Source organism: Sylvia atricapilla, chromosome 3, assembly GCF_009819655.1.
Source record: "Sylvia atricapilla isolate bSylAtr1 chromosome 3, bSylAtr1.pri, whole genome shotgun sequence".
Classification (NCBI taxonomy): domain Eukaryota; kingdom Metazoa; phylum Chordata; class Aves; order Passeriformes; family Sylviidae; genus Sylvia; species Sylvia atricapilla.
Window position 1 is genome coordinate 102889311 of NC_089142.1, and position 60948 is coordinate 102950258.

Sequence of the window (60948 nt, forward strand, 5' to 3'; positions counted from 1 at the left end):
TATGCAGAAAACAATTCTGCTGAGCCAGTCAGCAACCTCCCAGCACCCCTTGAGTTGACATGACAGTGTAAAAGGAACAAGAGTCAGGGGCTGAAGGCAGCCACAAATGCCTGCTGTGATAAGCACAGAAGTGAGGAAGAAAAGCTTACACCAGTGTAGGAACAGTAAGTGACCTGGTGAGGGGTTTTGTAATCGTGGTATTGTTCTCATTTTCTCATGTGGATCAGGAAGCACGCAGGTGAAAGTCAATGAATGGTGTGCAGGGTTAGAACCAAGGCCAACCCAAACAGGGAGAAAAAAAAATGAGCTGCAGACGCCCTATCTGGCTTTGATACACCCTCTCAGCAATCACTGCTGTAATGAACACAGACAATTACTACAACAAGGAGATTTAGCAGCATGTGCAAGATCAAAATAATAAACTCCTACTCTGCCACAGGTCCTCCCTAGCTCCTGTTGCTAGGCCTCTCCATCTGTCTGTCAACAAATAACTATGTCCTTCTGCTTTTACAATCCATGTCAAAAATCCCTTTGACTTTCATGGAAATAGGTCCCTAAGGAAAGAGTTATTTCTAGCTCTCACTCTCCAGTTATTTTCAGCTGGGGCATACTCTAAAACTGAGTTTATTTTTAAGTGTGAATAGAGGACTATTTCTGACTGCATTATACATTGGATAGAGTCAACAGGAAGCACAGCCTCTCTCTGCTGCAGGAACACTGAAATGTGAAATGTCTTGTATTCATTACCCTCTGATTTTAAAAAGTGAGAGTGTGCACAAAACCACCGGGCAATAACAGTAATAAGTATCATTCACCACAGATCTATTTTTATTTGTTGTGCTGATTTCATAATGAACTTTTAATAACAATAAAACATGAAATCTTCACTAGGTTGTTCTGTCTTTAATCTGAACTATCAATGCTCATTATATACCCTCTTGACTTCTTTGACTTCTGGCTTTTTTTGTCTCCTGACTGTTTTTCAGACTGTTTTAAAGTTATTGAAAAAATTCTGCATGACCCAAGTGGGCAAAGGGTTATGCCCTACATCCTCTTGTGGCTGTAAGACACAGGGGAGGTTTTCTCATGGAAACCTCAAAATTCAAACAGTGCTAAAGCAGCAGATGAACAGGATTTGAGTACATCTAGTTCTGTGGTTTTTCTCCCAATAAAATGACTGATTCAGTTGCTGCACAGGAAGTTCATCCTAGCTCTAAGCCATAAGTATTAATCTGTGGCCATCCCTGCTCAAAGCCAGACAGTGATTGCCCCTTTGCTTACTGCACACAGCCCTAAGAAGGGAAGTGTTGACATCTGGAGATTCTGAGATAAAACATGGCATTCGGTAACCTCAAAGCAAGCTAGAAATGGCTGTGAATGGTATAAAAGCTTCATCTAGTGCTCACCAGACAGCAGAAGCCCAGCACCTGCAGAAGTGCCTGGGGGGATATACATTAAAGTTCACCACTTGCATGGGCTAACTCCTACAGGGGCCCTTGGAAGGCTCTCCTTTGACCTGTATAACTAAATATAATACTTAAATAAACTACAGGAATGTTTTTGGGGCAACAGAAGGGGTGATGTGGGAAGAGCCCTGTGTGCTTCTCTCCAGTTCAGGTAAGTACTACAGACACGTCACACCTGGGCCTTATTTTGGTGGAGTGTTTCTAAGACTCAAACAAAGCCAATTCATGTTGAGGGATTTACTCACAGGAATACCACCAATATGACTCTTTGCTAGCGCTGCACTTGATTTTATCTTTAAATTACTTTCACCGCTTTTCTAAGAAGAGAGGCTGGCTCTGAAGCATCACATGGACTCCAGAATTCTTCAGAAGTTACACATTTCTTATCCTGCTGAAGTTTTGAGGCTTCAGTTCTTCACTGGTGCCTTGCTAGACCAGGGCTGTGACCCAGGAGGGGTCATTCTATGAAAGACCCCGAGAAGGAGATGTCTTCCAGCAAGGCAGAAGGAGACCTGCTGCTCTCTCTCAGGAGTAAGGAGCCACAGCAAACCAGAGCTATGCTGACTCCTGGTTGGCAGAGCAGGGCTTTAAGGCAGGAACAAAAGCCTGGTTAATGAGAAAAACTCCACTGAAGCTGAATAGTCGATCTAAACAGCAGAGAAAAGCAGATTTCAGTACTGAGCAATCTGATACTAACAGCAGAGCCATGGGCTGGAGTTGCTTCAATGGAGCAAAGTAAAGCTCCAGCCTGTGGAGCAGCCTCCTGCCAAGCATGGATGGGAATGCTGGAGGTTTCTGACAGTGCTCAAGTGGCTCTGCCTTTGCCTGGCTCCAAAAACCCCTCTGATGGGCAAAAAGCCAGTGCTGACAGTATTGTAATGTATGACAAGCTCTAGTAGCAGCTCCAGCAGTGCATGTCCAAGAGGTAGGATTCTTTTCTGGCTGCTCTCTAAGAAATTTTCTGTTCAGTGGAAAAGATAATGGCTGTCTAAGAGAGATCCAGACCAGAACTAAGGGCAGAATATGGCTCTAGGTAGAAAAAACACTCTCAAGAATGTAACAGATTCACTAAAATCTTAAAAGGGGAAAACAAAGTATTTTAATTTAAAAGTACAAAGCCTGCAGCAAGGATAGAGGAGTTCCTTTTACATCCCATTTTTGGAGGAAACGTTCAATGAGCTACAGTGGCTATTAAACAGACTCTGAAGGGTAAAACTGGGGCAGCTTTGGATTATTGTGTGAGTGCAGAACACGGCTTTCACATGCATTCCCCTCTATTTCCATTGCCTTTTTTCAGGGGTTGCCAGTCCTCTCCCTGCTAGAGAACCATGGCTGGAAACCCCACTGCCAGAAGAACTCTTCTGTGGCTTCAGACCTTTATGTGTCTTCTAACAGACACTGACCAAGGTGTACTTTATGTTCAGCACTCACTGAACAACTTCAAAGCACTGACAAATATCTAAAATCAGTGTTAATTCATGAATGCCCCTTGCCATTTCTAACACCATTGCTCTTATTCTATGGGCAGGGAGAGGGAAGAACAGAGATGCAACAGCCATTACTCAGCAGTCAGTGCTGTAATTTGGAATAGACTGATTTCCAAACCATGTCTCATCATTGTGACTTTTGGCTACAACATTGAAGTTCAGGCTCCCAAACTCCCTCCTTTGCTCACCAGGCAGACATTATTTGGACAAAATATACAATGGTAAGGTTGAGTAAGGCTATAGACTGAGTAGGTCCTCTGGGATCAGAGGCACTGCTTGTAATGCAAAATCCTTCCAAAATACAGCTTTTTATAATAATAAAAATGAATGGCATCCTGTCAAATTTTTTTTTGCAACCTCCACTGACTCACAGTGCTTTCAACTGCATTTAAATAATGCAGAAGAGGAGATAGAACAAGATCAGGGAGTTTGCTGCTGCACCTTAAATTTAAAAGATTGTGTTAATCTTTTAAATTCGTGTACATGTGTTTCCCTAGACAAAATACAGCAATCCCAACCTGACTGATGCAAAATCTCTCTCAGTTTTGGTGGAAGTACACTGATAGCAACAGAGCACTTGCTGGAGTAGGAGCTGGTTTAAGGTTCCCATAATAAACCTTACCACTTTGAGCTACTCCAAAGATGCTCTCAAGCAAAAACACAGGATTTTATTTAGCAAAGGGAAGCCCATGATTGTTTTAATGCATATCAGGCTAGAAGATTATATTTGTAAGTGAAAGGAAAATTAGTTGTAATTATAATTGCTGTAGCCTTTATGTATTGCCAGCTATATTGATTGCCTTCTTCCTGTGTGTGACTGGCAACGAGGGAATATGATCCATTACCTCATGCTGGTGTTGGAGAGCAGCAGAGATTGGTGTATTTTTAGAAACAAGATTCCCATAGTGTAATTGTAGCAACTGGGTTGATCACACGCATGCATATTAAAATACCAACAGATGAATTCCTGGACAGTACCAGCAAACATTTCACTGTTTGGGGTAGGAGGAAAGGGTGAGAATGCACAGCTCAGAAATTCAATAACTGCAAGCACAGCTGCTTTATCTCTGAGAGTGTCCTCTGAGGAAAGCTGTGAAAAGCCTGAATCTTTTCCTTTTCCTTTCTAGGATGCAAAGATTTGAGGTCAGAGGACCCACATGTCTCCTGTCTTACCTGGTCCCATTACACGTGAAATTATCTCTGTACCAGTACAGAGAACTGATGATGCCATCCCTAAGCATCCTTCAAGGGCTCAGTCCTGGGTCTCAGGCACCAGCAGCCAGTATTTGGGGTGTCCATGTGGCACAGCCAAGCGTGGTGCAGAGGTCCCTGCCTCACCAAACCTCACCAGGAATGCAGAAGTGCAAGGGAAGAACGCTGTACAGATGTGGGCAGGCAGCTGGGAAGGCCAAGTTGACTGGAAGCAAAGTTGGTTGTGAGGCAACCAGGAGCTGCCTGTGCAGGGCCAAAGTGTAGCAGCATCTGTCAGGAACTTCCATGTCTCATAAAGCATTTATAATGTCTCATGTCAGAGAAGCATGTTCCAGACCCTCTGGGAATCATATCAGCCAGGTTAACAGTCCTGCCACTGTGCTGGTTTAGACAGGACTTGGACAGGACCAGAAGAGGTCTGAAACTTTCCACTAAGAGCCAACATAAGCATCTGTAAGTAGAGCAGAACATGAGTTCACTTGTGGAAGAAACAACTAAAGTACACTTCAAGCATTCAGCAGTCACTCAGTGTCAGAATGCCAGAATCCAAGCAGATTGTATCCAATATAAATAAACTGATGGTCACAAACCATCACAGGAGCATGGTGACTATTACACTAGATAAAACTGGCAGAGCAAATAGCTCCCAGGCTTTGGTTGTATTAACTGGGATGTGTTCTGGAGGACAGCACAAGGAATGCTGTGACTGACAGCTACAGCATAGCTGATCTCAGAAGCCCATTCAACGATCTTGAAATTTATATTTTTATCACTGCTATTCCAATTGGTGTTGGAGCTATTTAATGCCTGACCTTTTGCAGGATCCTGTTACATTTATTCATGGGGATATTGTTCAGGAATGGCAACATACTACATGCAAAGAAAATCCCTGTCTGCCCTCAATGTACCACTCTTCTGTCTCATTATATGCCCTTTCATCCTCTGATAGGTGGATGAATAAAGAGAAGACCATAACCTAACTTCTTAGTATCACTTAGCTTTCTTTACACTTTCATCATGTTTATTATCACCTTTTTCAAGGTACACAGACCTTTTCAACATAATGACCAAATAACAAACTGGAAACTTTTCTAAAAGATGTCTTCAATCCATGCTGCAAGAATTAACAGTCACCAGAGTCAAAGTAATTGCAGGGGGTGATGAATTGCCTAACATCCTGATGTAAAGGTAAGATAAAGGCCAAATCTGGGGGTGTAGTGCAATGTGAAATCCAAATGTACAGACGTTGCTTATCAAGTTTTATCTCCATGTCAGAAAAGCCTCTAATTATGCTGAAATGTGTGCTTTCAAGCTTTCCTATACCTGGCCTTAAGAAAACTCCCCCCACCCCAAACTGACTGCAGCCAATGACTCCTTTCCATGTCCTTCTCTCCCCACAAGGGATTTTAGACAGTGAATCTACGTAGCCATGCCACCAGACCAAACAGACCTCCACCTTCTCAGCCTGTTCCCACCTGCCTCTGGCCAGCCTCCAGATAATTTTTGTGTGTTACTTTATGTTAAGGCCATCCTTTCCAACCTGCAGTGCTGGAAGGGAGTAGCCAGATCTGGCCTTTCAGAGCATGCTGCTCCACAGAGAACATCTTGTTCTGGAGACGGCATGGCAGGAAGAAACATCCTTCATAACATTCGGGGTGATGTGAGCCAGGTTTCTAACAGGAGGTCACAGTTTTCACTGCCAGGGACTGCCACCCATCTCGGGCATGTAGCAGCTCCATTTGCCACCTTCTGAACTGCTTAGTGTAGACCTCAAAGAGATTCAGAGGGAGATCCTGGTTACCTTCACAGGTGAACTGCCATATAGGGCCACGAAGCCACAGGCTATGCTGCCGAGATCAGCATGCCAACACCTCCACAGCAACCATAGACACAAATACAATTACACACTCATTTAGTGGGAGAAGGTGGTAGAGTGACACCAACATGTGTCAACAGCTTCCTAGGGCGAGGATTTAAAAGTGCTATTTGGTGCAATAAAGCTTGGTGCTTAATACACAGTTTTCTGCTTTCTTTTTTTTTTTTAATTTTTTGCTTAGGTGAGCAGAGTGACTATATTAATGGGAAAACTGGAAGCCTTTCAAGCATTTCAGTGGATGAGTAGTAGCTCAAAGTCCAGGGGTGTTTATGCCACCTTCGGCAGCATCGTATTTCAGCTGTGGTAATTCAGTCTGGTCTCTGTGGGTTCCGTATACAAGCAGTGGAAAGAGAGATGCTTCTCCAGAGGATGACTTAGCAGAGATGATTTTGATGTCCAGAATGGTTTTCCAGAGACCTTAGCTCCAGTGATTATAAAGGAACCTTGAAGGCACTCACTTCCTACCAAACACCTAAATGTAGATGCCTGATATCCTTTTCACACACATACACAATCCCGTGTTTAGAGTAAAAAAAATAAATAAACCAGATATGGAAACAGTAAACCAGAGATAGGTGACTCCAGGTGTTTCCTTAAGTACCTATTAGGAAAGAAACTACCACCCAAAGAAAGCAAAAAACAGCAAAAGCTTTCAGTGCTGAAGGTAGAGGGAGGGTTATGCATCACTAACAAAATAAAGAAGACACTTGCAGTTTTGCCTCCACGGAGGTTCACCTATCTTGCCAGGCTTGGAAAGAGATCTGAATAAAAGGCCCCTGAAGAAGCCAAGGCACTTAACGAGAGCCTGCACAACATGTTAGCATTCCACAGGCAGTGCAAGCACCTTCTACACACAGGAGTAAGAAACAATACACTTTATCAAGTAGAAATGCTAATGATGTGGGAAGGGCTCTGCAAACATGTGACCTTTATTTACTTTTAATTCTTTTCCATAGTGCTGAGAGCAGAGTTTCTTATTAGCAAGATCCAAAGTAATTATTGGTTATGGGAATTTTAAGTGGCTTACAAGCAGGTCCTGCACTGCCAGGAGCAGGTGGCAATAGGAAAGCACTGTGTGTCTCCTCTTCCAGCAAAAGTGAAGCCAGATAAAGCAGAACTGTGTTTCAAGAGAATAGATGTGTCACTTTTCTTAGACTGAACAGGGTAAATTTTTTTTCGCTGTCCTTTTTGAACTGTTCAGCAGTGGCACATGTAGGAAGACACAGACCATTGTCTTCTTGGAATTCAAAATATGCAATAGCTCTTGGCTGGGGAGTTTATTTACAAACAGCACCAGAAATGACAAATGTCTCAGGACTGAGCCTTCATTCCTTGGTGGTCTCCTACACTTGACTGTAGAGGAAACAATGCTGGTACTCCACAGATACTGAGGAGGTTACAACAGCAAACAAATCTGACCTGAGCTGCTTTGGGTTGCCAGTTTTGTGTGTAGTTTACCATTTTGTCATAGAACCATAGAATCAGAGAATATGCTGAGTTTGGAAGGGACACATCAGAATCATCGAGTCCAACTCCTGGCCCTGGACAGGTCACCCCAAGAGTCACATCCTGTCGATGCCTTGAGAGGTTACCTAGAGCAGAGGCTAGACTGTTAAAGGGATAAAGTAGGGATTTATTAAAAAGGCCTCCAAGGGATGCACTTTGGGCAGTACAAGAGCCTGGCTGAGGCTACACCCAAGATGGATGATGGATCACACATTTTCACACTTTGATAAGTTTTGGTCTGTTTACATTTTGGGGTTAAATGTCCAATTACAGCTCCAGGCTACGAAGTCCCATCCTCCCAGGTTGCTCTCCTCAATTTTCTGTTGTTTATACTTTTGGGCCTGAAGCTGCAAAGGTGTCCTTGGTTCTGGGGCTGGAAAAGGATTGTTTTATCTGACTAAGCTGTGAGGAGAACTTGCTACCACTTGATATGAAGTTCAGAGTTATATTCTAATGCATAACAGAATCTGCAAAATACAAAAACTAAAACTTAAGGCATCACTGTGCTTGAGAGCATTGTACAAATATTTCTTGAACCTGTCAGGCTTGGTGCTGTGACCACTGCCCTGGGAAGCCTGTTTCAGTGCCAACCACTCTCTGAATGAAGAACCTTTTCCTTACATCCAAGCTAAACCTCTCTTAACCCAGCTTCAGGCCGTTTCATCAAGTCCTGTCACTGGTCACGAGAGTGAAGAGATCAGTGCTTTCCCCTCTGTTTCCCCTTGTGAGGATGTTGAAGACTCCACTGGGGTTTCCTCTCAGTCTCCTCTTCTCCAGGCTGAACAGACCAAATGACCTCAGCCATTCCCCATATGGCTTTCCCTTTAGGCTCTTCAGCACCTTCCTAGCCCTCCTTTGGACACACCGTCATGGATTAAAGTCTTTTCTATACTGTGGTGCTCCAAACTGCCCACAGGGCTCGAGGTGAGGCCACACCAGTGCAAGGCAGAGCTGACAATCCCCTTCCTGGATTCCAAAAAGGGCTGAATGCCAGGGATGGGTGAAGGATCACTACCTACACAAAGCCTGATTCAGCCTGGCAGGTGTCTCAGAGTGCTTTGCCAAAATATACAGAAGTCAGAGATTGAGTGAGGAGCTCTGGGGCAGTGGGACAGAAACCACTTGCTGGGCTCAGTCTCAAGTGACACCAATGCTGTGTGTGTGTGTTCACCCTCCTGCAAGGCTGGGGCCTTTACAAAGGATGGGGAATGGGCAGAGTGCCTGCCAACAGAAAGGGACAGGCCTGTGGCTCTGCACAGAGACAACACCCCTCCAGCTGTTTATTTAGCTGCAGCCAGAATGCATCCTATTCTGTGAACCTGCCAGCACACAGGAAAAAAACATGGGACTGAAACCCTGAGCTCAGCAGATGCAGGACACAGCCTTTCTACTTTCTAAGACAATATTATTTTTCGATGCAGTCTCAGCTAGACTCAGGAGTCCTGATGTGTTCTAATCCACTTTAAGTTCCTTGTCCACTTCCCCCAGCTAAAGACTGAGCAAAGTTTTGGGACTATGGACTCTGGTACCTAAAAGTTCATACAAATGCTGCATTTTTCCCACACAGTAGCTGCCACAACTGAGATTATTTCCTGTCCTTCATGAAACTCACTCACTCAGTATCATAATTTTTGCCTTCCAAGAGAAACTTGGAAACCCCTGCAAAGGCTCACCCAGGCCCAGCATTAGACTGGTGTCCAATACAGCTCTGACCTACTCCTATCTGCTCTCTCTTCCCAGTTCTAGTGCAGAAAAAGAAATGCCAAGATGCAGCTTGGGGTGTAACAATCCCCCCTATTCCACAAGGAACCTGACACTTTTCACACATGAAGCTTTTCCCATAGGCAACAATGAGCTTTGAAAAGCTACAGACACGAGTTTATAATGCAGTGATGACTCCTTCCATACAATCAAGAGAGCAAAACACACCACAGACACCTAATTGCACCAGGCCCTGGGGCACACTTGCAGCTGTGCCATGCAACCAGAACACTTCAGAAAGCAGAGCAATAACAAGGTAATAATTGTGAAAGGGGAAGAAACCTATCTGTTCCACTCTTAAAATGAAATAATAGTGTGCATATAACAGGATCTGACTCAGAAGAAACTGGTCTGGCTCTGTAAAAGCAAACCAGCTCCAGGGCGAACCTGAGCATGCAGTGACTCTGTCATGTTTTGTAGGGGTTATCACCCTGCTTTTCTTCTATATAGCACAGGGTTGTAGCTCTGTCTGCCTGCATCTCTGTCAGATGAAGAAAGGGGGACTCTCCAGAGAAGTGGCCTAGCTAGTGAGGGTGTATAAATTGTCAGTCAAAACCAGAGATGTGTAACTAACCCAGGCCTCTCTGAAGGCAGGGCCTGTAGGATAATTTAAGCATGTCTTGATAGCGTAGAGCTACAGAGTGGAAAAATCTTCTGAGTGTAACCTGCTGTCAAATTGCATCTGAAGACATTTATACAGAGAGAAGATCAAAGACTCACAGCTCAGCAGCCACACAGTGGATACACCAACCATCCCTGACTGGCTGGCCACAAGCAAGGGAAGAACAGGCTAGAACAGAACAGCTTAGTGACAGCTACCCCAGCAGGTTCAGTCTACATCTTCCTCACCCCTGAAGCAGCTCTGCAAATGGCCATCTGATAGCAGTTGGGTTCCATCAGCACAATTCAGACAAAATGATCCCAGAAGGTACAAGAGGACATACTTGTGAGGGGCAGCCATGTGCTGAAATTCCAATGTTAATGTTAAACAAAAGATGGTTCACATCCCTCTACCTCTTTGAACAAGAGGAACAAGCATTTGACTGGTGGGAGATCCCTGCAGTTCTCCTGAAACTCCTTCCTGCTCCATGTGAGGATATGCCCAGGAGCCTTTGCTCCTCACAAAAACCCCAGGCTATTGCCAACAAGTTTTGTACCAAGAATTAATTGTTGCTCAAGGATCTGTGGATGATCCCATAAACAGCAGCATTTGAGACAGGCTGCCAAGGAGCCAGAAGCCTGATCCTGGGACACAGCTGCATGCCTAGCAAGGGTCATGAGTCTTGGCCTCTGCACAGAGGAGAACTTGTTGGAAACTCCACCCAGTAACAAACAGTGGTATATACCCAGTATAAGAACAGGGAGTTGCTAAGGATATGTTCCTGCCCACAGGATGTCTCGCCAAAGAAGACAAGGCCATTTGCAGCAAAATATGGATAAATATGGATATAATATGGATTGTGGCCAAATTTGGGAATAATTATGTCTCCCCTGCTCCTACAACATTCCACAACTGGCAAATGGCCCAATGCCATTTCCATGCGAACCAGTTGGAGGTTTCCATCATCCATTCATTTAAATCCACTGAACTGCTGACCTAAATCTGACCAAACAGGCAGAAAAGACCCTCTGGCATACATGATAAACAATTTGATAAATGCAGGGAAATTGAGACGAAAGAGCCTCCTTCAGAACATCAGCCTGGTGATCAGCTTGTGGTGGGAATCAAGGCTCCTTGCAAGAAGCATCAGACCCTGTAATCTGAAAGATTTACTATGTGTGTTACACTTCTTTTCAGCTCAGTAGTTAAAAACTGAAAACTGTGAACCAAATTCACTGCTAATGAACATCCATTGAGTTCAGTAACTTTAGAGATGGGGTGACTGCAGCTCTCTGCTCCCCCAAAATGCCACAGGCTGCCCTTAGACTGCATGTTTGATGCAGAGATGCAGAGAATGGTGAGGAGACACAACAGTGACTCCATGTAAGTGTGGTGGGATCATATTTGCTGCCCAGACCCAAGAAGCTGACTCAGAGGCAGCATCCTTTTCCCACTGCTGAAACCCAGTTTAGAAAGAGGGGCCTAATGAAGTTAAACAGATTGCTCAGGTACTTGGATTTACCTAATCTCATCTTTCCTAGCTCTCTTCATGGAAACAGAGCTGGTTCAGCTGCTCTCCAGAGATCTCTGACTGATCCTGGAAATAGAAGAGGTGGAGGTTGGACTTTTCATCTCATCTGCCCCACTGTCTGTGTGGTCTTTGCCATGCTGCTGTTTCCCTCCTGTTCTCCACACTTGTCTCTGCCTGCTCCTTCCCCCACTCAGCCTGTTCCTGGTACAAATGTCAGACATTCACTCTCTCTTCTTTCTGCCTGTGAGACAACAATGGGATTGACACAGAGACCAACAGCTTCCTCCACCTGAGGGTCTCATCCTGGCTGCTGGTGCAGCCAAAGGTTGTCGCATGCAGGACTCTGGCAGCTGGGGCTGACATTCTGTCAGCATTCAAACACATTTTACCTACTCAAAGCATGGTATTTCCTCTCCTGATTCCCTTGTTGTTTATGACAACAAACTCATCAGGTAGTTTAGGGTCAGGTACGGCCAATCTCACATATTTCTTGTGTAAGAGCTTTCAAGGAAGCAATGTTTCTTTTTTTCTGAGATCTAGCCTTCCTGTGTGCCTACATCCCAGATGCTTTGCATCTCAATGAATGTAGATCTAGAAAGCAAAACTATTACAGAAAAATATGGCAGAGGATAAAATTAGAATGTATGGCTCTGAAACAAGGCATCAGATATGAGTCTGAAAAACAATTTGATAAATAAACAAGGCAACAGATATGAGTCTGAAAGGCAATGCAAAGGATTTTGACAAATACCTATGAAAGAAAGCTCTTTCCTTGCATAGCACTTGCATTTGAGACATAAGTTGTCATTAACCTAGAAAAACCTCTGCCATTTCCATTTTAAAACCTGGAACTGAATGCTACTCTCACTTGTGTTTAATGTACATTTTGTTATTCACTGTAGAAATGAAAGGACATGACCTTTGCAAAGGTCATTGATTATTTTTATTTATATTATTTTTGTTGACAAGAGTCACTGCCAGTCACACATTAGTTTATTAGGAAAACTGACTCAAAACATCTGAACCTGACACCCGGATTTCAGTGACTGTGTTGACATACAGAAGTGAAATGAACTGGTGTGATTAAACCAGGATATCGCAGGTCTTCTTAAATATGTGTTAAAACAAACCAACAAGCAAACAAAAAAAACCAGCCAGTGGTAGAGGTAAGTTTCAGTGATCCTAAACCTCATAAAAACCTAGCCAAACAAAATATCCCCAAACTCTAAAATGCCTTGGAAACGAAAATGTCCTCAAATAGATGTTAATGGTGAATACAGGAACGTACACTACTACCCTGCACAGGTCGGTATGCAGGAGACTGCTGTCATAGTGCCTGTTACACACACAGAGGGAATAGTTTGTACCTTGGAATTTCCTATCAGCTGATCTCAAGGGTGTTGGAGGCTCTTGACTCCTGCCTCACAAAAAGGAACTGACACACCAGGGCGGAGGATGACTTTGGAAATCAGCTCACCTTTGCCCAATAACTGAATGAGACCAGTAAAACAGAATAATGGTGTTAACCACTTTCAAGCTCTTTTCATCTTAAGTGTAAAAAGCTCACAAACCATCCCTCTTAAAGGCAAGGGACTGTCTTGAAATGAGTAATTTTGATTTCTTTTCTTATGGGCTTTCTTATAGAATGCTCTCAAAAGCCTGACAGAAGGCTCACATAGTATGTATCCGTGTGCAAACTTCGAGATAAGAAATGCTGACTTAGAAATTCCATGGAATAGGACAGACATTGTTGAGAGAGAAATAGAACTGGAAACAAGTTTCAAATGATGGCCTTGCAAATAAGACTGGATACTTTGGAGAAATAGAACTATGAAAAGTGCATTGTAATAGGACCCACAAGGAGTGATTTTAAATGATTGGCTTTAAGGCACTTACAGCATTGTGTGGCAAAATCTGATAGGCCAAGAAATGCTTATAATTGTAATTAGGAAATAGTTTGGCTTCTGACTGTGATGGCATGAATTATAACATCTGTACTGTCTCACCCTTCACATGGGACTGAAAATGGAATAAAAGTTTTTAAAACCCTTCTCAGTTGCCCCATCCCTGGGTCAGAAAAGGCTATTATCCAACAAGAGCCTGTACTAAAACAAAAACCCAAACAAGAACCAAAGCAAAACAATCAGTTGCACTGGAAAACTTTGCTGCTGTAGGCAGGAAAAATCTTGCTTCCCTGCTGATAGCTGAGGTACTCAACAGCATCTACTAGAGAAGGAAGTTTTGTCAGCCCTTGGTTTGGTTATGGACTCTGCTGTCACCAGCCCTGTCACCATTAATAGGCACATCCACTAAAATACACTTGGCACACCTTGCTGATGAGTTATGGATACAAATATGTTGAGGGCAGGTGCACACGTAGCATTGCCACACTGAAATCATTAACTTGTGCCACTTGGAGGATGTGGTCTAGGCCACAGCAGGTAAAATGGGGCTCTAGATATTTGAGATCTGGTTAATCCACTGAGTAGCTCTCATAGGGCAAGAATGTGAGTCTTCATCCTCATTAAATGCCCCAAATCAGCTGCACACGTGGTCAAGACTCAGAAATGACCTCTTTAAAAGAAACATACAACCAAACGAAACTAAAGAGACAAAACAAAACACACACACACACAAACTCCCCCCCAAAAAACCAACCAACCAACCAAAGAACAAAACCAAAACCAAACCCTACCACCAAAACAAAAAAACCCCAGGCTGCTCTGGCAACAGTTCATCCTTTGCTCAGCTGCATCTTTAATTCAGCTAACAGAATTTTTCTTTTATTGACTGATGCCCATTTAGAAGCCAGCAGAAAGCACATATTATTCATTCAGCCAGCTTTCATAATGCCCATCTTATAAAACCACATCCACAAAAATCTTTCATATGAAGCTTCTGAGGCTGATTGGTGAATTCAGTCAGAAAAGACCTTTCTGCTTGATAATGCAGTTGTAGGGGTTATTTCAGCTATAAGGGTCTAAGATAAATACAGTTTTACTGAATTTAAAACATTTCAGAGAAATGTGCCAATTCAGTTTCATGTCAGAAGAGAAAAAGTCAAAACACTCTGTGAAGATGAATTGCAATGATTTCACAGAATATTAGAATCACACAATATGCTGAGTTGGAAGGGACACGTCAGGATCATTGTGTTCCAGCTCCTGGCCCTGGACATGACATCCCAACAATCACACCACGTGCCTGAGAGCCTTGTTCAAAACTTCCTTGAACTCTGCCAGCCTTGGTGCTGTGACTGCTTTCCTGGGGAGCTGTTCCAGTGCCCAGCCATCCTCTGGATGAAGAACCCTTTCTTAATATCCAATCTAAACCTCCCCAGTTCAGCTTCAGGCCGTTTCCTCAACTCCTGTCACTGGTCACCAGCAGAGATTCCTGCTGTCCCTCTGCTGCCCCCAGTGAGGGTGTTGAAGATCCCACTGAGGTGTCCCCTCAGTCTCCTCCAGGCTGAACAGACCAAGTGACCTCAGTCACTCCTAATCTGCCTTCCCCTCCAGACCTTTCACCTTCCTGTGGCCTCCTTTGGACACTCTTTAATAGGTTAATGCTTTTTTTATGTTTTTGGTGCCCAAAACTGCCCCCAGCACTGGAGTGAGGCTGCCCCAGTGCAGAGCAGAGTGGGACAATCCCCTCCCTTGCCCAGTTGTGCCTGATGCCCCCCAGGACAGGGATGTCCCTCCTGGCTGCCAGGGCACTGCTGGCTCATAGCCAACCTGCCATCAACCAGGATCCCCAGGTCCCTTTCCACGGCACTGCTCTCCAGCCTCTCATTCCCCAGGCTGTGCACCCAGGGTTGCTCCATCCCAGGTGCAGAATTAAAAGACTATTTAAAATTCATTCTATGGATAAAATAAAATCTTTAAATGTTTGACTTGATTGTGAACTAAAAAAAAAGAAAAGAAAAAGAGGAAGGAAAACCAAGGATGATAATTTCTCAGGTCACTGAGTATCCAGTTTCTGATCAGCAGCATTTCCAGGCGTAGCAGAGAGGGAAGCATGCTGCCTGAATTTTGGAGACTTATCTGGCCTTTGATTATAGCAAGTTTCTTCCTCACTCAGTGGGGAAGCCAAAAAAGCTTGCACTGTCAGGAGCCATGTTGCACTGTATGTATTTTTGAAATTAAAAAGAAAAAGAACTGTACTATCCACTACCAGCAGTACGACATCTTTCAGAAGATTTTCTGCATCACACTACCCATTATATAGTACAGCTTACATAAATCTAGAATTTACATTTAGGACCCATGTTGTAGTCTTCAAAATGAGAAATAAAACCTAAATTTCTTTTCTATAAATACTCCACACTCAATTTTTTTGAGAATTATGAATTAATAAGTTTTACAAAGGACGTGGATGTAAACCATAGCAGGTTCTTTCCGCTGTCCTCAATTCCCAAACCAGGAGGAGAGTCTGAGCCTCCAGACCACTCAGGGTTTTGGGAGAACCTTTCTGAATCATCCTAACACACAAGTTTTTTCCATCTGAGACTTCTGGGAAGGCTGCGCCCTCTCCTGACAGTTCAGGACTCGGTAGCAGTGACTGATCAAACCACTTGGCTGCAGTCAACAAGTCAAGGCTCAGCATCTGAGCTACCAAGACCAGACCAGCCCGACTTAAAACCTCGACTGCACGGTGCAGAAGGGCCTCACGACCAGATGTATATATCAAAATTATACATTTTGTCACCATGCTTTAAGAAAACAAATGGCTTGAAAGTATATGCTTTAAAAATGCCTCACTGTTTGTTTGAAAATGGATAAAACACCACACTAGAATCATCTCCAAATAAGATACAGTGTTTACAATCCATGCAATTCTCTAAAGGAAACTTTCCTACGTTAAAAATATAACCTTGGAATTACTGTTGTAGCCCATGAATTCCATTTCACAGAGCTAACACATGATATGGCTAATGCTATTATGAAGAGTCAGTCTGCCTTCACAAGCAAATGTAATCTCCTTCAAGCAGCAAAGCTTATGCAGGAACGACTGGAGAAATCCCACACATCTTGTCAATCATTCACACTCTGCCTAAGTGAATATTGCCTTCAATTTTTTTATGTGGCATGCTTACCTCTCAGCTGATCTTGCATTCAAGTTAAGTGAATTTTATGGACTCACAACTGCATACTGATTAATGCTTCTGGTCCTGGAAACTTCTGAATGCCACTGAGAGAGAGAAGGAAAATTTTACCATGTCAGACTGGCAGGGACTATTTGGAGGAATTTTCTGCTTTTCTTGCTAGCTTAGGATATGAGTCACTTCTTTAAATCATCTGGAAATTTTACTTCACAAATTTCCTTTGCATCTAGAACCTGGTTACTGACACAGTTTATCTTTCTGGATCTTTTTTCTGAGGTGCATGATTGTGCTGTGACTTCGGGCTTTTGCACAAGAGGGGGTTTACTACTTTGTTTTTCTTCAGGGTGTCAGCGTTGCAAAATGTGTCACATGTAACATTTTCTGAAGAAAGCATGTTCTTTCATGTTTGGTCTTTATATACTTTCAAGCCAAATCAACAAGAAGGGAGATTTAATCCATTAAACAGAGAGCAGCTAACAAGCTCTAAGTGACATACAGGGGTTAGTAAAACAAATTACTTGTGGGTAGAATTGCCTCGTTAAGGTTTAGGGCTGGACGTGCTTCAGCGATCTCAGACCCAGGGGGAGGTTAACTAGGCTCGGGAAGAAGGATGTACCACTGATAGTGGACACAAAGAATGCAGAATTTATGGGCCCCAGGGACATGCAGCAGAAGTCCCAAGATAAGGAAGAAACCAATAATGAGAAGTCAGTGACTGTGCTGAATCAGCTCTGCCTTGGTAAAAGGTAATTCCAGCAGGGGCAGATCCCAGCCACCAGCTGAGAACCCACCTCGGACCAAGAGAAAGCCTGAGCAGACTAATTAGCATGAGAAGCGAGAGAGTCATTAAACAATAGAGAGAATACTAATTTGCGAGACAACTGTGTAACTTGTAGCCAATGAACACTAATTCCTTTATTTGCTAAAACGCACAAATAGTAAAAAGTTTTTATAGTTGGTGTGCTTGATTTGTGGAATACCACAGAGGACCCAGACTCGTGCAACTCTTGGCTTGTTGCACTGGGTAAAAAAAATCTGATTTTTTCGGACAACACTGGGGCTTATGCTGCTATCTGGGGAGTTTACAGGCAGCACGTTTATTTCACGTATCATTCAAATGACACCACTCTCTATACCCTTACGATTTGTAAATCGCATTGTTGTACACCGGGCGGAGGTTAAAGAGCATTAAAGGGCTAATTTACCCTATTTTCTGTTCCCTCAGGCTTCTCCTCTGTCCTGCCGGGTCAGCACAAGCTTCGGTCTGCACTTCTTACACCAAGCTGAAAAAAGAGAACAGCCACCAGGAGGCGAAGTCATATAGAGCCTCATTAATAGTCACACAGACTCATTAATAGTCATCCATGATTATCCCCAGCTATTGTAACAGGATTCAGAACGTCGCAGAAACATTGCATTAACAATATAAATCCTCCCTGCTTCACAAAAGCCTTCTATAGCTGATTAAATTAGCAGATTAATCATAATTACCCTGAAACGCATTCGAGGTAATTTTATTCCACGAACCTCTCTGAAACGTGAAAAATTATGTGAATGGCCTTGTTTTAAGCCTTTTTCAGTCGAACTACCGCGTGTTTAAACATAGTGTGTTTGCATCTCTGGAGGGATCTTATTGCTCTCTGTATCTCACTTGACAGGAGGCTGTAGGCAGGTTGGGGTCGGCCTCTTCTCCCAGGCAAGCCGTGACAGGACAAGAAGCCGTAATCGCAGGAGGAGGTTTAGTTTGGACACTGGGAGAAGTTTCTTCACAGAAAAGGTGGTTAAGCACTGGAATGGGCGGCCCGGGGAGGTGGTGGAGTCACCGCCCCTGGAGGTGTTTAAGGAAAGACTGGACGTGCTGCCACGGTCTGACTGACACCGGCTGTCCACAGGTTGGGCTCGCTGACCTCAGAGGTCTTTCCCAACCTAATTCGCTCCGTGGTTCCGCAACAAAGCCCTAACATTACGCTTCGCTCTCTATTTTATTAGCGCAATTTGCCACCGCGTTGTTGCCACCGCTGCACGGAGTCCAGTTACCCACGGCCACAGGGGGAGCGTGCGGCAGGCTCCGCGCGTCACTTAAAACGCCGCTCTTTTACACGCCATTTACGATTTTAACACGCGCTAGCTTGGGCTCGGAACTAGCCGACGCTTAGGGTCCTTTCCAACCCCAGGGCGCTGGAGGATTCTGTGTTTAACAACACACACGGCGGCAACCCCCGTGTGCCTCCCCTCAGCCATTCCCCGCGGGCTCCCCGCCGGCGGGGCGCGGGCCGGAAGTGACGCGTGCGGCGGCGGCGCGGTGCATGCCGGGAGCGCGGTGGGCGGTGGCGGCGGGCGGGAGGGAGGCGGCGGCCGGAGGGGGCCGGGCCGCAGCGACGCGGTTCCTGTCGCCCACAGGGGCTCCCCCCTCCATGGCGGTTGCCGCGGGAGGCCGCAGATAACCGGCCGCGGCCCCTTCTCCCCCTTCTTTCCCCTCCTTCCCTTCCCCCTCCCCGCCCTCCGCCATGCCCGCCCGGGCCCCGCCGCCCCCCGCGCAGCCCGCAGGTAAGAGACGGCGGACGGGGGGAGCGGCTCGTTCCCGCCGGGCCTGGCCGCGGAAAGGCGCCGGGAACCCCTCGGCGATGCCCCCGGCGGGTGGAGGCCGCCGGGGCCTGTGGGGGCAGCGCCGTCCTTCCCGTTGGCCCGCGGGGGAGGGCGGCGGGGCCGGGCGGGGCAGGGCAGGGGTGAAGCCCCGCGGCTCCCCGGGCCGGTCCCGCCGCAGGACAAAGCCGAACCTCCGGCTCCGGCCGCGGAGGGGCCCGCGGTTTGCCGGGCTTCAGCGGCGCCGCAGCTTGGAGAGGGCTTAAGGATGTGGTGGTGCAAGAAGTTGAGGTGTCCTGTGTGTTTGGTTTTTCCTGACGAGCTTTCTCTTTCGAGGGCCGTAAAGTGTGTCTGTTGCTAAAGGCGTCTGGACGCGACGGGCTGAACAGAGTTACGATAATTTAAGTACTATATTTTTTTTTTTTTTTTTTTTTTAAAGAGGTAGTGTAATTCTAAAAAGGGGCGAAATTGCTCAAATGCTTTATTAGGTGCTGACTCTTCAGCTTGCTGTGGAAAAGTGTCTACTCCATGAACCGAAATAGATTTTTTTTTCCTTTGGAGAAGACAGCGCCTTAAAAACAACTATTAAACAAGGGGATTTCTTCAAAGTGTCAGTAAATTCACCTCTTAATGGTGACAGCCCCTTCCTTCCTTCCAGCTTCGGCACAGAAATGGAAGCCTTCAGCAGCTTAATGCTCCTTAAGCAAACATTGCTCATAAATGACTGGAGGGAGTAGAGAAGCGTTGTTGACAGGAGCTGTGCTGGGTTGGTTTTACAAGTTTTGTTTCCATGAGTGGTTTAGAGCCCAACATGCTTCATTAGAACTCATATTTCAGCTGTTTGAGTCCGTGGTAAAGTGAGTTTGATGGATGCTGCTTTTTAACTGGATTGGTCCTTGGAGAGTGAACAAAATTAAAAGTATTTCCTCCTTGTTTTAGTCTCTGGACATACGAACTAGGCTTGCAAAGGCAATTAGCCTACTTTAAAAATAAAAATGTGCTGTTGTATTGTCAGCAGAGGCAGAGATTTGCTCATGCGATGCACAGGTAGCTGTTTCTCCTCCTGAAGTTGGAGCTGTACCTGGAGGAATGTAACATTAATTGTGAGAGCCTGGGGAAGAGTTAGAGTACCTGTGACTACTGAGAGCTTGTTTTGTTTCTTTTAAACAGTCACATCAGTGAGAATAAATAGCCTGGATGTGAGAATGAGACTTAAAAATATGTAGAAAAACCAAAGTAGCTCTGGTGGTTTTATTCTGCGTGATAGTTGCATAAAGCACACATTGTATGACCTTTTAAGGTCATGTGAAAGTATGACCTCTTGTTTTGACTTCCTTAATTTGTTTATAAGTGAGCAGTTGAAGGAGCTCAGCCTCGGTTTTTGGGTTTTTGGTTTTTTTTTAATGTGCTTTGTTTTTGCTCAGATCACGGTTTTGTTTAGCAAAGGATTTAATAGACTATAAAATTCGGAGTTCACACGGGGAATTCTATTTGTGTTACATACTGCTGGTGATGAAGGCTCTGTGTGATTTCTACATTTCTACTTAAAAAACCCACCAGTGGCTTGCTGAGCTAACATGAGCCTTTTAACACCTTCCTCACCCAAAGTAATAGTCTGAAACTTTCAGTGCTTTGAAGAGACTTGTCTTTCACAGTGGAAATAACAGAGCAGATTAGATGGACCTTGGTCAACTCTGCCTGTTCCTCTTGAAATATTCATGGAGCTGTCCTTGCAGATCTGTGGTGGTATCAGTTGGAAATCCAGCAGTAAAGAAACTGATGCTCCATCGAGTTGTTTTCACTACACTCAGCAGCATAATCTTCTTGCAGATACCATTATCTACCTCGACAGAATGTTCATTCCTCTCTGTGCTATTGTGCTGTTTGACAACTTAAACTGCTTCTTTGTGAGCATTTCAGCTCAGTGACATGCTAACCCTTTCACGGGGATTCAAAATACTTATAATTTTTCTGGATAGTCAGAGAAGTGTCTTAGATCCTGCTCATTGCTAGGTGTTAGGAATTTTGTCTGTTAGATTTTTCTCCTTTGTGCAAAAAAACCCCCACTCTGAGTAAGCTGCTGCTATTGCACACACACATACACAGAGAAAAAAAGCCTTGTTGGAAAACTGACAGTCTCCTTTTCAGCAGACTTTCTTTCATGCTACTGTCTTTAGCAATTAAAGTTTTCAATTGCAAGGAGTGTTTCTGCTCTGGTGCCACTTGCAAGGTGAGCTAAGAAATCTGCTTCTTTAAAGCAAATAATTTGCATTTTTCAAGTCAAACAGTCCTGTCTTGGGAGAACCAAAGGCAAATCCTCTCTTCACTTTGGTGTGTTTGGAAGTAGGGTAAAGGAAATGTGAAACCTCAAGTTCATATGTCTATTGATAAGCGATGGAAAATAGATTTTATTCTTTGGAGTATTAGGTGTCCCTCCTCTCTTGTGTTTTTGATATGAGGTAATGTCTGTAGGTGGGATAAATGATGAATAATGTAAGGCTGCTCACTGAAAAACAAGCAGCAGGAACGATGGAAAGGAGACCCGTGGTTGTTTTCCTTGTTCAGCTGTGTTTCCTCTGCCAGGCTGTGAGAGAACTTGTCACAGAAGAGTGCAGCCCTGGAGATTAGTTCTGATCTTCTCTTTGCTGTGGTCTGTGTGAAGTTTGAAGGGTTTCTGTCTATGTTTCAGATCATACTGCCCTGGGAGGAAGTCTCTGAGAACAGTTGACCCTAGGTAATCTAGTTCTAATACTTTCTAATCTAGCATCTTTTTATCCTGATTTAGAACACATTCCCAGCCAGCATGTTTGAGGGTAACATCCAGAAATAGATTTCTTGCTGAGCTGAGCACTGTTTTAAAGGGAATTTAGGAAATGGTAAGAAAGAAAACATCTCAGTTATTGTTACTTCTCTCTCTCTTTACACAGTGCGTGGCTGCCTGCTGCATGTTGCACACAAATACTGCATTCCACAGAGTCAGATTGTAACCTGACTGACTGTCCCAGCCTGTTGTGTCTGCCCATGTGAATTTAAGGTGTGCTTGTTCTTACAACATTTTCCCCACCGTCTGTTTGCAGATTTAGGTACAGGCAGCATCTTTGTCTGCAGCACGTCAGCAGGTTTTGAGTTCAAACGTTTTTTTGCTTATCGTAACTGAGGATAACCTGGTCTTTTAGGTTTGGAAAGTAATGCTATTCTTGGTTTAAAAAAAAGAGTTTAATGAACCAAGAAGAACATTTAGATTCATATTTTCCAACAGCTCCTCTGATTCCTCAGCCAAGCCAAAATTAAACAGGGAGAAGTGAAGCAGCACAACTACTGAAAATACATGTTTGCTTCTTGATGTAGTTTAACAACATTTAAAATGAAAATGCTCGTATCCAAGATCTGATTAAACCTCACATTTATGCCACCTGTCTTGGTCTTCCTGCACTGTCAGTGATGAGAGGAAGAGCAGCACTGTCAAAGAGGTTTGAATATTGCATGGGCTGGGTTGTCTAGGAGTGCCTGGTGTTTGATGCCAGCCTGAGGAGAATAAGAAGAATGAGCTGCCTGAGATTAGTGACAGATTCTTGGTGAAACTCTCCTGAGTTCTGTTACTTTAATGTTCATTATACATACAACACTCTGTAACAGGAGGTGTCCAGCAAACGCAATGTTTGAAACCACAGCAATATACAGTGGAATTGATTAGTTCCAAATGTTGGGTGGTGAGAAATAAGGATTAGATGTGTTTGCCTTACTGGAACTGGAGAACGTTGTTTTCCTCAAATAATACATGTCCAAGAAAAGGTGCTCTGAAACTCCTGCTTTGGGTAATGGACCTTCTGGCTCAAACAACATTAAGTTCAAAATCGAAAACATTGATTTCTTGGAGGCTTTATGAAGTAAACATTTTCCTGCTGTATTTTGTTTGCTGGTAACTATTTCCAAAAATAAAAGTAAGCTTATTAAACCAATTTAAGAACATATTGACTTCAGCCTGGACAGACACACTCTCTCTCTAGAGAGAGTGGATTTGGGTTGTAGAAATGCTGTTCTAACAGACAGACTCTCCTCATTTACAACCACCATTCTAGAAATAGAAATTCTCAGGTGAAGAAAGACTGGGAATTGTTCATAAGCCAAAGAAAAGGCAAAGGGATGATGGAAGAGGAGAGCTTTTCCTACTGGAAGGCAACACTGTGCTGTAGTAAGAAGTCTAAATGTGGTCATTACGTGTGGTATTTTTGGCGTTTGCTAGAGGAATTCCCTTGCAGGAAGAGTTAAACGTTCTTGGAAAGATCAGATGCCAGCAGCTAATGACTTGAATCCGTCTCCTTGCCTTTGCAAGGCTTTTGCTGTGAGGTATTTCAGTAACATTGTAATTTCTGTCCTGGAGATCTTGATTGTGCCATTTCTGGTTGTTGTGTTTCCTGCGTGCTTTAAGGAGATGGTTTGCTTGACTCAGCTTTTCTTCAGAATAATCCACAGCTGAGAGGTTATTCATTGCTTTGCTTCCTTTCAAGTCGAAGGAAACATTCTGCTCTACAAGGGGTTTCTTTTGAATTTCCATGCCTCAAGTATTTCTCTAGAGATACTCTTTGAGACCTCCCGATTTTTTAGGTCTTATGTAAGAGCCAAACTTGCTGTTTCAAGTTTTGCCTTAGAAGAAACACAGAGAAGGAACTATTTTTACCTGCTTTTGTGTAGTGTAATTGCATTGTTCTCTTTGCTGCTTGGTCTTTGTTAAAAATTGTTGCTATAAATCTGCAAAAAGGTAGTGAGCAAGGATGTGATCTGTGTGTGAGGGAAGCACATACTGTTCCCTATTTACTGCAAACAAATAACAAGATAGCCTGGTTTTGTTGTAAATGTTTTGAAGACCTAGCTAGTGATCATAAAAGAAGGATATGCATTTTCTCTTGCCAGTTCCTTGCCTACTGAAGTTTTTCTAGCATTTCTGATTTTCGTTTTCTCTCCTCTTGTAATGTCTCAGATTAATTTGAATTCCATTCTTAAACGCTTGTGACATGAGAGAAACGGTTTGGACCTTGAATCATCATAAATTAATCAGCAGGTTTTTTTCTTTGGGATACAATGTCATTGTGTGCTTGTGAGTGTATTTTTGAATTGCATTTATAGTGTGACTTAAACAGTGGTCTCCTGTTTGTGATACTGAAACCTCTTTGAGAAATTCCTTGATAATGAATGTTAGAATGTGAATATAAAGAAACACATGGATGCAAGAATTAGCATTACCAGTCTTAAAAACCCCAGCAAGCAAATAGATAAAAGACAGAAATGCAGGAAGTGGCATCTGAGAGAGAATACTTTTTTTTTTCCCTAGAAAATGTTGGTACAACCTCATTCCATGAGCAATTGATGGAAATCTGTCTTTAGTCTAATCTTAAAACTGTTGGGATCTGCAGACTTTCCTGGCATTTGTCAACATAATTCTGTTCTAAAGCAATCCCCTAAACATGCACATTTTAACTGTGTCAGATTCCTCACCTCGAGGTGTAAGGTCTGATGCCAGTAACCTGGGCTGTTGCTTATTACAAATCACACAAGTTAGACATGTTATGCTCTGTTACACAAGCCAAAACTGTTATCATTTCCTTCAAATCACAGCCCTTATTATATACGGTACTGAAAAATGGGTGGTTTCTTTTTATTGAAGAAATACATGTTTAAAGAATCTATGAGTATACAGAGCATGTTAGATTTATACCTGACTTCTAAATTTGGTAGCTAATTCCCTTCAGAAGTAAGATGATAAATAATCCATATTATTAGTCATAGAACTTGTTCACTTTCTACTTCGGGTTAAATCACATTTGTAAACATCCCTTGAAATACCAGGTTTACAAAATAATGTAGGGGAATGTCTTGACCAAGAATATGTCTGAGTTGGGTAAAAGGACTACAAAAGATGAAGCCACAGTTCCAGCTCTATTTGAGATGCCAGACAAAGCAGGGATTAACTAAATGAAATAAGGAACAAAGCAGTTGTTCTATCAGACCTGTGGGTTTTCACCACAGGTTTCAATGGACAGTAACTAATTTGGTTTCTAGTTGGCAGATGGAACACTTTCAGAAGTCATGAAAGGAGACCATAATGAAATTCTTTCTGAAAAAAACTACATTAAGACTCTAAGATTCCCATGCTGTTTTATATTGTGAGGAGAATTGGGATTATGCCCATTTTAAAAATTTATCACTAATTAGTCAAGAGGAAGGGGAATACTAGAGTGATTTCTTTTTTTTTCCTTTTCTTACTACAGTTTGAATATGTTTGAGTTCTGTGTACAATTAAATTGTCAGCATAGCCTTACACTCATTTATAATGCAGATTCATACATTTTGGAGCTCTTCCTGTTTGACTTGTAAAATGCAGCAGTAACATATCTGGAAATACCTGAAATTTAAAAAATAATGATACAGAAGTCCATACAGTTGGTTATGCAGTGGGTTAAACTGATTAAACACGTAGTAGACTATCAAACCTGTGATCAGATTTTTAAATGTACAGTTAATGTTCCTCGCAGATCCTGTTTTGGCAACTGTGTTTGAAACGTAGCTGGAGCATTGTGCTGCTGGACTGCTGCTGTGTAAACGATCCCTGTGATGTTTTAGAAGTGCTTTGAAATGAAAAATTGAAGGAAGTTTCTTCTGCTCTATGTCAGAAGTCGCAGGAGAGAAAATTTTAAATGGTCAGACAGCTTTAAACATGCTCAGTTGTGCTTTGGCAGTTTGCTTCAGCTCCCATGCAGTTATCTTTGTCCTCTGCTTATCCTTATTATTCTTATTTCTTGTCGCCCCTTTTTTATGTTAACTGGAAAGAAAAGGAGTCTTGTGGGTCAATTCCCTGTGATTGTGATGCTTGCTCCTCTCCTCTTATTCAGTTTGTTGTCTGAAACTGCATGTTCGGGTTATTTTAGATCATCCTTGCCTCCAAGGATGTTCCCAACTCTGCTGTGATTTATTTTTGGTTGAGGTTAAAATAGTCAGTAAATGGTCAACAAAAGAATGGGTAGAGTTATGATGGGTAGTATATGGATCTGTGGCTGGTGTAGGTTAAGAATTAAGTTTTCTTGGCATGTCTTGCCAAAATGAGATCCACTAATGCAAGGTGTAGTTACTAATTCAGACCCAAATGTGATACTTCAAATAACTCAGGTGAAAACCAACCTGTACAAGCTTATAACTCTGAAAGGATTAAATCTTAAAGCATATGTTTTTTTGATGAACCACAGAGACAAATTTTTCTTTTAATGGGGAAGTTCAGAAGTTTAGAGCAAGTGAAGCTCTTCTCTCAAATACCTTGTTAAGCAGCTGGTGCTGAGTAAGCCTATGTGGGAGCTTGTTGACAACTTGGGCTTTATTCTAAACAAAATGCCTTTGCAGTTCTCTTCAGTTTGCATGTTATGGTACAAATTCCTTCATGGTTTCATCTGATAAGCATGATGTACTTTTGTAGCTGCAAACTACCCTTTCAAAAAGAAGCTGTGAGTATGTCAGTCACCTCAAGCATGCCAGGTTCCTGGCAGATATCATGGCTTGGTGTGTTATGCTTGAGAAGAGCTGCAGAGCTTCATTTGTTGCTGTGTTATCCTTTATGTGCTGCCCTTAAGGTGCTTTTACAATGTTGTTTGCTAAAGACACTGGACATAAGCATCCCATTTTATCTGTGTTGCATAACTGGTATTGTAAATTCTGCACTTACTCTGGTGGTTAAAAGTTCAAATATTTGCTAATATGTATAGGTTGTTTCCACTCTTTCTGTAGGTGAGGCTTAGTGTTGTCACAGTTCATTCATGTCAAGTGTCATTTGAAATGGAGAGAGCCTGGTGTGAGCTCCTCTTTGAAAGGCTTTAAGGTATGAAGTAGTTCACTGATGTGTACAACTCTGACTCTGTACATACTGGTAGTTATTGTTTCATTAATTGCACACAGCATTGGAAAAGTCAAGATCATTCATTAGGAAAGGAAATTTTCCATCCATACCTGGCTTGTTCCTGTAATGGTTTGCAGTGTTAAGACAGAGTCCTTAATGTGTTTCTATCTAGGCCATGGGAATACTTTCTTCTTTTTTCTTTTCCCCTTGTGGTTTAGTGATTTGTGCTTCAATATTTTATGAATAATCGTGCTCAGCTCTCCTTTTGAGAAGAAGTTTGGGTGTAGTGTGTTTGGCTCTAGGCTTTACTGGTGGCATTGTGATGGCATTTCTCGGCTGGCTCCTAAGACAGGAGCAGGCTGGTGACAGCAGCTCTGGAGGCTTTGGGGGTAGGAAATCCAGAGAATAGAGCAACCAAAAAGAACCCCAGGGACTGGTAGAAAGAGATTTAAACAGTAGGTCAGCACACCCTGGCTAGTGGTTTAACATCAGTTCCTTTACTCCTTCACAATTTCAGAGCTTAGGGAAACTCTTTTTGAAGCCTTTGATGCTGGTGAGGGTCTCTCATGTGGATGGCTGTTGTGGCATAGCCCATGGAGTGGTTTAATTCCTGTCACACACCTGAGCACACAAAGGAGTGTGGCAAAAACTGGGCCAGGGCTACTGGCAGTTTTGTGGCCTGCTACTAATGAGAGGTAGAGAACTGGTGGGTTAAGACTGAATTTAGTTATGCCAGTGTCTTGCACAACAGCTCAGGAGGATCATTTCAGCACTGTTTGGTGACAATTTGATCGTGTAGTAACTTAGAAGGGACTTGAACTGTCCCAACAGATTCTTTGTCACTTGTGAAACAAATGGGTTTGGGGAATGTTTCTTTCTGATCTCTAATACAGACATTGACCTATATACACACTTTAAAAAATGAGGCATGAAAGTGTAAAAATGAGCTATATAAGAACACAAAAGCCAGCCAAGTTCTAATCTAGCTCTCTTTTCCCCTTGTACAGAAATGCATTGATGTTGATGCAGAACCAAACAATGGAACCAGACATTATTCGAATGTACTCCTCATCCCCTCCACCACTTGACAATGGAGCTGATGATGATGATGAAGATGAGTTTGGAGGATTTTCTGGTGTGAGCACTGCTGGTGTAGCTTTTGCTGATTTTGATACTCCGGACTACAGTCATCCAAAGGAAGAGTTTATACCCACAAATCATTTCATCCCACTCCATGATTATTCTGACAATGTAGCTAGCATTGCAACTTTCACATCTGTTAAAAATGGTAAAGATAAAGACTGCATTGCAGAGCTTCCTACTCATACTAAGGAGCTTTCTGATATGTCAGCTACTAGTACTATCAAAGAAAAATCTAAGTTTAGAACTTCAGGTACTGCTTTAGAAGATGTAAACAGAAGGGGGGAACAAAGAGACAACACTGGAAAATCAGAGGGTTTTTCTTCTCGTGTGGTTAGAACTGGTGTAACAGTTGAGAGCCAGGAGGAGCAAACAGATGCTTGTAATGGTGAGAAACTTCCGTGTCTAGAGATTCTAACAAACGGATTTGCAGCATCAGACCCTGTAAATCCTCAGGGAACAGAAGATCTAGACAGTGTTGATGACTCAAAGGGACTGAAAACTGTTAGCACCCGTAGTACTGAGCAGAATTTGAACTCGATGCCTAGCTCAGGTGAAGATGTTGCAGATTTTGCTACCTTCTCAAACAAAACCCCCATCCATTTAGAGGGAACAGGGCCTACAATATGCAGTGTTCTTAATGAAAGAGACTCAGTGAGCATCCAGGAGAACAACAGAATAAACAGAGTAACCCACAGTGAAGAAGAGGTTTGCATTTCAGAAATTACTTGTGAACAGGGTCCCTCAGCACTGGAATTTGCAATTTCTAGTAAGTCTCAAACAACTGGAAGTTCAATATGCACTACAGAGAATGGAGAGCACAGTGGGAGGAGAAGACAACATCACATAGAGAATGGCAAAGATTTTAGTAGGCCTGAGGATTCTTCAGAAGCAGCAGACATCGAGGCTGATAAGATCCAAAGCCTAAGCTGTGATCCTGCAGGAGAAAAGCTGGGTGGTCCTGAAGATCTCAAGAATGGTGGAAGTAGCACTGAGGCTTTAGCTTGGAGTGACAAACATGATGATGTGTTTGGGGACTTTGGTTCAGTCAGCAGTGCATCTCCCACCTTGAGGAATGCTCTGGATTCAGAAAGAACTTCTGAACAGCCTGCACATATCAGTGAGCCTAACGAGGAATTTGGCGAATTCAGGGACACGAGTACTTGTTCTCAGCAACCAGCAAGTTTGGACCAAGCTGAACTAAATCAGGCTGCTGACACTTTAGAATGTGATACTCCCAGTAAAACTTCTGGACTAGCCTTCCAGCATACTACTGAGGTAGAGAATGGTGATGATACTGAATTTGGAGACTTTGATTCAGTGCCAAAACCTCAAGATGAGAGCGTTGCTTTCCAGGACTCGGACGACTTTGCGGACTTCAGTTCAGCAGGTTGTAACCAGGCTGCAGACTGGAATGCTTTTGAAGATGAACAAAAAGACAGCTGCTCTTGGGCTGCCTTTGGAGACGAGCAGGCTGGTGAATCTCATCACAGGAAAGAGACGTGGCAGTCACATAGGACAGACTCATCTGCCAGGAGTGATGGCCCAGTGTTACACAAGAGTGACAGTGTTGCTTTAGCGTCTTGCCAGGGGACTATCAGCAAGCAATCCCAAGAGCTGTCACCTCCAGTGCAGGTAAGGCTTTGTTTGGTTTTCCTCAGTCTTGTTCTGCTCTTGTGCATACAGTTCTTTCTGGTTCCTGCTTCTGTGTACAGCAAATATTTGAATAGTCCTTTTTTGCCTTTTAGGAGAGATTTAATGTGCTCTGTGAGACAGGCTGATAGGAAACATTATGCTGTGCTTGGATCTTGCAGATCTTTGCAGCAGCGCTGATACTTCCCACAGACAAACGAGCAGGGTGTGCTGAAACTTGTAGGAATTTGTTTGGACGATTACATGTGATCCTTTACATAAATTGATCAAAGGAATAAGCCAACGTGAACATTTCAGAGCCTGTGATCATTTTTCCTTTTGCTTCATTGTTTGCTGCCTTTTTGTAAAATGGTGTGAGCAGAAGCTGAGATTACTGGTTCCCAAAATTTTCCATCACCATTCTCTATCAATGTTTTCAAAATCTGATTAAAAATGGTGACTTGATTTGTAGATAGCTGCAGTAATTCACTTAGAGCAGGCAGCATGATAAAACACAAGCTGTGGAATTCTGTCTTGGGTATTCAAACTCCTGGGAAATTAGCTCTTTAAAAGTTCTTTAAAAATAAATCTCTGTTAGGTATTAATTGTGGGAAGCTGCACAGTATAGCAACATCACAAACAGAGGACTGGTGGTTTACTAAAGCTGCTGCTATTTCTAATTAAAGTTTCCTGGAGGGGGAAGTAAATAAGTTTATTTCTTACCACCTCTCCTATGTTTTCTGCTTTCGTTGCTAAGTATTCATTAATTCCTAATGAGTTACTTCCTAAGCCTTTTTAACAGTCATTTTGAGATCTGTGGCTATTCATACAAACACTTTTTTTTTTTTGTGTGTGGTTTTTTTTGAGCATTTAATAACACTTCTACAAAATTCAAACCAACGATTTCAGTTTAGAATTTTCTTCAGAGCTTTTTTTAATTCACATCATTCCCTGTGAGCAGTTTAGAGTATGCTCTGTCTTTCTGAAGCATGCAGCAGCACCAGCAGTAAAGGATGTTAGTGGTAATATGTGTCTGAAAGGTTTGGATCTTCTCTGCGAATGAAAGGAAATGAGGTAAGTCCTTTCTTTCAGGACCTTGCTCGGTGACAGCCCTGCCTCTTCCCATTTCCTCCCAGTGACAGGTGAAATGGCTTTTCAGGAGGTTGTGCCAGCTGGAGCTCTGCCAGCATCAGCAAATGGAATGGAACTTTTGGGACTTAGCACTGATTTCTTGTCACGTTAAAAGCTGTGAGCCTCAGGTCGTTACTCTTCCTGCTTGCTGTTCTGTGCAGAGACTTAACACTCCAAACCTCAGAGAGATTTCACAAACCAGAAAAAAGGTTCCCAAGTAAACCTGTGTCTGTGCAAGACCTTGCTTTATCGCTTGGGTGTTTTGGTCCATTTCTTAATTGAAAGCACAAATTTGTGGTTACCTATTCACCCATAAAATTGGAGAGTACAAAGGTCATTAGTGCAGTTTATTGTTTCTCTTGCCACTTGAAAGACTGTCCAGAATCTGAGAAAGAAATGGGGTGGGGAGATGATTCCATCCCTGTTTTTTCTAGTAATTAATTAATATTAAGGGATAGTCTGAAAGTTTAAAATATTTACTTTCACCTAAAGTTTTCTGTAATTTTATGATAGGTTTCAAATGGAAAGCGCTTCTGAATATAGGTGTCTATAAGAACAGAACCCTCAGAGGAAAATAAAGCTTTTCTTCCCCAAGTCTGCCTTACCAAAAGATAAAAGTCAAGTTAAATTGGGAGTTCCTTACTTAGTCTGCCATGAAGTTGCACAGTAGTTTGATTAGATTGTAAAGCAAATTTTAAGACTTCAAGTGTTTTTCATTCCATCTGTTTATGCTACAGTCAGTTGTGACTGTTTGGATCTAAAGTGGTGTTTTCCCTCCTCTGCCAGTGAGGAAGTACAGCTGAGAGAATGTTTTACACAAATAAACTGGAGAGGAAGTTGAGCTGGACCTGTTTTCTCTGCTGCAATAGTTTCCTTAGCCGTGCAGTGTCAATTGCTACATTTGTTTTTCAGTTAACTCTTAAACACCATATTTATTTTGTAAGTGCTTTAAGTTTTGGAAGGATCCATTAAAGTTTTTTTATATTAAAAAAACCCTTACTTTAAGATGAAAAATTAATTCTGTTTTATAATCCACTGAGCCACAATTTGCTAAATTACTGTTAGAAACAGAGATTAACTAATGAGTCAACACGAGCCACAGACAGTCCTGGTACTCTGAGTGCAGAATCTTAATAAATTTAAACTGAGATTTTGATCAGCTTCCTTGCTGTCATTTCAGAGAGTATCACTGAGGTCAAAACACAAAATATGGCATTTTTAAGTAGTTGCCAATCTTCTGTTTGCCATGTATTAAACTTAGTTCTGCAGCTGTTTGATGCAAAAGCAGAAATACTGGCAGGCAAGATAAATCTGGTGAGAGGGAAGAGAACAAAGTTTTTATTACCCAGTCTGAGGAAGGATAGGGAGGAGGGGATCACTTACATCAATGAATTGCTGGCAGATCTAAAAAGCACTTGCTGTAGCAACCCAAAGGGAGCAGGCTGTGTACAAGGGAGAAATAACTGCATGTGTTAGACACTTGAGATAGAGGGGGAAATTGAGATCTCAGGCTAAAGGTGAGCTGGGATCATTTACAAGATATTGAATACACTGGATCAGTGATGGGGAGGCTGGGAGATGTGGTAATGTGGTAGTGAAAGAATCCTGAATGGTTTATAAACAGAGTGTTCCTAATGGAATTCTTTGCAAAAGCAGGAAATTGAAAAGAATCCTTAGCTAGCAGCACTGCTGTTTAAATGTGGAAATAATGTATACAGCAATTTTCATCCATCAGAATGCAGCATGAAAGCAAAGTTATTTATCAGGAGCTCAGGTTTCCATAGGGAAGGTCTCTGTGTATTTTCCTTTCAGTTTCTTAGTTTGTATAGTCTGAATGTGGAGATGGCAGTAAAATATTTTGCTTTCTGAATGCAAACTTGATGGTACAATGGGCAAACTGTTCAAAGGCTGTGGATTTGGTATAATCTTTAATTAAAATTAGACTTTGCTTCAATTCAACTATTTAATCCTGTTTTTATTAGAAAATATACAATATAAAGGATGAAACTAAAGGGAGGGGAGTTCACAAAATGACCTTATGTAGTGGCCGTGGTCTTTTCTTCCTTGTCTTTGGTCTCAGGCTCTCTGAACCCTGCATTTGCATTAGAGATGTGCCTTTGTGTTCATTAACAGATTTAGGATGTAGTTTGTGGGTGAACTGGTTGATCCAACAAGTCTTGAGCAAACCTGCCCCGTACATTAATCCCTTTCATGCCATCCGTGTTATGTTTATGATGAATATATGGTTCTGTAGCACAGCTTTTTTTTTTTTTTCCCCATGAGATGGTGCTGAACATTAGTCAGCTGAGGGGGTTACTCTGCTGCATTAAAATTATATATATAGGATTCAGCAGTGAGGCACAAGAGCAGTAATAATCCATGGTAATCGTGTGGGTGGGGAATATGGCTGTGTGCAAGGAGCATGGGCATCTCCAGAGGAACAGGAGCTAAAGAAAGGCTTGCTTGGAAGGCCAAATCTTCTCTGATTTAGCTGAGGGTTAACAAATCATAGAAAGGGATGAAGGAAAAGGTGAGCAGTCCTCCAAGTGGGTTTTAAGGTTCTTCACTTATTAGACAGGCTGTGCTTGGAGGCTCTGCCTCTTCAGATTAATCAGTGTGGGCGAGGCACAGTTACTAACTAAGCCACAAATATGCACCAAGACAAAGACAGCCCTGGATCACTGTCATTTGGAGTCTCTACTCAATCTTGGGCAATGATCATGCCTTTGAAAAAAAGTAATTATGACCATAAAGACTTCAGCCTCTCAGTTCAGTAAGGTAAATTAAAATAGTGGTGTAAAACAGTTATGTAAATTCACCTTTCTGGAAAGGTCTGGGGATTTTAAGTCCACAGCATAGTTCTGAAGGATTTGCAGCTGAATAACAGTAACAGACTATTAAAAGTAGTAATTGCTGTTTTTCAGACTGGCTGAGGGGAATCTTACACAAGAAAATAGTTTGAGAGGGGGTTGTTTCAGTGTTACTATTTCTATATCCCAGGACAAAATTATTTCCCATTTTGTACGTGTGTCATCTGCTGTACTTCCTCTCAGAGTCTGACTGAAAAGTTAGTACATCACCAGTAGATAATAACAACATGACAAACTGAGATGGTCAGTGGGTTTTATGTAGTCACAAAACTGTTAAACTGTAGTTTGCCTGCATGGAAGATGCAATATTTGATGCATTCTTCAGTTGAGGGAGAATAAATGGTGAAACTTCCAGCAGGAAGTAGAGAGACACCTTCACATTTTTAGCCTGAACTTCCTGCAGTTTCTAACTCTCTCAGATCAAGCAGTAGAAAAAGCAGAGAAGTATTTACCTTTTTTTTTTTTTTTTTTTTCTTAAGCCATTACATTTTCAGCTTTGCTTTGCAGCTGAGCTCAAAATTTTATAGTTAATCTTTAAAAATGGACTAGGGATGCTTAGGCCTAGCATTGCCTTCTTTAATTCTTTAAATTATTGTAAAAAAAAAAAAAATCTGATTCCTCATTTTATGTTGATGAAGGTTTCTTGTGGCTATTGTGGCATCCTCTTCCTGGCTTGCAAATCTCAGTTTAGGACAAGTGTTTTCATTATAAATTTCCTGTGTGAATAAAAATGAATTTTTCAATTCAATTTTTTTTACCTCTAAGAAATAAATTTAAAGTGGGGATAGAGACAAGCCATCACATTTGCAACACAGGAAGTTAAACTAGTGTTCTTGTAAGCTTTGCATGTCTTCTTTCCTCAGTTTTTCTGCCCAAAGTTGTTCTCCTGTTGCTTCTCAGGTGTTGCCTGACAAAGAAACAAATTATTACTATGTGAAAAGGAAATGGATTCATAGTTTAAACAGTCCATAAACTGTTTTTAGAAAAACAAACCTGTCCCCATTTAATTGAGAACTTAGTGATTTGTTTCCTTGTGTGCTTTTAGTTAAGTTTTTTTTTTGTGAAGACAGAGAGTAAATGGTGACTTAGCTTTTCACAGGGAAATGTGTTCCTGGAAAATGTGGTTTGGTTGTTAAAAACCTAGCAAAGGGAGTTTCTTACTTAACCTCTACTTTGTTTTAATAAAACAGTCACAAAAAGCTGTTCTAGGCACTCTGCAGAACAGTGAGTTTATGATTTAAGTTAAATAAAATCTCAGTTGTTAATAATTTTCTTTTCTTGCCCCCCGAGCTTTGTTTGGTCTTTTTTGAGGGCTTTCATTCAGCTTCTGAGTTCCAGCTAGAAGCCAGTCATGTCCATATGGGCTTTATTCCTTTCCTACTTTATGTGTTTAACATCTTGGATCTTTCACAGGCTCATTTCCACCTCTTTTAATATGTTCTTTTCTTTTATTACGTTTCACATAGGCTCAAACATCTAAACATGCTCAACAATTTAACTCTTACCTGATTTTATTTATTGTGGGGGCCTCAAGTGTGTTGTTTGGCAAATTTTGTGATCTCCTCTTTTCATAGCTCTGAAGAACGGCAGTGACCTGTCACTATTGGGTTCACGTGGGGGCAGCTGGGGAGCATTTGGTGTGCTGGGTGGTCAGTGAAGAATTGCTGTGCTGAAGGAGATAATGGATTCTGTGGCCTTGTGGTGGAGAAGAAGAAAAAACCAAATTGTGTAAACCAAGTACTTTGGGTTTTCAGCTCCGAGGGATGGGTCTTGCCCCGTTTAATTGCCGAAGAGATAAATTCTAATCCTGTGGTTATGCTTATTTAAAAAAAAGTGTCTCTGATATTTTTTTGTTCTGGTGGTGATTACCACATATCTTAAGTGTCTACCAAAATCTTCTATGCATTTACAGAAACTATGGGGCTTTTAATTTATCAATAAATAAATTTATCGACTGTTTGGAGAATCACAGTTAATGTTTAATGGCAGCTGTAGCCTTTTCACGTCTTCTGTGAGTGCCTTCAAGAATTATTCTTTTCAAATGGCTGTGGAGAACAATCAGGTATCAAATACTTTTAGTGATGTGAGAAATTGATAAAAATTCTTGGGTTTCTGCCTTTTTTCCTCAGAGAGACAGACATGATATTACTTCTGGTCATACACAGTATTTTCTTGCACTCTGGTTTATGCAATAATAAAGTCTGTAGGAGGTGGGCATTTACACCAGCTTTAAAATCTTGGTGATGGCCTTTATACCTGGAAGCTGTGACCACAGGATTTCATCAGCAATTAGAAGAACAAGTTCAGCTGCTTCCATTGCCACTGCCTGGAGATGTGTGTTTGTGCACTCATCCCTTTGTCCTGTTGCCCATACAGAATTAATTACTCTGCCTTGCTATGGAAACCATTCTTTGTGGTATAGAAATAAGGGCTGAGCATTGCTGGAAATTTAGAAAAGATGACAGGAAGTGTAAAGAACGCTATAGATAAATTGTTCCTGAAATTTTGGCACGATTCTTAAACTCAAATTTGAAATGTAACACTGACTGAGATGCTGCTTGGTTCTTAGAGATGTTCTGTTAATTCTTGCATTATTTTTAGCCACTAGCATGTTCTCAAATGTTGATTCTTTTCAAGAAACATGATGCCTTGCTGTTTCCATGATCCAGTGCCATTCATCTGCCTCTTGTTTTTCCCTGGGGATATGTACTCTTGCTGTATTACAGAAATGAAGTAATCATCACCTGTTGATGGAAGATAAGGAGCAGTGATACATTGTAGGCAAAGTGAAGGTTTAAAATTGAAGCAGAGGATGCTTTTGTGTGCTGAAGCATTAGGCTAGAATCTGGAATACTGTTTCATTTTACTTCCTAAAAACATAAGTTAGTCTGGTTAGTTCTTTGTTGTTTGTCAACAAACACGAGACAGCCTAAAAGTATTGCAACTTAGTGCATAGGCAGAATGACTGAGCTTTGAGAGATTATTAAAAGGAGAATTATAGACTGTAGAACATGGCTCATTATGGTCAGAATTTACCTGAGAGATAATGAAGAAGAAGGAAAAAAAAAAAGAGTGAGTCAGGTATGCTCTGAATCTGAATTCTCAGATCTTTGCACATTTTTACATTATGGTTTGCAAGTGACTGTACCTGGTGGCTGTCCCTGTCAGGCATTTCTTTCACAGGTAGTAAAACTGAAGAGCTGATGCTCTAAGCCAGTTCATTTTCCTGTTTTTTGCAGTTAGTGGCTGAACAGATCTGGACAGACTCAGATCCCAGTTCCTGACTCATCATCCCAACCCCAATAAAGAATCCAGATATTCTGATAACGTGTTTACCTCTGTTCAGTTTGCTGATGTACATGGTCAGTGAGTTGCTTCGTTGAGATGAGAAATAAGGCAAATTTTCAGCTAAAAATTCAAATGAGAAATGCTGTAGATAACTCTTGGAATTGTGAAGCAGATATTTTGCTGCATGAAGGTTTGTCCCAGTTGTATCCATTGGCCTTGGTAAAATAGGTAAACTCCTCCTACAGCCTTGCTTTTCTGAACTTTAAATCATCTCAGTTGTAACAACAACAAGAAAAAAATCTTTGTTTTGAGGCTTTTGTGTGTAAATTCAGCATTGCTGCTGGAATATGCTGCATCTCCACAGGAGGGCTCTGCTGGCACAGCTAAAACAGCACAAGCCGTGGGATGCTCCTGGGATTTCCACCTACTCTGTTTCTTTTCCATTTCCCCAGTGGAAAAGCAGGTGCTGGAGCTGCTGGATGCTGCCCTGTGTGTGTGTTACAGCAGAGGATTGGGAAAGTGGTTGTTGAGGAACACTGAACTAGAAAGATGGAAACGCTGCACTGAATGCCAGGCTTGTGCCTCCTTCCCTTAGCAAAGAAAGAGATTCAAGTGTTTCTGGCAAATATTATTTTAAAGGGCTTTAATTTAATTTTTACAGCATACCTTGCAATCGGTATTTTAATAAATAATAAAAGCTTGATGCTTAACTGTTTTTACTGGGTTGAACTGGGGGAAAAATTTCCATATCATTAGTCCATCTGATGTCCAAGACCAATTAACAGAAATACAAGAAGTTGAAATCCTGTCTATATGGAAATACAGAAGAGAAAAGACAATTGTAAGGGAAGAGCTTGAAAAGAAGACAGCATACTATGCTCGTCCAAAAAAAAGGAGAGGGGGATTGTTTTGTTTTTGTGAGGGCAGGAGGTTGTTTGGCTTTTGTTTTGTTTTTCGTGTTAGATCCATCTGCCAAGGCCCAGTGCATGCTTTGGAGTTAAAATGTCTGGAAAGCATTAGTTCTAATATAGGCTGTAGATATTGCTGAGACATTATCCTTATATAGCATAAATCTTGTGTGCATTTTCTGCTAATTTCTAACAGAGTGACTTTGGGCTCTTCTGTAAGAACTCACTTTGCAGAGGGCAAGATCTTTACTGTTTCTTAGTAGCTAGAAGCCTCTATTTGGTGTTTAAAGAGTCTTGTGGTCCTCTGACACTTCCTATTTTGTACTCTTGTGTTAGCTATAAGTTGTTTTCCATCTTGCTATAATATTGGACTTATTTTTTTAGCAGTTAGCAAAACTTGACATAAATATTTTCTCTTTGGTATAGACAACGTTGCTAAGTCGTCTGGAACGAATATTTGAAGTCTGTTTTCCTTCCATGCCTGTTGCTGAAATTGAAGAAGAGATAAGTTCCTTGAATCATTTGTTGGAAGCAGGTGAAAAGCAGATAACAACTGAGGAGACCTTAGGAAGTACTGGGTAAGAAACCACTATGTAACAAATTCAAAATTAACTTGAACCACGTGTAGCAGTAACTTAAATGAGGTGTTTGCTTTGAGCATTTTGAGAAGCCATGGAGTGAAAATCTGTCAGAATGGTTATTTTGAAGGGACTACATACACCAGGAGTACTTCACTTAGCAACTCAGCAGCCTATCATCTTCTTCTCAGTGATGCCTCTGAATTAACCAAATATGTCTTATTAGTTACACTTGCTACAAAGTCCTGTATTTATAAGTCTAAGCAGGCTTTGTCCTCTCTGCCACGGACATCATTTTCCAGTAAATGTCTGAACTATAATTGTTCTGAGAACACTGTGAGTTTTAGTTCCCCTAGGTATTGTGCCTGGCCATAAGTTTAATTGGAAAGTATAATAAGTCACTTGCATTAAAAACTAGAATAAATATTCAAGGCTGCTCAGCTGTTTTTTCTGAATGATAACTTGATTTCTGATGCAGGGAGCTGATGGATGTGTGGACAGAGCTGCAGGACATCCATGATGCACATGGACTCAGATACCAGTGGGGTGGCTCCCACAGCAACAAAAAGCTTTTGTGCTCCCTGGGAATCGACACAAGAAATATTGTGAGTCTCCCACTGAAACTGCCTCTCTAAATAATGAAGCTGCTTTATTTGTAGAATCAGGTGGAAATGTTTTGTGTGGGTGCCTTCTCTTAATTGCATAGTTGCACAGAACATGGTTGTTCATGACAGACCACCTGGCAACCTTTTATATCCCTATTAATACAAAAAGTTGCATTAGTTTTTAACCATTGTGTTTTAATTAACATAGTATTTATTCTGTGATACTAACCTTAAGCAAGTTATGTAGCATGGAAAAACATTTCTATCACTGACATAGAAACCCTTAAGTAAATTCTTTATTGTTGTTGTTTTATCAGCTCTTTACAGGCAACAAGAAGCAGCCTGTTATAGTACCCATGTATGCAGCAGGACTGGTAAGCTTTTTTTAGTATTATTTTTTTGTTATAGTTCCAACAACGTCATATAATGAAATATATTAAATGACATTAAACACCAAGTGTGCTGAAAGATATTTTTATAAGTACAGTTATATTTTAGGCATCAGTAGAAATGCTAGAAAGGAACTATCAAATGAATAATTTTCATTATGTGTACAAGCAGATACTTGATTTTAAGGGGAAGAAATATTTGGTAAAAACAGGGAGAAGATAGGGTTTGTGATTTTTGCTGGTCTAAGCAGAATAAATATTCTTTTTTTCTCAAAAAACAAGTGCATGTATATGTGTACACACATACAAACATGCCTATGTTTTCATATGATCATCCACACATGGAATGATAAAAAAATAGTTTTCTTTGGTTTATGTTAGGGTGATGTAATTATGTAGGTTAATTTTTATAGTTTCCTGATGCATCAAGGTCAGTTGGATGTAAACATGGTTCTTTTGATACAGATAGTTAAACCAGCTCAGAAATACTGCTGTTTCCTTCCTGTTTGTGAGCAGGACTATGTTTGCAACACACACAGTTGTTTTGTGCAACAGATTGTTGTTGCTGATTAATTATCCCCTAAATTTTTTATACACTTTTGCACACAATAAGCTGGATAGCAGTGATAGTAGGACTAAAGTGGCTTGTTGCTTTCTATTGCCACATTGCTTTCTGTGTTTCTCTGTTGTCCAAAATCAATTATTTAACTGCTGGGTAAATTCAAAGCTCCTCTAATATGGTGTAAAAACATTTGTGGGACAGCTGATCTTGGCAAGTGACTTCCTGAAAATGGTTCCAAATGCTGTAGTTGCAAATACTTCTATTTGGGGGTTTTTCATTGTTCTCAGGTGGTTGTCATGTCTCAGTGCAAATTTTGGGCTTTTTGTAGATCTTTTTGCCCTCTTTTTTTTTTCAATATCAGATTTCAGACCTTTTCCATAGTGCTATCTATATTTGAAATGTTTGCTTAAAACTGAAAATGTGAGTTTATTTTCTTAATGCTTCTTAATGCATTTATTTCCATCTCAGTAATTATCATTCTTGGTATCATTCTGAAAACTGATAATTTGATTTGTTTCTTGTGGATTACTTAATTGTTGAAATGGAATTAATGCACTTGTACTTTTGTGATGGGTCATTTGATATTTCTGGAATAGTCTACACACAATTGGGAGGAGAAGACATCACCTTATCAAATAACTGTTTTGTCCAGCTTAAATTACATTACTGAGAGTTGAAAGCAAGCTCCAGCTCAACACTTGGGTTTCTGTTACTGGCTCTAAAATGTTTCTTAGGCCTGAGGACCCAGGATGATTTTCCCCTGCTGCATCTGCTCCTGCCCCTCTGGACACAGTAAAAGTGTCCCACATGGTTACCCCCCAAGCCCTTAGTTGAGGCTAGTACTACCTAGTTCTAGTTTTTGGCATCTGTAGTTCTTGAAATGTCTGTAAATGTGTGTGTCTGTGTGTTCAAGTATTTTTTTTTTTTATAAATTAGATTATTTGTTTGTTTGTTGGTTTATTCAGGGTATGTTAGAACCTACCAAGGAACCTTTGAAACCAATATCTGCAGCAGAAAAAATAGCTTCAATAGGACAGACACCTCCTGTATCACCAGAGATGAACACATGTGCATCTGATCAGTTCCAGGTAAAAAACAGAGAGAGAAGGGTGAGGAGGGGAAAAGAAAGGATGAGGGAAATAATGTCATGCCTTGTCTCTTTCTTTATGTTTAAAATATCTAGAGGTGTATTCAAAGACACCTGTATGTAAAAGGCAGGTGTTGTTTGTGTCAGATTGAAGTCCAGCTCTTGGATCTGCCTTTCATGTGTGACTAGGAGTCCCTGTGGTGAGGCTGGAGCAGTTGGTGGCCACATTTCAGAGTCCTGATGATGCCTGTTGTTACACAGCAGTTTACTCAAAGGCAGTGGGCAGTGAGACAGATTTTATATGTAATATAAAATTTTAATTTTTTTATATGTATGTTATACTCATCTGACCTCTGGCTAAGGTTCTTCATCTTTGCTTATTCTGGAGCTTGTTGTTCTACATGTTGGTTAGCCCTTGATTTTTGGAATGATCCTATTTACATTTTTACTGTTCCTGTTCATTTCCTTTTGCCCTTTCTTACTTCTTCAGAGTGTCATGAAAAGCAGCCCAGCTTTGGGTGTGGTCATTGCAGGCATACATGTCTGACTTTCTGATTGTGTGAATTCTCTTGGCCCTTTGTGCCAGATTTTATTGAATTATCTGTTACACACAGTTGCTTTGCTGGCTTCAGTGTTTAAAGTCTGATACAAAATGAACTCAGAGGAGTTTAGGAGTGAGCTTTTGAATTTCACAAAATCTCTGTTGTTATTTTGATGTAAGCATACTAGAGGAGCCATGCATGTTGCAGAGTGTGTGGTTGCCAACAAGCTCCTGGGATACGCAGAGATATTTCATTTTCAGTGTCATTTCAGTGGTGCTCAGTACATATTCAGAGACTCAGCTGTGTCCCTCCTCAGTGCAGGTCTTGTTTAATCCACCCACCATCTTCAGTTCCCTGCAATGCTCATGATTTCTGATTGAAGGCATTCCAGAAAGAATTATTCTTGGGCTACACCTTAACAGTAGTGATGTTCTTGCAGTCCTTGCTCTGCCACACTGCAGGGCTCTGAGTATGATGTGCTTGTAGCAGAGGAGAATTCTTTTTTCATTGTTGAGTAGCAGTTTGTCAGTGGGCTCAGAGCCAACATTGTTTTATACAGCAATACACCCTTGGTGCTTCCTGTGCTGCTCCTCATATGTAATGGAACTGAGCAGCTGAACTGGATGTAAGAAAAGGTAACAATAGTGATTACTGCAAACAATCTGACCTGAAGAAATCTACTGTGTGGTAAGAAAGTTGGAAATTTTCAGTGTCTTTTTGCAGCATTCAAAGTAGCCTTTTTTACAGAGGAGAAAATATAAATTAAGCCATACATTAAACAGTATAGAGAGTGGCTGAAGTAGCACCATCTCTGACAAGTGCCATTTTCATGGTTGCTTGGCAGCCATAGTGCTGAAAATAAGAACCTCGACTTACCAAAGTCTCTCTTTTTCTGTAATTATGAATTCCCGCTATAGAATTTCCCATTAGTTGTCACAGTTTGACAATCTTGTCCCATGGCTTGTTCTGACAAGGCCATCTCTGTTCAATAGTTGTGCACCTGAGAAGCTTCAGTGCTGTCTGTCTGCACTGTTTGCATTAGGTTAGCTTTTCCAAAAAGACAAATACTAAAATAAGCTTTTGAGGAAGAGATGGACTAGGGATTGTAACCATTCAGAGCTCTAGGAGGCTACAGTTAGATGACATTCCAAAAGTTTCAAGGTATGAACAATCAATTCTCCACCTCAGAGACCTCCTTCCTTTCTTGTTCTCCTCTTCTGTCCATGATTGGTGGCTTCTGTTTCCTTTGGGGAAAATCCAGTTTCACATCACATTGTGCAAATGGCTCTTTCAGAATATTCCAGATTGTCCTGGTAATAAGATGATGTGCCTAGACATTTCATTAGGAACTATGCTACAAATATTGCTAAAATATCCAGTGGAAATACAGCCAGTGTTAGTGGACTCTGAAACTTCTTATTCTAAAATTACTCTTATTCTGAAACTTTTTATTCTATACGGAAGTGATTTAGGTGCAACAATTCAAGTATCTCTTAAGTGTACCTGGTTCATCTGTAATTATTTAGTTAAACTTCTGAATTCCTCCATTCTCAGAATGATGATTGATCCCTGTTTTCAGAAACTTCAGAATATTGACATTCTCTTTTGGAAGGAGAGACTCTGGTTGATAGATGAGTTTTATTTGCTCAAGGAAAAGTTCTCCTCTGTTTGAGGGCTGGCATTTATGGCACTTGTATACAGATCAGTGTCTGTGTATGACTTCCTGATAAGAGAAATAAGACTTTGCAAGACTGATGAGGCAAAAGTGATAGCAGAAAGTACATTTGTAGAAACACAGAAATGCCTCCTAAACGTTTCTGTTGTAGGCCAAGAGACAAAAGCATGCAGAGATTTAAAATGGAGAACTTTAGAACTAATAGAATGATGTAAAAAGGAGCAAATGAGCTGCAGTGTTTCTTCCTAGTTATGATCTAAACTCAATGTTTTGCCTTTATTCCCTGCAGTGGGTCTCACTGAGCTAGGCTATGGAAATAGAGTGGACAAATTTCCATCTGAGGCATTTAAGCTGTAAGGAGAAGGATTTTGAAAGTGAGCTCTCAAGCAAGTTACTGACTGGTTTGTCATGTTAGTTTATTGTGTTAAGATGATTTTGGTAGAGTCGTTCTCTTTTATATTTGAAGGTAGCATCTAAATTCTTCTTTAATCTGTTGTTTATCTTGGCAACTGAGGGCTTTATTTCTCTGTTCCTTTGTGCTCATAACTGTAAGGCAGTAAACAGAATATGAAATAATCCCCTGATTACTGTTGCCTTGATCTAAGCACGGTGTCTCAAAGACTTCACAGGGCTGAAGTAAAAGGCTCTGTCAAGGCACAGTCAGGTGTGAGGAGTGGCTGCTGGAATAGGCACCCTTTGATTGTGAGACCCAAGACAGATACCTCCTCCTTCTTTTTTTGTACGGCTCTAGTGGGCTTCTACATCACAGCCAAGTCTGCAGGCAGTGCATGCAAAATACATCCAGTGTTTGTCTAAAGGATTGCTGTCTGGACTTAATGATGACTGCTTTCTCTTGGTGTGGTATTGTTTTCTGGTTAGTGTTGTTTAAAACTTTATTTATCTGCTTCTCTTTGGATTCTTTGAAAAAAAAAAAAAAAAAAAAAAAAAAAGTTGTCCAGATATTTCTACTCTTCTGTTATTGCTTCAAAGCATTCTCGTCTCTTCTCTCCATTTTGGTAGTGTTACCTACCAAGTTTTACTTAGTGAGTTTCATATTGGAACAAAGTCTGCAGTGATCCAGACCTTTGGAGAAGAAAATTACCAGTGATTCTTTGCTGCAGGTGCCTATTACAGCACATCTGCTTGCGTGTAAGCCACTGAATTAGGGATCAGGTTATAATAGAAATATACATCTTACACTTGCTGGCTATTAGGGACTGCACCTTAATTAAACCCCGTGGGGTGACAGTCTCTAAAAACACTTTTAATTACATAAGAGACCATCAGGACTTCTGACAATGACAGATGCAAGCTACCATATTATTGGCCACCAGCCAAAGGCTCCATCAGGAGCTGCTCTCCAGTTACACGTGTGAGAAAGATCCAAGAGAGTGAGAGCCTGTGTAGCTTTGTTGACAGAGTAAGAAAGATTTGCAGGTAAGAACTACTTGCTGTCTTGTCAGATGGCAGCTGTGTGAAGGGGTTTTCTGAAAAGAGCAGCTTTCAGAACTGATACAATTCTGCCAATGAATACACACAGTGAAATGTATGAATTACTTGGCTGTAAAGCTTTTTCTGGATTGTGTATGATGCTCATTTGTGGGATCCGTCTAAATATTGACATTGTATTTGTATTACAAGTCTTTTTATTCTTTTCACCCAGCTTTAAGATAGCAAAATGCTTCCTTTTTTAAAATTTTGTTTAATTTTCCTTGGGTAATTATTGGCACAGACACAAACATTTACATTTTACTCTTTCGGATTATAAGAGCTCTTACATAATACATTTTAAAATTACTGTGTGAGAACATCTCTTGCTTGTATCAAAGTGAAATATGATGCAGTAAAACCAGCAGGCATTTTAATTTCCTCTTTCTTACTTCCTTAACATTCAGAGTAGTTCTCTGACAGCTGAGTATTTTTTTTTTCATTTCTGTACTGTGTCCTGTAATCTAAGATGGAGGCCTCAAGGAGTGAAAGCCTTGTGCTCCATTTCTCAGTTTTCTCCTAGACTGGACACTTTTCTTTAAGCATGTTATTAAAATAATAATTGCTGTAGCCTAACAATCTCAAGAGTTTCAGAAAGGCTAAACATTATATTCCCATTTGCAGGGTATGTTCCCACTGACTGAGATTTCAATGCCTGTGTTCAGACAGTGTAGTTTTCTTAAGGCTGAGGTAACTAGAAGCAGAAAACTTTGTTTAATTTTGCTTTTTCCTCTGCCTTCTCTTTTCACTTTGTTTGCTACTGTTTAGACTGGGGCTTGCCAGCATCCTGTATAGGTGAGGGCTGCTTTACTTACCCTCTCTTTGGCAAAATTGAGTTGAGTTGAGCCACTAACAGAGTGGCCTCATCCCACAGAGCAGACTAATATACTTGGTATATTCTTACTGATTTGTAGTCAGATTTGTTTCTTCCCGTTTTGGGAAGAATTCATCAGATCCTTTGTCCTTTCCTTGTCAAATCTGAAAGTCAAGCCATCATTAAAGGCAAAGATTTAGCAAGCCACTGATGCCACTTTTTCCATGCAGCTCTGTCAGTCCTCAGTCCTGACTCAGGCCTTTGACACAAAATCCACAGGGTGTTTTCCTCAGTAAGAGAGTTGGTAGGAAGCCACTTTGTTTCACTTTCAGTTAATTTTGCTCAGGGCAGAAAGCTACTAATTATCATACTCACTACCCTTTTCTTTTCCTACAAACTCCTTTTAATGTTAATATATTTAACATGTGACAAAGTTCAAACAAGCTGCTGATGATAGTGATCATTACTTCATCAGGAGGAGCTTCCACACTGTGACATTATATCTACATGCAAATAATTTCAATGCCAGTAAGATCATTCCCAAAGCAAAGTAAAAAGTGAAGAATTAGTTTCTTAACTTCTGTGAGGTTCAAGATGTGCTCAGTATTGAAAGTATTTTTAAGACATCAGATAGTAAATTTCTTGCTTAGAAAAATCTTTCCTATAAGTAAAAACAGAAATCTTAGTTTTGCTTCCTGTAAACATCTAGCACTGAGGAAATGCCTTAACTGGGCTACAAAGCTACCTCAAGTTGCTACAGTCTCGATTAGTGAATCTGCATTTTTCGTCAGCGTCAGATGATTGGCAGTTTTAAAATTAAAAAATGAAAGCTGATTTTCTACAAAAGCAAAGAGAAGATATAGCTCAGCCCCTGGAAACGTAACAAATACTGATGCATTTAAAGAAATATTGCTGAGAACATGCATTGCTTTTCTTCCATGTTGTGATTGTTTTGTTAGAAGTTGAGGGCACATCCTTTGCCAGTGCATCACAACAGCTGACCTCCCTGGGGAGAGAGCAGAGTGTAATGCACAAAAGTAGAGAAGATCAGCTTCTTTCAGACACTTCTGCTGCTGTCCCATCAGATTGTGTCCTCAGAGCACAGGAGGACAGTGCACATGAACACACCTTCCCTGTAGAGCATGGTCCCTGCTGCTTGCTTGTGTCCAAAAGGCTGAACAAGAGGAAATCAAAAGGCGAGGGTGGGCTCCCAGAAGGAGGAGTCAATGTTTCCATACTCCTCTTGTTCAAGCTTTGCTGCCAATGGTTTGTATATAGATCAGGATGAGTTAACTGATATATGAAAGGATATATCATCACAGGAGTTTTATTTTTGAAGGGGGTGGAGTGGAGAGGGTGTTGATAGTTTGTCCCTCCTGTGAGGGGATTATGTTTCTTAAGAACGAAACAAACCAAAAGAATGATGGGTTGTTTGATGATAAATAAAAGAGATGATCAAGACAAAGCATGGATGCACAGACAGCTTTCACTGTTCTTAGTTTGCCCTGTAATTGTGTATACATAACTTTTTATGCTAAGTGCCTCGTCTTCCTTGGAAGTAAATAGTTTGATTTTCAATGATGCCTTAAGGTTTGTTATTCAGTACATATGTTTTAGTTAAATTGCAAATCCTGTTTGAGTTAAAGTTACCTAATCTGTGCTGTTCGGAATTTAATGGACTTCCTGTGGTAGAACGAATCCACTTTGAATCTCTAGTGCATATTATGAAAGTACTCACCTCCCCAAAAGTTGGGGCTTGATCATTTAGTTGCCTTTTTTTAGTGTTTAGACGCTAAAGAATCTGTTGTTTGAACTGCTTTGCATTGTTGTAACCTGAACTGACTATAAAATCTGATTTCTGACTTTTCAACTCTAGGAATCTCTACCACCTGTCCAGTTTGACTGGAGTAGCAGTGGCCTTACTAACCCTTTAGATGGTACGTCTCTCCGTAGAGCCTCTAGCACCAGAGCTAGAGATAAGAAAGCTACAAAGTTCAGACAAACATCTATCTGCTGATTATTTTTTTAAAGTATATATACACACACACATATATAAAAGAAATATATATATATATATAAAATACTTATTTCTTACTCCTAACTTTGGAAATTCAGGCTTTCTTTCTGGTTAACAGTTGCCCCTTATGTGAAGTATTGCATAGTTTGAAAAATACGAAGTTAAGTATTATTTTAGATTCCTGCCATATGCTAGTGACACAGTGGCAATATTAACACTTCATTATGTATAATTGCAGATTATAATGAAGCTCTGAACTAATGAGCCTTTTAGGTTGATGAGTTTTACTTCTTAAAAGTATTTTTCACCAGTCAGCTATCTCTTTAGACATCCTCTGAATGACAAACTTCTGTATAGTGGCTACTTCAAAGCACAATATTTTAACCACAAACTGTTTGCAAAATATACACTTCCTGAGCTGAAAGTTTTCAGATTTAAAGATAATTTTATATTTCAAAAATGTGACTTCATTCATTATCACTTTTGCTTACACTACAGAGCTAATTATAGCTAATATATTAAAGAGGTAGCTACGAACTTATTTGTATCTGTAAATGTAAATAATTACCACCTAAAGGACCCTTCACCTATGTCTATTTTAAAAGCAAAGTGAGTTGTGCCACTGCCTCCAGTGTCAGAAATGTAAGTGCATGCAAAGGAAATGAAACAAGTTCTGGAAACTTGTTTGATGGACAGACTAGAAACCTATCAAGAAACTCCTTTACAAGGAGCCTGCTGACAGCAACTGATTGATGTCACACAAGTTCCAAGGCAGGCTCAGATAAAAAGTGCATCTCTTCCTGCACTGGTGTTGCCACACTGTGTTGTTGCAGAACGTGTGGGGTGTAAGAGTTTGGATAGCAATATCATGGTGCTGAAGGAAAGCCTGGATGGACCCTTTTGCTGTTGTCTGGTGTCTTACTACTTCAGTCAATCATCATGCTTTCTTTTTAACAAACAACTCTAAAATGTATCTTGGTTTGATTTCTGTTTTAGTACTAAAGGGGAACAGTATAATTTGCCAGTGAGGAACTGGACATAAGAGTGGCATTTGTTACCCAGTGGTCACACTGCTTTAAGATAATGATAATTATTAGCTTAAAGCTGCTAAATAAATTTTTTAATTTTTTTCTTTTTGTTCTTTGCTATTTGAGGATCTTCTATGTTTTCCTGATGAAAGAATGGCTTTCAATTTCAGTGAGGGGAGAAAAAGCCCATTACATTTTAACTATCAATTGACCTATATATTGTTTCCCTTTAACTGGTCACATCTCTCTTTCTCTCTCTCTCTCTCTGGGTCGTGCTGGTTCTCTTTTATTTTTAGATCGAAATAAATCTTTCTATTTAAAGTTGCTAGTGTTGATTTCCTTGCTGTATTGTACATGAAGGAAACGTGCACTGAATTAAGTTGTTAACATTTTAGAAGGTACAAACTAATACTGTAAGCATTGTTTTCATGTCGATTTTTTTAAAAAATGCGTACTGAGTACTAATTATAACTTGCATGTTCAAGTGTGTGTCTTACCCCTTTTTACACATAAACCCCTCCCTTGGCTTACCTTCTATATGGCTGCCTACCAACACGGTCACTGAATTTCAAGCTAGTGGAGGTTCCACTCTTCTGAACCTTGATTTCTTTGGGCCCGTGGATGACAGTAGCTCTAGCAGCACCACCACAATCCCAGGTCAGCAGAGTGTTCAAACCACAACTGTAAGAATATAACGACTTACTAAAAAAGCATGAGCACATCACTTGACTTTCCTACAAACAAGGAGCAGTTTTACATTGCCTTTTCTCTAAAATGTCTCTCTACTGCGTTTTTCCTTTAATCTGTGTTCTGTTTTTCTGATGTTTTGTATCGAGTACGAAGTATTTAAAAGGTACTGTCAGCTCTGTATTTGTCACCTGCTGAAGGAATGAATGGCTTTTATGCTCTTGCAAAGAAGATGTTAAAACACTTGTTTCGAATTAGAAATTCCAGAAGTTAACTCTTCTAAGCACTTCAGGAAATTAAAAAAAAAAAAAAAAAGGTGTAGATGTGGCTGACAATTCCTAAAATATGAGGCTTACTCTCTTCTCTGAGTGCCTCCAAATTGCAGGATGTTTGGAAGTCATGTGTGAATATAAATTTATCAACCTTGATACCTCACAGCCCAGGAGGTCATGGACTGCTACCAATAATACAGCGAAAAAGGTGTTTTAACAGCCTTTATAATAGAAAAGGATAGTTGCATGTTTGTGGGGTATTAGAAGGTCATGGATGTTGATTTTAAAGCCAAAGCACTTTATCTGCAACTTACTCCCTTAAAAAGGAGATGAAAACACTACTCTCTCATTGAATTACTCAGAAAGTAATTGAATTAATTTATCACGTGGTTTTTGCGTGCTCTAAGTATTTTGCATGAGCTTGTGGAAACCTACACTTTGAATAAATTTCTACAGGAATTTCAGGGAACACTTTGGGGATTTGTTCCAGTGCATAGGTGAAATTGATAAGGCAAGTACTCCTTCAGTACAATGCCTGAAGCCATGATAATCAATTTCTTCATAGGAAAAAATATTTTTCCTCTTAGTGATTTTAGTTTTTAAAACCCATTCATAAAATGTTTGGGATCCTCCCACATTTCAAATAAGTGATTATAATTATTATGGTATTTTTTTGTTTGTTTTTAGAAACACGCTTTTTTAGTTTTAAAATCTAATCACAGAGAGCAATTTTATGGCATGGCAATCTAAATGACTTTATTCCATCCTTGAGAAATGCCATTATCAGATGAAAGAGGGCAGATTTGTCATGGAAGTGACAGCTAGCAAAGTCAAGGTGCTTGAGTCCTACAGATTCTTTTCTAAGTGTGTGCAAGTCCACTGACACAAGTCACCAGTGCCCAGTACATGGATTATTTCTTGTGTAGCTGGGTACATGCATTATTGCTTGTGCAGAAGGTGTGCACACTGGAAGGGATTACTGGAGGAATTAGTCTTTTATTGCATTTTATTTTTTATGTTGTTTCATCAAGTTAGAGGTATCACCTTCTATGTTATGCCCTATAGTGCTTTATAATTTTTTCCCGTTTTTTTCTTTCTTTTTTTTGTTTGGCTTTGGGTTTTTTGGTTTTTTTTTTCTTACTGACTTGTTTCTGGGAAAGTCATTTGTTTCATGGCTTGCAGCTCGTGTGTTTGTGTGTGTGTTTAGGAGCTTTGTGTGGGGTTTGGTTGGCTAACTTTCCTTCAATATCTCATTAAGGTTTTGCAGTGGTTTCCTTAAATATTCTCTCATCATCTGAATAAAATGGAGAATATGCAACTCTTAAAAATACGTAAAGTAATTGAAAGACAAATTGCTAGGATTTTTTTTGCTTAAAGAAGATACTTTTATCAGAAGTTTATTCTTTCTTTGGAGACTTAGTTTTACTCGCTATAGATTGACACTGAATTCATCTCAGTCTGATATCTTCTTTACTGAAAATAACTTTTGAATTAAAATTTTCATTCCACATTATGGACAGGGAGTTACTAATTTCTAGTATTTTCCCACAGATTTAGTGCATCGTTTTATTTTTCACATTAATAGTTTAACACAAATGCAGCTAAGAGGTGCCTAAAGAACAATAAATTGAGTAGTGACATCCCAATACAGGACTGTCAATGGGAATATCTAAATGATGTAACTTACAAGGTTGCATTTTAATGTTTGTTGCAGAGTTGCATGTCAAAGGGCTCCTTCCTTCAATTAGCTTTCCAATTTGTACCTTAATGGGATTTCGCAGGCTTCTGCAAGTCAAAGTGTATTTCTTCAAGGCTTCCTCTCCCTGATTGAAAGTGGATATTTTATGGAATATTTGGGCTTTTTCCTACTTTTCAAGTTCTGTAAACATCTGACATTATTAGAAGTCTTGGTATACGGGTCTCAGGACAGTAAATATTTTGGTATTTTGCATGGAACCAGATCAAATCAACTGTGAAAATCCAGCCATTAAAAAATATGTATTTGTTAAAAGGACAGCTGATTAATTTCTAATCAACTCATATTTTATGGAACAAATCTTCCACCTCCTGTAACTTAACCAGATGATTTTCTTTATTTTACATTTTGATCAGTTTAGTTTCCTCACAATAAAGGAAGAGTTAACTTGTGCCAAAAGAATAAATGATCAAGACACTGCTTGTGGAGAGCTCTTGCAAAGCAGGTTTGAGGATGATTGTCATCTATTACCACACACAGTGCTGCAGTTACTGCTGGTAGAGGCAGGACAATAGGCACTGGTATTTTTTTTAATAAATAAAATATTTCTTAAATAACTATTTAATAAATATTTAGCAGTTAAACCAAAAGTAATCTTTTGGTTCTTCAGGAATACTTCTAAAAGCATCTTGATCCTGGGAAGTAAGCTGGATAAAATCATCAGCAAACATTAATAAATGCTGGTTTTGTATCAGGGAACTGTGGGACCATCAGGTCCCAGTATATGCAGTGTCTGTTCTGCAGTAGGATGAAATACTTTTGTGTTGTCCACACCAACAGACACAAGTGTGGCACCTGTTTAGCACAGAGGTGTCTTTACAGTGCTTACAAACAAAAATTCTGTGCTGTCTTTAAAAAACACCTTGAATGGCACATAGGCACACTTCATCAAACTCCTGAACCATAAAATATCTTCAGTTGTAACTAGGGAAGTATCAGCAATTTAAAATACAGCAAAATTTGTTGTAACAGTCTTTCCTCTTGATTTGTTTTGGTCATTCTAATTCCTAGAGTTTTTTGGGTTTTTTGGTTTTTTTTTTTTTTTTTAAGAAATACTGTGTAATATTTAAAAATCCTAGAGCTACTTCCTACTGAGATATGATGCTTGATACTGAACAGATGGAATTTAACTCATACATATATATATGTATTTGCATACAGGTTTCCATTGTTCGCAGTGTTGTCAGAATGACATCTGCTGCTAAAATTTGAAATCTATTTGCAACAAATGTGATGTCAAAATTCAGCATCTGACCTCAGAAACCTGAAGCCAGGAATTCGAGGCTGAAACATTCAGATTCTTAATGTGTTAGAAATACCTGAAAGGCAAAAAGGGAGCACAGACTAAAAGTTTTGGTAGTCCTGTGCATATTGGTATGTAACTTTTTTTTAATGCCATTCCACTCCTGTGTCTCATAAAAGCTGCTTTTCCTCACTTAAAATTTCAACACAACGCCTCCTGAAAAGGCAGGTGATAAATGCACTCTACTGCAGACCAGTGTTGTTTGTAATCTCTAGGTGAAGAGTTGGTCCCTGTTAACATGCAGTGTTCTTTTAACACAGGCAATTGAGTTGAAGCAATGGAAACAATCCATTTTGACACAGCTGACATTTTTATAGAGGTTTCACTCTCAAAAGTCAATCAGGCTGGTTTTGTTTACTCACAGCCTGAGACCTTGTATGCCAGACTTGATTCAAGGTGTTTTGTACTACAACTAAAAAAGCCGCTGAAAAAGGATGGGGAGAGAGGATGATGCTTCAGAAACATGTTCTGTCATGTTCTTTTCATGTATCTTGAAATTATAAATGATTCAGATGTTTACAGAAAACAGTCTCTAGCAAGCTGGTCTGTGACTAATTATGACTCTCCTTGCCACCAACCATCACTGATTATTATTTTATACTATAAGGTGTGGATCCTGAGTTGTATGAATTGACAACCTCAAAACTGGAAACTTCCAATGCAAGCAGCAGAGTGACTGATGCATTTGCAAGGCTCATGTCCACAGTGGAGAAGGCAAGCACGTCCACAAGGTAACTAATCTTCATTGCAAAATAATCCTCAGTGCACATTTTTCTTCTGTTTCTAAGGATGGCTTGAAATGTGAGCCCTGAATGTGTGTGCAGTTTTAGGGTGGAAGCTCCTGAATGATGAAAAGGCTTTATGTTTGAAATCTGAAGTTCGGTGTGCTGTAGTTCTTATTTCAAATTATCTCAGAACTCTAAAATGAGGTGGGCTAAGAGTTTATGTGCTGAAGCAAAAAGATCACCAGGACCTGTGTTGAAAAGGGTAGGGCCAAAAACTGAAATGGAGGAAGCAACTCTCTGAACACCAGAGCTGCTTCCTTAGAGTTGCAGGGTAAACTGAATCAGTTCAGTGACCTAGGACTGAGACAGAAGACTCTCCTTGGACTCTCTGTAATTTCTAAATACAGAATGTTCCACAAGTAAAATGATAACAGATGAGTAATTATGACTATGTTTATCCCTTCACAAATACTTCTAACACCTGTTAGAACTTCAGTGACCAGACATTAATTTAATTTTGCTGTTGCAGGTTAAGGATTGAATGTGTAGTTTGTTTAGGAGGTCATTTCTGCCTCAGTGGAGCAGACATGAAATACTTTTGTGCCTTTTTTTTATAGGTAGTATCTATAGAAAAGCTTTAGACATCAGATGGCTTTCTTGAAGTCTGGCCTTTTGATTTGGAGCAGAACAAGTCTCTCCATTTATAATCTTGTATTCTTTAGGTTTATTTTTTTATGTGTATCTTAGCAGTAGGATCCTAGACTATCTTAATACAAAATTAATGTCTGTGCCCATTAAAAGAAGTGCTGAGGAATCTTTACCAAGTAGAACATTGTGGGTTTTTTTGGAAGTGTGTGCCTCAACGTGCAACAAGTAGATGGTAATATTTCTTCACTCCCAAGTGAGCTTTAGTGTTTATTCAGCACTCTTAAACTAGATAGGTTTTCATGCAGCAGCCCTTAGGAGGAGGCATGGTAATAGTGGGATGGAGCTGGCTTGCTAAAAATTACTAATTTGTCATTTTCAAGGTTTCTTTTAAAACGTGTTCTTTTACTGAGAAAACTCACTTCCTAGTTTTCCTGCAGTGGTAATTTTGCAAGTGAATGTGAAATCAACAAGCCATGAAATTTCAAGGGAGAACCAGTAGAGGGAACTCCCCACTTGATGCTGATTTTTGGGTCTTTTGGGTTGCCTCTTTTTCTATCCATGGAGTGCACATACCCTTCCTGGAGATACTGTAGTGGAAGTTTGGCTTTCAGGAATTAGAAAACGTAGTTACAGTTGAAATACTTTTATATTATATTCTAAGTTTAATTTAAAAGTAACCACAGTAGGACAAGCAAACTCCAAATGTATCTTTGTTGTATTTGCACTCTTAGATTTGTACCTTGCTTTAAGATGTCTTAGCTTTTTGTTTACAAAGGAACTTTGCTTCAGTGAATGTTGGCCCTCATTTTTCTGTTCTGGTTTGGTTTTTTATATGAGGGGTTTGTCTTTTTCCTATTTGCGCTTCCACAGTGCACTTGAAAGCTCTTACTTGTCCTCTTAAAGCTCTTTATCCAGATGTCAGAGCTCTTCTCCTGTTCTGGAGAGCATTGCTTACCAACAGGAATTGGTTCTAGATCTGTGATCTAGCAGTATAACAGGCTGGGGACCTCAGACTTGGAGGCTGCGTTCAGACACACACAAGGATTAGCTGTTTTCACAGTTTAATACATTTTGTATGTTCTTACCAACTCTAAATTAAAAAAAAAAATCAAATGTTTTTCTTCGTGATTTCATGCTCCCCAAAAGAAAAGCAAGTCTGTTTTTTCAAGCTAGAAACCTTCTGAGAAATGAGAAGGTATAGCCTCAGGAGTATGCCAAATAGTGTGGCACAATGTTAGCTTTTTGTAATAAATTTGTTTTTCTTTTCAATTTTTAAAATTCTTTTGTAGTGAACTGGGGATTTTAAAATAGGAGTGGGTGGGTACAGCCAGGTCAATTGAGAATGAGGTTCTTGCACCAGCCTGGAAATGTTAACTATCAGACTGAGGAAGACAAAACCAGTGGATTAGGATCACTTTGATGGCAACTTCAGTTGTGCTGAGGCTCTCCCATGTCTGTAACTTGGCTGAACTCAGGATCTTTAGGGTAAAGTTTAGAGTGAAAATTCCACTGTTCAGCTGTGGGATGCCATGTGAAGAGTCACCTTTGTCTAAAACAGCCCTGTCTTTAGTTGCAAAGCCATCTCTCAAACCAGAAAGTCAGTTTCTCAGCAGGAAAGTATTGGGAGAAGAAGGAAACTTCCCCCTCAGTTTGAGCCTGAAGCCTTGATGGCAGCAGTAAGTGTTGAAGGTCAGGGATCCAGTGCAGCATTCCACAGAGACTCTCCAGCCTTGCCTAGTTCCATAGAATTGGCAGAGATCAAAAGTTCATCTGCTGTCTTTTTGAAGGAAAGCAGAGCACTGATACCTTTCCAAGAAATGGCCCAAACCCTCCTCATTTAAACTGGAAATACTCCTTGGGGATGGTGTTGGATGGAGCAGGCTAACTCCTAATTACAGAGTGTTTTTAAAGTGTATTTCTCTAATCAGCTCATTATTGCTGATAAAACCTAGCCTTGCTGATGCTATCCTAAAAACCCTTTGCAAACAGGAGAGGTGACTGAAGCCTTGAAAGACTTGAATGCTGCAGGAAGGAGCTGGAATGCAAAACAGAACAGTGACATGCAAGTGATGGATGGACAAAGCATTCCCTCTTTCTTGCCAGATTTTCTTCCAGCAATTCTCCTGCCTGTCAGTCTGGTTCATTTCTTGTGGCTTAGTGTTCACATGCCTTTGAAAAGGAAATTTGGTGCTTACAGGTAGAGGGGCTGGTACAAATGCTTGGGTAGGGGTATCCCTCCTGTCCTTTTTGGGAGGGAATGTAATCTAGTGTAAGAGAAGAGATGGATGGGGATAAAGTGTGCTGTAGAGGATTATTTTGAAACCTGAATGAGGCAGACTCCTTGTTTAGATCCAGGAATGGGTCTTTTCATGGTTTTGTAATCAAAAATCCTGTCTCCAAAGCAGACAGAAGTCGTACAGCTGCCACTGACAGTCCACTCCCTCAGGGGTCTGTTCTTTAAGCCATGGCACCCTAGAAATGAGGAGTGCATGAGCAGGAGAAGCTCTGCAAGGCTCGCCTCAGCTGATCAGGGCTCAGCAAAAGAAGCTCTTGGCAACAGGAACATCTTCAGCAAAAGTGGTGTCTGAAGTTAATGCACAGTTATTTCTCTTGCCTCTGTTAAAGGACATCACAGTTGGCTAAGTTTTAAGGGTAAAACCTCTATGCAGTGATGATGCTTCTTTGTCTTTTAAAATTAGAGAGTTAATGAGTAACTCTTTGGGGTTGCCCTGCTGATATTTGCTAGTAAAAGTGTTGATTGTTACCCAGAAAGGGTACTTGCAGTATCCAGTTTTATTGTATTGCAGAGGAACCTGCCTCTCTCCATTGAGGAATGGAGAATTTTGGCCATCTCACCCCTTTCTGCATTGAGATGATTTCAAAAAAGGGTTTGAGTCCCATTAGCAAGTGATTGTATCTGTAGTTCTGTCATGCTCATGGTTAAGCAGTGGTTGCTGTGTTAGTGTGTTAGCTTCTCCTGCTTTATAGACACCTTTTACATTGCACTGGAGCAGACAGATCATTGCAGAGGGGAACATTCCAGCCAGAAGGGGAGCAGTTGGTAACTGGGTGAGGTTGACACCTGGCTGTGCCTGTTCTGTAGAGAGAGCAGCTGGGACAGCAGGAGTGATAGCACTGTCCTGTGATAAAGGTGCTGCATGTGACCATGGAATGAAATGCAGTGCTGCCTCTGGGACCCAGCAGTGCCATGCCTTAGCATGCTGTAGTTGAGCAGAGGAGGAAGAGGAATATAAATAGCAAGGAGTGTGTGAGCTCCATCTGATGAACAACTACAGGAACATCTCCAAGGCAGCTCTCTCCCCTTGGCTTCCTCTGTCAAACACTCCTTTATTAGCTCTGAGTCCTTGATCATCAGGAGTTTGTACCTTTAAGAGGCTTGTGGTAAGTGATTATTAATAGTGACACCAGGTACTGATAACACAGTGGTGGGTGAGAACCACATTTCAGCAGCTCAGAGATAGTCCTTTGAGTGCAAACAGAGATGACTGTGAAGTTGTTAGAGGAGGCACATTGGCTCTCTGCTTCTTCCTTCAGTGAATCCAGCACACAGCTTTGTTTATCCTCCAGAATTTGGTAATCTGCCTAGTCAGTAGCTCGTGAAATTCCATTGCAGTAGAGAAAAAAAAAAAAAAAGTTACTGTTCTGTGAAGGTAAGTCAGATTTAGTATTTAGACTGCCTCAACTAGAGAACTTTCATCGAGTGGGGATTTCAAGTAGCAAACAAAAGTGATAGTTCAGTGTCAGCATAGTGATCAGGGATGATGGTCAACACAATCATCAGATGTCAAGGATGATGTGTTAGACTCCAGCTCTTCTTTTCTTCTAGCTAAGGAGTTCTAGGGCTGCTGTGGAAGCAAACATGTAGCCCCCTTGCTTTCCACTGGGCTCTGCTCAGCTGGGTAAACAATCCTCCTGGGAGCTGACAAAAAGGACAAGCTGCTTCATGATTGGAGGGGACATCACCCTCTCATGGGCTTGGTTTGATAAATGAGACCAGATACAGAAAGGAAATTCCTGAAGTGTTCTAAGGAAAGCAGTTTCTTTGGTTCAAGCATTTTGTCTCAGCTTTTTTTTTGTTGGTTTTTTTTTTGTCCAAAGGTGAGGGAGCATATTCAGTTGGAATTTCTTACATCATTACAGGATTTTTAGCAGGTGCCTTTTTGAAACGGGAATCGTGTTTGATGGAAAACTGAGTATTTCTGGTAGTAGGCAGTGTTCTTCAAAGATAGGCCAGATGTGTGTGAAATATGGATGTTTGGGCAAAGGAGAAGGGTCTGTAGCAGTCTAAGCCAGCTTTAATTTCACTTGGGAAGTGTGAGGTTTTTTGCATAATAGTGAGAACCAGGCGACATGGGATTCAGATTTCTTTATTCATTTGTGCTCAGTAATTCTTGTGAATAATGCAAAAGGCAGAGTAAACCCTAGTGATGCCCAAACTGCTGTGTGTATCACAGCTACTCATACTCCTGCACTTCAAAGCAAGTGGATACACTTATTTGTGAGGCACCTTCTGCTGCTCCTGAATCCTGAGGGGGAGAAAAGGTTTTGGGATCACAGTGTGAAGTGGCGTGATGTGCAGTCTGGGAACAGTCATGTTGAAAACACACTCTAAGTGCTTTTTTTATTTTAAAATTATTGAGAAGTGACTGAGGAGTTTCTTAATGTCCTTTTAAGATCTTCTCCATTTTAGTTTTGAAGAATTGTCCTTGATTCAGGTAGTTTAGAACTAATGCTCCAGCTGTGTTTTATCTCTAGAAAATGGGCATGTTTGTCTCTTCAAGTAAGTCTTGAAGCTGCTAAAAAAAGAAAAAAATCTGTAAAAATTGCGGTTTGAATAGGACTTTTTTTTTTCCTCATTGCAACAATATACACAGGAACATTTTGGTGACTCTCTGTTAACACATTATTGGTAGGCAGGTAGGTATTATAACATTAGACTACCTTCAAGCAGCTTACAGAAGTGCCTGTCAGTGGGAGACAAGCTGACAGAACATTGCTCCAATCAGTGATTGTTTCAGTGATCCCAAGGATATCAGGCACTGGATTAATGCACTTTGTTCTTTTCTTCCCAACAGGAAGCCTAAAAAGGAAGAACATCTTAGTGAAGAGGCTGCCAAGGTGATTTCTAGCCTTCCTGACTTAACTTTCATGCATGCCAAGGTGTTGATGTTCCCAGCCACATTAACACCTTCAACAAGCTGCCAAGAAAAGGTAGACTAAAGTGATGTGAATTGGACGTTTTCTATTGATTTTTTTTCTTCCCTCTGCGGGTCATAAAAAGCAATCTTGCTTTAATTAAAAAAATATCAAGTTCAGATGATTTGTTGGTAAGCAGCACTAGAAAGGTATACATAGTAATGTATATTTATTTACATACTGGAGTCCTAAATTTATATTAGAGAAAAATGTAAATAATTGGGGGTAAATCTTTTTGAAGATCTATTCTTTTTGTTGTGCTGGGCTGTATACATTTATGTCTTTGTGAAATACACTGGTGGTGTCCTTCTTAAAAAACTTCTAAAAGTTAAAAAAAAATCCTATAAACACATAATGAAAACTTCAATCTTCACAATCTGTGAAGTTCCCCCTTAAGTCTTTCAGATTGCATTGAGCAACTTTTTCTTTCCTGCATATATTAAAATACTTCTTGCTGGAAAAAAAAATCAAAAAGATTATGTTGTCCCTTTTGTGGGTTTTTCAGTTAATGTTTCTTTAAAACCCAGTAATTTCTTTTGTGTTTTAACGAGCTTAAGATGTGTTTTTCCTTTTCTTTCCCCCTCCCATCCCCTCCCCCTGTTTAATTGGTTGGCTGATCAGTTTTTATGTTCTTGAACTTCAGTAGTATGGCTCTGTCACTGTATAGCCTTTTGAAAGGTATGCTGTCAGTAACTTCTTGTTCCAGTTATGGATTACTGTCTGAACACTTGATTTTTTTTTTTTTTTTTTTTTTTTTGGTCATTAGAAGGTTGTCTGCTCTTAATCAGTTTGATTTGGAAAAGAAGGACCAAAACAATATGAATGTCTTACAATGAAATTTACCTGTTGAAAATTTTTATGTTCTGTTGTACCACTATTCCTGTTTGATTTTGCACAGTGTAAAATGACATAATCATAGATTGCTATGGTTTTAGGCTGTATATACAGTAAAAAACTATGGGTTGTAAATGTCTGGGGAAATTCCTATGGAAAAAAGAGAGCTATGTCGAAGAACCTCTAAAAAGGTCAATATGCATGCCCAAGGTCTTTTGAGATTTAAGTGTGTAAATTTCCTTTTAGCTTACACAAAATAAAATAATTTAAAAGATACAGATGTATACAGCCTGCTATCTTTTTTAACAGAACCTGTGCATTAGTCACCTCTCTGTCAGGGGTAAAATTGATGCACTCTAGGACCACCTGATTTGTGTTGCACAGTCCCTGGCAGTGGATTTTCCTTTAATTCTCCTGTCTCTTGGGAGTCAGTCTTTTACTTTTGTCTCCAATTTCTCTTCTGGCTTGTAGGGCAATGTGGCTCATGACATTTGGGCTTAGAGACTTCTTCAAAGCCACTGGCAATACTCAGCTGTGAGAAACACCAGCTATGGTGAGGTGAGGAAGGACAGCTAGGTTTGCTGATTTCTTAGCTACAAAAAAACCAGAAACACAGCAGTCGCTGAAGTCTCCTGTCGTGTTAGCTTGCACTGTTGCTCTGTGAGCAACACCTCATCAGAGGGTCTCTGGACTGGCTGCAGGTAAGGCATGTTCTGGGTGCTGCTGTTTCCTGATGGTGCATGGACACA

General features: G+C 40.6%; 1 protein-coding gene across 5 annotated transcripts; it reads left to right on the forward strand.

The window, feature by feature from the left end:
* The first annotated feature begins 18855 nt into the window (after positions 1–18855).
* AFTPH (aftiphilin) lies at positions 18856–60475 on the forward strand. Of its 5 annotated transcripts, XM_066316466.1 has the most exons (10): positions 18856–19088; positions 28011–29778; positions 38399–38550; positions 39029–39155; positions 39473–39529; positions 41072–41194; positions 47589–47649; positions 49331–49414; positions 53383–53506; positions 59245–60475. In XM_066316466.1, the coding sequence occupies exons 2-10, from the start codon at positions 28021–28023 to the stop codon at positions 59387–59389; spliced, it is 2631 nt and encodes an 876-aa protein (XP_066172563.1). In that variant the 5' UTR covers positions 18856–19088; positions 28011–28020; the 3' UTR covers positions 59390–60475. The 5 variants fall into 5 exon arrangements, 3 of the variants coding, with proteins under 3 accessions (XP_066172563.1, XP_066172564.1, XP_066172565.1); XM_066316467.1 differs by lacking the exon at positions 49331–49414; XR_010743310.1 differs by lacking the exons at positions 47589–47649; positions 49331–49414 and having other exon boundaries at positions 59245–59484.
* Positions 60476–60948: the final 473 nt, after the last annotated feature.

Bases quoted from the DNA above. Each gene is read 5' to 3' on its own strand.
- AFTPH (XM_066316466.1), top strand. From the start codon at position 28,021: ATGTTGATGCAGAACCAAACAATGGAACCAGACATTATTCGAATGTAC. The intron at 39,156-39,472 runs GTGAGTCTCCCA...TTGTTTTATCAG, and splicing joins GAATCGACACAAGAAATATT to CTCTTTACAGGCAACAAGAA. The intron at 49,415-53,382 runs GTCAGCAGAGTG...TTATACTATAAG, and splicing joins CAGCACCACCACAATCCCAG to GTGTGGATCCTGAGTTGTAT.